Genomic DNA, 72,089 nt, shown 5'->3' with positions numbered 1-72,089 from the left:
TAAGATAGAGTAATTTACCCTCTACTATTTTAAAGAGTTCCGAAACAATTTCCAATATTGAGACAAACTTACCTACCATTATTAAAACAAAATTATTTTATATCTTCAAAATTGTATTTTAAAAGACATATTTATACCTGAACATAAAAAAAAAATAAATTGTGTTGGAGCAAACTTTCCTTCCAAATCAAATCTATTGAGAATACTAGATACGTTTTCGAGAAACTTTTATGCACTTTAAAAATAAATTAAGTCACTTTATGAAATTTTATTTTTGTTTCAAATTAAATTGTAAAAAGTCACCAAAAAAAAATTAAATTGTAAAAAGTACTACAAAAAAATTACTCATGATCTAAAAGTTTTAATTCAAAACAAAAATAATAAATTTACATTGTAGGCATGTTAAATAATAAGCTATATATAGCAAATAATTTGATTTATTTTTAGAGTACAACATAAGAATTTTTCTAAATTTTCATTTTTTTCGATAAATAATTTTATTTACACGTAATCTCTATAGATACTGTGGTCTATAAAATATTTTTTTACAATTTTGCTGTCGTTGCATTTATCTTCTTTATAATAAATATTGTTTTGATATTAGTAATTTTTTTAACAATTAAATATGTGTTTTTTTCTTTTATTAATTAAAAATAATTTAAATACATAATTAATTAATAATTATTATATTTTTATACATGTGTAAAAAATATTTAATATATGATCGATTTTTTTTTTTTACTAGATTTATAAAACAGCATACTTTTTGACCAAAAAAACTGTAGTGATAAAGTGGGTGGGTAGTTGAAACTTGAAGAGAAGGAATGGACGGCGCATTGAGATGCGTGTGGGAGGGTTCAACGGAAGAGGAACGGAAAGAGAAGTGGTTAACGGTGTATGAGCGTTACCGTTAGTTGCCGTGTGATTCGTTGTCTGCTTGGAAGCATGCAGCAGGATTGGCTGGAGTTACCCCAGCACAAGGCACACAACATCACAACCATCATTTCATGTCCTCTTCCATTTTCTTTCAACCCAAAAAAGACTACATTAATTGTCTTTTCTCTACTTGGTCCTTCCCTAGTCCTCATAATTACACACTCTGCCACTCTTTCTAACTGGCCCCACCTTTTTAATGTGATACTTGATTATATGCCTGCCACAGTGCCAATGCATTTAATTATTTCAGATATAAAATAGAAAATATGTTATTTTTATTTTATTAAGGCCATCCTTAAGGTTTTATATATGTTAATAAAAAAATATTATTTATTAACTAAAATTAATCATCAAAAAATTAATTATTATATATTATATATAAATATAAATATTATTTAATTTATTTTTAATATATTTTATATTTTGCCAATAAGTAATAACTCAAATGAGTAATAGCTCAAATGACACAGTCTCTCCATACTCAATTAAGAGGTTGCGGGTTCGAGTCTCATATCTTTGGTAAAAAAAAATATATTTTATATTTTAATATAAATTTTATATTAATAACAAATTTTTGTGATCAATTTTAGTATAACTTAACATAATATAATTTTAAATATTTTATAAATTTAAATTTTATATACTATAAATATAAATTTTTTTATATAAATAATAAATTATATATTATTTTATAAGTAAAAATAACTAATTATCAAATCTATTATTATTTAAAAAATTATCTAAACTCATGAATTTAATTAAATAATTATATAAAATTATTTATTTTCTCTTCACATCAAAATTAAAATTTATTTTTATATAAAAAATACCTTGAAAACTAGATTTTTATTTATAATTAAAATAAATAAAATACTAAAATAATATACAAAGTCTATATCATAGACAAAAAATAACTTTAAAAACATGAATAATAAATAAATTTTCATATATTTAAAAATATGATAAAATAACAAAATATTATTTTTTTTTGTCAGTGAAATGACTTGTGTATTTAGTAGACGATTTGAACATTTGATCTGAATTTTTATAAAAATATATAAATAACTATTTAAAAGATTCATACAAATAATGAAAACAAATTTCGTTTTTTAGACTTTTTATTTTGAAAAAAAAATAATCATTCACAAATTTTTTATATTTTTCAAATATTCTTTTAAACAAATCATACACGAGATAATAAATAATGGACTCAATTGCATATTTATATATTATTTCATCAAAAAAATATTAATAAATTTTTATATTTATTTATTTTTTACCTTTATCATATATTAAAGCCCACTCTTTATTAATTTATCAAATGAGGATAGAAAATGATAATATATTTATAATATAAATTAAATTTACATTGATAATTTATAGAAGAAATATTACGTACAATAATCATAGTAATAATTCTTCAACATTTGGGTTTGAATTTTCTTTATCTATATATAAAGAAAATTGAGTCACCAATATATATATATATATATATATATATATATATATATATATAAAGAAAATTCAATGGTTTTGGATTTGGACTTTGAACTTTGAAGTCAACGTCACAAGTCACAACTTTAGACGCGAAATAAATAACCTTCCATAGTACCATGTAGTAGTATTGCTACTACTATAATGAATAATAATAATAAGATGATTGATTTTTAATATAAGAAAGGTAAAAACTCTTTTGACTATTCTCATTATATTTGAATAATTTTCTCAAATTCACTAACATGTTTTTTTATAGTATCTTTAGCATTTTTATAATATCTATAGCAAATTTATTTGTTGAAAAAATTTAGTCATTTTAAAATGGTAGGACTATTAAATAGACCAACTGATCCGTTTAGACTCAATTTACCTAAAATTGTAGGTCATATGAGATTATTTGTTTATTTTTTGTTTATTCATGAGTTTTAATTTTCAAATTCAGATCAATAATAATCAATTCGAAAGATTAAATGGGTTGGTCTATTTAATTTTTTTAAAAAAATTAGATAAAAATATCTAACTTTAGTATAAAATAATTTTAAAAAAAATCTTTTTTTGGTAAAAAATATAATAATAAAATTTTTTTAGTCGGTTGGACCGAATGTTTGAAATGAATCAATAAAAGAATTACAAAAAAATGTCATATTTTTTAAACTACAAAAAAAATTAAATAAACGGCTTGTTTTGTCCTCAAATTAGCTCGTTTAACCTATTATTTTTTAGATTAATTGGACTCAACTTGTTTAATTCAAAACATAAATGGATCATATTTTAAGGGAAAAAAATATATCATTTAAAGAGATAAAACAAATTTAGTCCATTTTGACAATCCTATAAAATGATCATTATCTCGAGGTTTATTTATTCTCACCTTATGGTCTATTTACGTGTATCCTTCTCACTTCTATATTATATTATATAAAAAATAATTATGTTTATATTGATATAAATTTTGTTAATTTTATAACATCCTAGGAGCGGAGCTAGACTAACTATTTAAGGAGGACGGTGTTTAATAATTTACTAAAAATATTTTATATTATTATTTCTAATGATAAAATTAAAAAAATTAAATATATAATCTCAATTAAAGTAAGACAATAATATATAAAAGTTACCACTTACAATTTTGTATCATGAAAAGGCTATTGGACGATTTTTTTTTTATTTTCAAAATAATTTATTATTGAATTTGTGTAAAAAATAGTTGCTAATTTTTTTTTATATAAATGACCAAATTGTCTGCAAGAAATTCATCAGCCATCTTACTTCGAAGTCTTGTCTTAACAATTTTCATTGCTGAAAAGACTCTTTCTATTGTTGCTGTAGACACTAGTAGAGTCAAAACAATACGTATTAATCTATCAACCATGTGATAAGTTCTTGATTTTTCTATTTCTTGCAACTTGTTGCACAATTCAGAAAGTGTACCAACGTCTTTCAAATGATTTGGTATATCATACTAATAATGTTGCAACTGAGATTTCAAAATATTTAGCTCATTAGAAGAAAAGTCAAGGGGATAAAAATTCTCTGCTAACTTGCTAATTTCTTCAATGTTAAATGATTTGAAATTGTCCTTAGGATCCAAAGCACAACTCAAAGTCAAAAGCTCTATTGTTTGCTCATTAAATCTACTATTCAACTCTTGTATCTGAGAGTCAATTGTTGCTAAGAATACATCTATTCAATAATGATGCTCAACTGTCACACTTAGTTGACGAGATCGACCTCTTCCAAAAATATATTGTGCACTCATATTAGGGACTTCAATTTCATGCTTTTCACAAAAATCTTTAACATTTGCAAGAAAATTGCATCATCTACGATCTCTTAATTGTTGAAGAAGTAACTTTGATGTAGAAACAATATGCATTGCATTAAGAATATCTTGAGATTGTTGTTGCATTGCTTGGCAAAGAACATTAGTGATTCCCATAATCTCTTTCATCAAGTGCACAGTGAAAACAAATTCAAATGACAATAATATTTTACTAACACCATAAGCCTCACCTCTTTGTACATAAGTTGTTCCGTCTTCAATGATATTATTGAGAACAACGTTGGTAGCAGTGAACATTTTTACCAAACTGCAAATAGAATTAAAGTTAGAGCTCCATCGAGTATTCCCAACTCTTTGTAAAATGCTTACTTGATTCGCACTTTTGCCTGTCTCAAATTTATTTTGAGCAACCAAATTTGCATTTTCAATTGCTTGAATTTCTTGTAATTGATCATGTCTTTTTGAAGAAGAACTAACAATGGTGATAATAGAGTTTAATTGAATAAAAAAATTCATGAATCTGAAGTACTTCTCTTGAAGCTACTACCAGTGCTAATTGTAACCTATGAGCAAAATAATGTACATAATATGCTTGTGGAGAATCTTTAAGAAACAAAGCTTGCAAACCATTCCACTCACCCTGCATGTGGCTAGCACCATCATACATACCCTTGACCCCTAATATTTTCAACTTGGAGATTATAATGAGAAAGGACATAAATCAATTCTTTCTTTAAAGTCATTGCACAAGTATTAGTGACATGCATAAGATTAAAGAATCTCTCTTTAACAAAACTATCTAGAGTAACAAATCTCAAAACAATGGTCATTTGCTCCTTTTTAGATTCATCTCTAGCTTCATCAACAATAATACAAAATTTGGCATCTCCAATCTCTTCTCTAATTGAATTTCTCACCTTAGTAGCAAGAATATGTAGAATCTTTTTGGACATCATTTGAAGTATACTTAGCATTTTTTGGACTATTTTTCAAAAGATTCTTTTTCACTCTTTCATTGTAAGATCCAAAAAATTTCGATATTTCTAAAAAGTTACCTCTGTTGCTTGAACTTTGGCTTTCATCATGTCCTCTGTAGGCGCAGCCTTAAAATGTTAACCATCTAATGCAATCTATAGATGCTCCTAGTCGAATTCGATTATTTTCAATCTCTTCTGATGTTTGCTTATGAAGAAGTCTGTCGATATGTTGTGATTATTTCATCAAATCATCACATAATTTTAGCACCTTATGATGGAATGAGTTGGGACCTTTGCTAATGTGATTCAAACGAGCACATTCTTTTTCACTATTTACTTTCTTCCAATTATTGAAATCATTCTCAATAAAAGCATTTGAACCCGTATTGATTGAAGGTTCTTTAGCAAAAAGAAAGCATGAAAAACAATATATGGCATCATCTTCTATAGAATATTCTAACCAATATAGGAACAATTTAAACCATGAAGTTTGAAAGCGACGATGATTTTTATCACCAGAAAATGGATAGTTATCAAGAATTGGTTGATTTGGCCCAACTTTAATATAAGCCCGACAGATTTCATCTCTTTGATTTGGAGAAAACTTTTAAATTATTGGTCGCATTTCAGGATCTCTTTTCAAATGAAAAACATCCAATTGATTAGAAAGAAGTCATGGACGCTTTGAGCTATTTAATGGAGAACTTGAAGTAATGAAATTTGATGGACCCTTCAAGTATTGGAGTAGTAATAGTTAAAGTATTTTCATTTCCTTGATCTTTTCTTTTAAAAAATGTATCAATGGTTTTGAACTTACCCATAATTCAAATGGCCAAATAAATTTCTATAATTAAAAATATATTTAGCAAAAAGTGTAAATTACAATTTACATTTTTTATAAAATATAAAAATTATATTTTAATTCAAAATAAAATATTAAAATTCAGAACAATAATACTAGCATTGTAGTATAAATAATATAAAATTATAATTAAATAGTTCATTAATAAAAAACTAAATATACAAACTAACATATAATAACATAAATTTAATTAAAAAATAATAGTAAATTAAGTAAATAACCAAAAATATAAAAACCATAAAAAAATTAGGCAAGACTAACAAAAAAAATAATAAAAAAAACATTAAACAAAAAATTGCAATGCTAGAAGTATATAATTTATTCTTCTTATCCTTTCATCTTACAACATAACATTTACTAATCCTTAAAAAATTGTAATATTAAATATAATTCATTTGTTCTATTTTTATATGATTATGTGTCTTTGTTGTTAGTTCAATAATTTTCTTAAAATAAAAAAGAGTAAAAATAGAACCTTTTTTAAAAAAGAGGAGTGAAGAACCACTTGTTGAACTATTATCTTTTTTTTAATCTGCAAAAAAAAAAAAAAAAAGAGTCAAAGAGTAGAAGATAAAAAGATTAAAGAGATAAATAAGGAGAAGAATAGAAAAAGTTGTTACTGTTGGTCTGCTGCAAAGTGAAAGTGGGAAGTTTGAGTGAACGAGGATATTGGGATAAAAATAAGAATTTATATTTTATTTTTTAAATAAAGTGAGTTATTGGGTTAGGCCTAAAACTATTATATTTTATTTACACTATACAAGAATGGAATTTTTTTTTTTATAGATTAAAGACCTAAAAAATAATGTTACTGTATTAGTACTAGCAATTCACCAAGTAATGAGTTAGGGAGGGGTTGGAAAATAAAAATTTGGATTTAAAAATAACATATAATTAAAAGTCAGGATACAAATGAAGTTATTTAAACTAAGCAAGACCGGAATTTTATTAGGAAATAAAATAGATAGGTAACAACAGATTAATTTTAGGTACAAACAATTCTCCAATTTTTGTTCTTTTTGTGGAATTATTGGACACGACAAAACCTCCTGCGACAACGCAGATACGGAAGAGGAAGAGGTAGAATGGAAGCTAAGAGACTTAGGGGCTAGGTTAGAGCAGATGTTGTTAGGATCTTAGTGAAAAAGATAGAAGAAAGTGAGACTATGAGTAGAGAAGGGAGGCGTGAAAAGTGTCATGGGAGGGCTATGGTTCTTGAAGAAATGGCAAGACTGACATCAGAGATGCAAGAACATCAACAACAGAGAATAGATAGGCTAAGTAGAAGAAGAGAGAGTTACCACACAAGTTGAACAAGAGCAAGATTGTTCATAAAGTGTAAAAAGGAGCGATTATTAGCCAAGTAAACAAAGAAGAATTATCTAGACCCATAATGAAAATACAAATCAACCTAGAGAGGAAGGTAAAGAGGGGGGGGGGAGATAATATTGTCTATCATAATGCAGAGGCTCATATAAAAGATAATGTGGATCCAAAGCATCAAAGGAGGGAGGAACAAAAAGATGGTAAGTATGACGTGAAGGAAAAAGAAAAACAAAAAGAGGAATCCATGAATAGGGGTCTGAATGAACAACTCAAATTTCTAACACCTAGAAAAAAGCAGAAGATAATGGTAAGGGACTGAGCACACCAACTTTCTCCTAGCAAGAGCCAGAACATGAAAGCGAAACGAGAAATGTGAGGTGGTAATTGAAATTACTAATGAGATTTATAAGTTGGAATTATTATGGCCTTGAGAATCCATAGGCAATGAGACCTCTAAATATTTTCTTGAGACAGTAAATTTCTCAAATTTGTTTTCCTTATGGAAACGAAAAGAAATGTTGTAGAAATGAAGGGACTTAGAGGCAGAGGAGGTATGGGCAATGTTTTGGGACTCGATTGTGAAGGGCATAGTGGACACAGATTGAGAGGATTAGTGATTATGTGGGACAATTCGTAAAAACTGGTGGTATATTGAGCTTGACCAACCTTAAACCCAATCGGCTAACCAACCTTGATCTTTTGATCGCTTGACGACCTAATCCAATTGGTAGTGCATTGAGCTCGACTAGCTAACCGATCGCCGACCTACCTAAAACAACTGATGGATTGTCCTATGATCGATGTCGACCATCTGTACGATAGAATGGTTTGTCTGATTGGTGGACCCTGATTGACCGATTGTCTAACTAACTACCAAGCAACATACACCGACCTACCCGATTGACTAACCACTAACCTATCTCAACTGATTAATCACCAACCGACCTGCCCTGATCAATTGACTTCCGATCTATCTTGACCCACCTACCATTTGTTGAACTACTTCAACTGACCATCCGTTGATCTATCATGATTGACCTTTGGCAGACTACCTATGATATGGCCCTGCAAACTGCCTGTTAGCTTACTCCGACCAACTACCAATTGATCTTGACCAACACATCCAACTAACCAACAACTTACCCTTTACCAACCAAAGTGGGTGGAATAACCCCTATCAACAAACAAACAATGTTGATCGACTGATTCTATCAAATCCTGGCTAATTGTTAAATGATCCTAAATTGTGTAAGTTGACTGTGATTGTTTATTCTAAAACATTTGTCAATCGATCTTAGATAACCTCCTTAACTTATATAAGTTTTTGACTGTGATTAGAATATTAATATATGATTATGTTTTTATTTTATAATAAAAATTAAATATTGGTATACAATTTATTTAAAAAGAACTATTATCTATAACCTTAGATAATGCCTTCTATACTCACAACTATGCTGATCGACGACAGTCCATCAATTTCTTTTGCCCTTTTAATTAAATTTCCTGATTAAAATTACCTACCCAATTAATATTAGCACCACGTCAAAGTGAGAACCTAAGAAATCTCTCACTTCCATGTAAAATTTTCATAACCCATTCTTGAGACTAATTTTTTTGGTTATTGTAAAACTATGGACATAATACAGCGATTATGCAAATTTGGTATAATGTATTGATATAGGATAGAATGCTGTCAGAATAAATCGTGAATGATGATTTGAGAATGTGACAAAAAATACATAAATTGTAACTAGTAATTTAAAAAGAAAACAAAATTTTTTCCCCTAAAAAAAATGAGAGTTACGATTTCTCTTCAAAATTTTCTCCTTCAAATTGGAAGTACCAATTTTTCGAGAAACCTCCCGCCGTTGATTAGCGATCCAACGGTTCTTGGCCTCTCTTTCTCTCTCTTTCCTTTAATGGCACATCGCTCTTTTCATCAAATCGATAATCCCAAATTCTTGAATAGCTCTCAGCCGTTGATCATTAATCTGATGATTTCTGACTTTTCTTTTCTGCTCTTTCTCTTTTATGAAATCATAACTAACAATTTCATTTAAGTCGTATATAACAATTTCTATATAAACTGTTATTAATCTCATATCTATGTATTATACACTCAAATTCTCATTTTTCCCATATTACACGCATTTAACCTTTATATTAAAAATAAAAAGTCCATTTTTGATTCTTCTCGGAAAATAATGAACATCATTGCTTCATTGATTCCCAAACTAATATTACCAAAAGTAATGCTTATTATAAATATGGATAAACATTTGAAACGTAACACATAATACATAATCTATATCTAAATCAAAACATGATGCTACCAAAATTTGGTTGCATCTCATCGTTGTTTATCCAATACATTCGTAATTTCTCAATCAAGTAACCATAACATATCTTTAATTAAATTCTTCTATGTAAATATATTTTATTTAGAGTTCTTTCAAGAAAAATATTTTAGTATTAAAATACGTGGGATATAGCTGCTTTTGACCTACCTGCTTGTGGAAACTTTCCATGAAAGAATATATGTATAAAAAAGAGAACGATGATTATTATATACGATGAATGCTATCGTGCTTATTAAAAATTAGTATTTAACTTAAATAATATAAACATAAATAATTTTAAAATATTACAAATTTACTTTAAAAGAAAAATTAAGCAGGCACGAGAGAATTGGCTAAACATATATCATTACATCTTTTGATTAATTAGTGTTGTATTTTTTGTATTCCATTCCTACTTTATAACTTGGCGACGACTTAAATGAAGTTACACTTTGTGACTTTTGCTGAAGTTACCCTTTATAGCTCCACGCATCAAATCTTTTTCATAGTATTCTAAAAATCGAACCGGACTGGTCGGTTCAATCGGATTAACCGAAAATTAGTTTTTTAGTCGATTTCGATTGAAGTGAAAAATTGTCTAACAAAAAACCAATAAAAAATCGGTCAAATCAGCGGTTAACCGATAAACTGTTTGAACTAGATGATTTTTTTTGGTTTTTAATTTAAAAAAAATTAAAAATATATAAAATGCCCCTTCCCTTCTCTCTCGCACACACCCCACGACCTAGTCACCACCTAGCCCCTCTCTCTCTGATCTCCACACGAAACCCTAGCCGCTCTCTTTCTCCCAGACCGCCAGCAACAGCAACCAGCGACCAGCGCTGCCGTCACCGACGAACTCTTCTCCTCAGCCAGCATCGAGCCCCGCCGTCGCAATTCTCTTCTCTTGGATCGCTTCACCTCGTGTCGCCAGGTATGCTCGCTGTTGACGTCGCCGCCTCTATCTTCGTCGTCGTTGGCCTCCCTGAAATCGTGTCTCCGTCGGTCCGTCCTCATCGTCGATCCCTCTCTCTCGCGCGTCAAGCCTGTTTTCAATCCCCTCTTCCATTGCCGTCACTTGGATTCCTCCTTCGCCGCCAGTCTTCAATTTAATTTTGCTTGTTTTTTTTACTTTTATTTGGTTTTTGATTTCTGATTCTGAATTTACTAATTTCTTCTTAGCTTGAGTTTATGAATTTCTGAGTTTGTAAGCAGATTCCTGCCCTGCTTCAGTTTTCATTTTTGGGAGTTAATTGCTATTTTTTTGGATTTGATTATGTTGATTGTTGCTTGTTTGTCTGGGTTAATTGTTGTTTTTCATTGCTGTCTTCTGCATTTAATTTCTGTTGATTGCTGCTGTCTTTTGCTTTTTAGTTTTTAATTTTGTTAATTAAATGAATTAATCAAATTTTTTTATTCTGTTTTTGTTCTGTTTTTAATTTGTTACTGCAATTTGATTTCATAATCTGTTTATTTGATTTCATATATTTTTGTAATTCTATTTGTTTGTTCAAATTATGATTATATTTGTTCAAAATTTAAATTATGATTATGTTTGCAAATTTAATGGTTAATGGTTATTACTAATTTGTTTCAATTGTTTGTTATTTTTTATTATTAGGTTATAGATTGAAATTTTATTGAAATTTAAATATTTAAAATTATATATTAAATTTTTAATAATTTGATTTAATATTTAATTAAACTGATCGAATCCCAGTTGAACTCCGATCGAACCATTAAACTAATAAATCAGTCACCTCACTAGTTTATTGACTGGTCCGGTTCTCGCAACCATTTCATTTGTTAAACTAGTTTTACACTTCGAGTTGTGGACCGGGGGAGCCAGAAGATGGGCCCTACCTTACGAAGTTTATAAATTTTTAAATAAAAGTAATTGAAAATTAAACTAGATAAATAAATATTGCTTCACTTTATTGTTAATATTTATTTGATATTTTGTTTTAATAATTTAACAATAAAAAGACGTGATTTGTATATTCCAAAAAAAAGTCGCCTTAATGACACAAAGTTAATTTAATTAAGTATTTGTAATTAAATAAATTTTTAATTAAGTGTAAATTATTGAATACTATTAAAGTTTGAGCTATTTCATCTCAACACACAATTTTACTTAATTAATCATAATTTTGTGATTTATTTAGATATTTTCTTTTTTACACTATCTAACTCAATTCTTTGAGAACTCATGGGAAGGGTTTGAGATTCCAAAGACAGAGCCGTTGACCTTTAATGTGTCTTAAGTATTTTCGTTCTTCCTAATTAATAATAAAAAAAAAATAAGCAACTATATATTTTTTTTTCAAAAAAGCACTACATACAAGCAAAATATTTAACTACATCTAATCAAGTTGTTATAATAACTTTTAAATTACGAGCATCATTTTCTTTCTCCTTCTCCATTTCCTTCTCCTCCTTCTTCTACCAAATTCGCACACGCTTTTTCTTCTTCTTCTTCTTCTTCTTCTTCACCAATAACACCAACATTTTGCAAACATCTTTATTAGTTCTGATTTTTTCTACTGCCATCATTAAATAATTTCGGTTCATTTTTTTATTTATTTCGGTTCATTTGTGTGTTAATTGAGGTTCACTTGATACTGCTGATAAGTATTGACCAAATTTTTTATTTCTTAAATAATTTCGGTTTATTTCTTAATTTAAACACAACTACAAAAATTGAGCACATCCATTAGACCTTCTAAGAATTCTTTTGGAACAACTTTGGTGTGGGTTCGGATCTTGGGCTTTAATATATGGTACTATGATGAGGAAGCCATGCGTCGTATTATGGTAGCCATTGGGAATTAGCTACTAAGTCAGCCAAAAGGGGCAAATATGCATGGGCATGTGTGCAAATCAATCTTGATGAACGAGTGATCAAGAAAATTGGTATGGATGACGATGTGTATGAGGTGGAGTTCGAGAATCTCCACTTGATTTGCTTGTCACGCAGTTGTTAGGACCAAGTTGCGAGAGACTGTGATAAGATGAAGAGCATTGCAAAGGATACGATACATGACACGACTGATAGAATGGGAATTCATCCACAAGACAAGTCAGAGGAATCATTGCTGGTGCATAATTCTTGTCCGAAAATGGTTAAAGTACCAAATTTTGAATTTGGGTTCATTTTGGGAAAGGTTGCATCACTTAAGGAGGGACCGGATTGCATGCATGAGACATTGCATGAGTTACGAAAAGAATCTCCAAACCATGCAGATAACGATGGATGGGTCTCGGTGACTAGAAAAGGAAGGGGTAAGCTAGCACATTCCTCCAAATCTGGCCCATCTCAAAATAAACTTATTCTAAAGAATGGTATTGGGAAGAAACTGGGTACTGGTTCTCATGGGCTTGGGAGCAATTCTCATTCTACCCCTTTAAAGCCTAGGTCAAAGCTCAAACTTGGAATCGTAAAGATCAATGCCGATGAAAGCTCTTCTTTGTGTCAAGCTTGATAAGTGCTCTCTTCACATAAATGCCAGAGATCGGCGTATTTATAAGAGCTCTCCTATAGAAGCGGCATTTCGAAATCATGGAGATGGAGTTCAATCAAGCATCACTATAGCAATGGGTGATACCCAAAAGCTTGGCAATAGAGGAGCCAACGCTTATATCATCTTCCATAGTGTTCCAACTTTTTCACAAGATTTTTTATGGATTGTGCTTTTTAAATATCATCAGTTGGAACGTGAGGGGAACATCTAATAGAATCTCTCATGTACATTGCAAGGAGTTGATAAGAAAATTCAAACCATCATTTTTCATTCTCATAGAAACGCATGTTATTTTTAATAATATGAAAGACTTTTGGCACAATTTGGGTTTTTTCCTGTGGGCGTGTCAGAAGCTAAAGGGTAGAAGGGAAGTATCTGGTATTTGTGTTCGGATTCTACCTTTTCTTATTTGGTTCTCTGGAACTTTGATCAATGCTTGACTGTTAGAATTGGCAGAAGAGGAAAATTTTGGGTTTGTAGTACAATTTATGGAAATCTTCAATACTCTAAACATAACTGGTTGTGGTCTTAACTTAGGTATATATCTCTCAATGTGCTGGACCCTTGGATTGTATTAGGGAATTTTAATGAGATTGTGTATTTTGCAGAAGTCAGGGGAGCAATTTTTACCCCTCTTGTAGCAAACTGTTGACTGATACCCTGAGTTTTTGTAATCTTTTTGATCTGGCTACATTAGGGAGACTCTTTACTTGGTTCAGGAGGATTCAGGGTTTTATGGATATTGCTAAAAAGCCTAATAGAGTGTGTAGTAACAGTGATTGGAGGTTGCTTTTCCCAAAAGCCTATGCTGAGGTTCTGTGCTGACTTCATTTAGATCATTGTCCTTTTCTAGTTTGGTGCTTGGGAGCTCCTGTGAAGAAGGGTGTTAGACCCTTCAGATTCCAAGCTGCATGGGCATCTCATATGGATTATAGAGCGCTTGTTAAGAATACCTGGGCTAGCAATTATGGTGTGGTGTGTATTCAGAGGAAATTAACTTCAGTGCAGAGGGCTTCTTTGGATTTTAATTCAAGAACCTTTGGAAACATTTTTATCAACAAGCGTAATCTTGAAGCCTAATTAGATGAAGTTCAGAAAAGGCTAAATGTGTGTGATGATGCCGATTTAAGGTGGACAGAAGAGGGTTTTAGAGAGGCGCTTAATACTATTCTAGCTCAAGAAGAGTTATTTTGGTTTCAAAAATCTAGAGAGCAGTGAGTGAGATATGGGTATCGTAACATAAAATTCTTTCACTTGCAAACTATTGTAAGAATGAAAGTCAATAAGGTTCATGGTTTACTGATAAGTGATGGTACTTGGACCATGGATCTTGATGTCTTGCAGTATGAATTTTTGAAATTTTATAAAAATCTCTTCTGCTCTACTGAGCAAGTTGATCTTGCATGTATGGGAGAGGTTACTTCTCCTAGGCTCAGTCAGGAGGCATGTGATGGTATTATCTTGTCAGTAACATTTTTAGAAGTTAAACATGCTTTGGATGGCAAGAATCCCTTGAAAGCTCCTGGCCCCGATGGTTTTTAGGTGTTCTTCTTTAAAGAATACTAGGATGTAGTAGGTCATGAGGTATGGAATGCTGTTCAAAGTATTTTTCTAGGTGGCTCTTTGAGTTATTCTCTAGTGGAAACACTTGTCGTTCTCATTTCCAAGTGTAATACTCCTTGTGCCTTGTAGGATTTTTGGCCGATTATCCTCTGCAATATCATCTATAAGATTATCACGAAGGTTCTGGTTAATAAGTTGAGACATTTTTTTGATGATATTATTAGTCATACTCAAGGGGGTTTTATCCTTGATAAGGATGTTCCGGACAACATCATTGTGCCTCATGAGATGTTGCATTTTCTGAAGAGGAAAAAATCTAATAATGGAGTTATTGCCTTTAAGATTGACTTAGAGAAGGCATATGATACGATTGATTGGGATTTTTTTTATCGAATTCTTTGGCTATTTTTGGCTTTTCCGAAGCTACTATCAATCTCATTATAAATTGCAATCAAGCGTCTAATCTGTCCATCATGTGGAATATTAAGTTGGAGGAGTTTCAGCCTAGGAGGAGGCTAAGACAGAGGGACTCCATGTCACCCTATTTTTTGTCCTTTGTATGGAGTGGTTAGCCACTTTTATTGAAGCCCAAGTTGGCTCTGGTAGATGGAAGGGTGTGGGGGTTTCTCAGGGTGGCTCACGTGTGTCTCACCTTGTGTTCGCTGATGATCTTCTCTTGTTCTGTAAGGCTAGAATGTCATGAGGACTATGCAACTTTTTTGTGAGAAATCTGGTATAAAGGTTAACCTTAAAAAATCCAAAGCAGTTTATTCCAATAATATCTCTAATAGTAGAAGGGAGGTTCTGACTGGGGTTTCTCATATTCGGTTGACTAGTGACTTGGGAAAATATTTAAGTGTCAACATTGGGTACCCCAGAACTTCTAAAGCCTCTTTTGTGGAAACTTTGAACCGAATCAAGTCTAGATTGGCGAATTAGAAGGGTAGATTCCTCAATAGACCAGGTAGACTTTGTTTGATTAAATCAATTGCTTCTGCTTTACCTATTTATCATATGTAAGTTTCTCTCTTTCTACCTCCCTTTGCAACAAGATTGATGCTGTTATGAGAAATTGATTAGCGGTGTCTTCACTTAGTTAAGTGCGATAAATTTATTACTCCCTACAAGTTCGATGGCCTTGGTGTTAAAGACATAAAGTGTGTCAACTTGGCTTTGATGGGCAAATTTTTGTGGCAGTTACTGCATAATCTCCATAAACTCTGGGTGCATATGTTGAAAGCTAAATATATTCCCAATGCTTTGATGTTGGATATCGTGGCTACTAGTAATGCTTTGGGTATTTGGCGCAACATCGTGAAGACTAAGATCAAGATGCAAGCGGGGTTATCTTGGACCATCAGATCTTTTACTCATTCTTTCTTGTTCGGTTTATGGCACCCAGATGTCTGTCTAGCTGAACTTGTTCCCTTTGTTCACATTACAGATACTATTCTGCAGATGCAGGATGTATGATCTTGAGACCATTGGGATTGGAATGTTTTATGCACCCCCATCGACAATGAATTTAAAGCCAGGATGTCTTCTATCCAACCAGCCTTGCATGGTAATTTTGGTCCTGGATGGGTGTGGAGAAACTCAAGCACAAAGGTTTACTCTGCTAAAAATGGTTATGATTGACTTTTGCAACAGATCACTCACTGGAATCCTGATGACAAATACCTCTAGCTTTGGCGACTGTGAGTTCCGGAAAAGATTATGCTTCTTATGTGGCTTAGCATTCACAATGCGTTGCTGACCGATAGGTTTCATAATCGTCGAGGCCTAGCTAGCTCCCCAATCTGTCAACGTTGCAACTTGGTAGAGGAGGATATTTTCCATTGCTTCAAGATTGCACAAAAGTTTGGAATCATTTGGGTTTTAGTCACATAGTGGCTGATCTTAGTAGGGATTTTTATAGCTGGATCAACTATAATACGCATGATTCAGAGTGCCTTTTCTCGGCGAATTTTTGGTGGATTTGGCGTGACCGTATTAATGATGTTTTTAATACTGATGATTCCTGGAATACTATAAAAGTGGTTCATTTAATAAAGCACGCATCAAAGGATTATCGCGTTTTGTATGATTTCGGGTTGAATTTGAATTAGAATCTTTCTCCCTTTTCTCGGATTCCTCCCCTATCTCCGTGATTAAACTTAATTGTGATGCTAGTGTCTTTGGAATACTCGGAGAATTGGATCAAGGGCTACTCCGGCACGTTTCCAGAGGGTCACATTGTTCAGTACAAATTGCTAAAAATCTTGTGTGGCATTTGTTTGTCTTGAAATTATGGTTTTAAAGAAGTCATTTGTAAAACTGACTACATTGATTCTTATCATGCTATTGTACATTTTTCTTCTTGGGTGCATTCGGATCTCATTGGCAAACTTCAAAAGTTATGCAAGATGAGTTGGAGAGTAAATTTTGTCATTATTCAACAAACTGCTAACTTTGCTGCTGGCTACATGGCAAAGCATGCTAAGCGGAATAAACTTCCTTAGTCGGAGGGGTTGTTGCCTATGCCTAGCTTAATTGAGATTATAGCAAAAGATATGCCCTCTTTCTTTTAATTTTTTCTGCCTTTTTTGGTTTGTTTGTCTTTAGTAAAAAAAAAATAAAAATAAAAATAAAAAACTAATTCTCTGACCAATTTGATAAGCTAAAACTCTAACTGAATTTAGTCATCTACTAACTAATTACTGGTGGCCTAATCTATCTACTTAATATATTAAAACTGATTTTTCTTCCAACTAATTAAAGTGGGGGTGTCAATACCTCATCAACTATTTTTTCCTCCAAAATGAAAATACTATTCTCTCTTTTAAATATATTTTAGAAAAATATCTTTATTATAATTATATTACAATTATATTATAATTAGCATTTAATGAATAATGCATGATTATACTAATTTAGAAAAATATCTTTATTATAATTATATAAAATTAATATTTAATACATTATCAACTAATGAAAGTGAGGTGTTAATTTCTCGTGAATTTATTTTCCCTCCAAAATAAAAGTACTATTCTCTCTTCTAAATTTATTTTAGAAAATTATCTTTATTATAATTATATTACAATATTACAATTATATTACAATTAGCATTTAATGAATAATGTATGATTATACTAATTTAGGAAAATATCTTTATTATAATTATATAAAATCAATATTTAATACATTATTAAACTAATTATCAATCATGAATATTTTTAATAATTTTAATTATATTGATACAATTCTAATTTTTATTCATTATGCAATAATTTTATTAGTGGCAAATTGTTACGTTAATGGTGACCCATTTATCAATAATTTTATTAGTAGTAGTAGTAGTAGTAGTAGTAGTAGTAGTAATAGATATCAATAATTAAATGCTAAAATAATTGCCAAACATTATCTACCTAACTTAAATTAGTTAACAAATTTAATTTTAGTTGTTATGTTTTATTTTTTACATAATTATGTAAATTATTGTCAATCATTATACATCAAATTAGCATTTAATACATAATTATGTTAATTGTCAATATTTTTTATAATTATACATCAAATCAGTATTTAATATATAATTATGTTAATTGTCAATAATTTTAATTTTCAATGATTGTAATATAATTTTAAATTAATCGTAATTTCTGGTAAGTTGATATTGATATCTACCTTAAAAAATTAAAACAAAAATCTATGATTCTAATCATGATAAAAACGTATATGATATGATAATAGCTTATTCAATCATAGCAAATATATGATGTATAACGTAAACAATAAAAAATTAACTTAATAATAACTAATTTATATAATTATTTTTGTTCTAATAAAGGCTATATATAGTGTTTTTTGCGGTTCGTGAGCCTAGATCTGAGAGTGATGGGTGGAAAAATGCCGGTTAAGAATTTCTTATAAAAGCAGCATTGCAAGTACAGTTCTTAACCGACGAAGATTCCACTATCAATTTAAAAGTGTGTCACAATTAAGAATAATAACCAGAAGTAGAATCCCGGGTCGTTTCCTAAAGAGTTGACACAAGGTGCAATTTATTGGTTAGAATTTTTCTAAGTAATTTTTTTTAAGTGGAGAATGGAAAAATAAATGGCTAGAAATTAAAATAATGAGCAGTAACAAGAGATGTTATGTATTTGAAATAAAAGACCTTGGTTAGGAGAGATAACTGGAATTTCTATCCTTGTTGTCTTCCCCAAGTGTAATAGCAAAGAGTTATTGCTTCCACTTAGTTATCCTCTTGCAGTTGCAGGAAAGTCAAGTGGGTACCACTACTCTAGCTCACAAGTCCTAGTCACTTCAGGGGGAAGGACTAAAATTGGTGAGAATCGAGTTAGCCAGCAATTTCCAATTATAGATTATGCTTGAGTATCACAACTCAAGGGTTTCCAATTAATCAACTCCTAAGCCAAGTTGGGAGCTCTACTCCATTAATATGAATGCCATTTTCAATAACATATAATAGGAATAAATAAAAGACATGGTAAAATTCTTGGGAAATTAATCAAATTAAAACTGGTACGGACAATAATCAATACGAATTAAACAAGCAATAAAAATAAATAAGAAAATACTTCAATGCATTAATAATAATCAAAAGTGACAAGATCCAAACGTGAATGCAAAATAAACAAAAGGAAAAGAGTAATAGGGAAATTGGAAAAGCAAACTATAGAAATGATGACTTCAATAGAAGGTAGTAGCAGCAAAACTAAGAAATAAAAAAACCTTGAGGAAAGTAGGTGTTTTTTCTCTCTAGAATTCAAAACTAAAACTAAAACTAAGTGAAAAGTGAAAGTCCCCTCAGTCTCAGCTTGCTCCTTGCCTCTAGTCTGTGATTTTGGGCTTGAAACTGGGTCCAAATCAGCCTAGAAATCGTCCCCAGCGAGTTCTGTTAAGTGCAGCACGTGACGCTCTGTCACGCGTACGCGTTGGCCACGCATACGCGTCACTGAAATCCTGCGCTGGTCACGCATACGCGTCAGTCACGCGTACGCGTCACTGTAAGATGCTCCAAATCACGCGCACGCGTCAGCCATGCGTGCGCGTCGCTCCTCGCTTCTTAACTTCATAATTTCTTGTGTTCCTTCCATTTTAACATGCTTCCTCTTCATCCTTTAAGTCATTCATGCCCTGTAAACCTGAAAAAACTTAACAAACACATAACGGCATCGAATGGTACAAAAGAGAATTAAAAATTAATAATTTTAAGGTTTAGGAAGCATGTTTTCAACCATATCACAAAATTAGGAAGGAGATGAAAAACATGCATTTTACATGGATAAGTGTGAGATTAGTTGACAAAAACCCACTCAATTCAGTCCAAAATATATCATAAAATAGTGGTGTATCAAATCTCCCCACACTTAAACATTAGCATGTCCTCATGCTAAGCTCAAGGAGACCAAAAGAATGAAGGAGAAAAATGTGAGACTCATGCAATGCAACCTATCTATGTGAATGAAACTACATGCTAAAATGCTTCTACCTACTTGGTTAAAAGTAAACAAATTCTCCATGAACAACCATAAGTGAATTCCACTAATTTAAATCTCAAAATAAAGAACAAGTAAACTTGCAAGAAGAAAGCTCATGAAAGCCGGGAACAAAGACTTGAGTATCGAACCCTCACTGGAAGTGTATACACTCTAATCACTCAAGTATTTAAGGGTCGATTCTCTCGGTTCTCTACTAATCTTGCTTTCTAAGGCTTGCTTTTCTTCTACCAATCAACACAATTCAATGCACAAATATACATATCAAGAGGTCTTTTAAGGGTTGTAATGGGGTTAGGATCAAGGTAGGAATGTATTTGGTTAAGTGGACTAAAATCCGAATCCTTGATTAACCTAAACTTCTCACCTAACCTAAGACATTCCAAGTAATTACAATGCAGAACCTACTACCCATTGATTATTTTTGTCACAAATTCATGCACCTTAATGTCTTTTGAATACAAATCATATGCATTAATTTAATTATTTCACTTGGGGCATTTTGTCCCCTTTTTATTGCTTCCTCTTTTTTTTTCATTTATTTATTTATTTATTTTCTATATTTTTTTATATACATAAAAGGAAGTAGTGTATATGATTAAAGTGTCAGAGGAAAAATGTTAGTAAAGATTTTCACAAAAATTCGCGTTGCAAGTATAGTTCTAAATCGACAACTAAACCTCAGTCAATGTTTAACTTGTTTGTCACTTAAGCAAACCCAATAAAATTAACCGAAGTATTTAAACCTCGGGTCGTCTCTCAAAGAATTGCAGGGAAGTGTATTCATTATTGGTTATGGGGAAGTATATTTTTGGGTTTTTGAAATAAGGAACAATAAATGTAAACAACAAGGAAGTAAACTAACAATTAAGAAAAGTCCTAGCAAGGATTGATAATTGGAATTCCTATCCCCATTATCATAGTCACTTGTGATGGTAATTACCTTTTGGTCTCACTTAGTTAATCTCTAACAATTGAGGTAAGTCAAGTGAGCAATTCAACTTGAGTTCACAAGTCCTAATCAAAGACTAGAGTTAGTGAAGATTAAGCCAACTAGGAACTTTCAATCACCAACCAACAAGAGACTTTGATAATTCAAGAATCTCCAATTTACTCAATCTAAGCTAAGAACATAAAAATCTAACGTAAAATCCAACCAACCATTTTATTAAACACTTGGAAGGCATAAAATAAAAACATGGAAAACTAACAAGACATAGCAAAATCTAAGACTAACAATTGCAAGAAGAAACAATAACAACAAAGTAAAGGAAGCAATCATAAACTTAAAAACATAAATTGCATTAACATAGATTAAAGGAAACAAAAGAGTTCATAAACTAAATTGGCAACATAAAGGAATCAATGATAGAAGTAGACAAACCAAAGTACTAGAACAAATAAAAGTAGAAGAAAACTAAATAAAAGTAAGGTAGAAATCTGAATTTGAGAAAAGTTAAACCTAAAAACCCTAAAACCTAGAGAGATGAGAGAACCTCTCTCTCTAGAAAACTATATCTAAACCTAACTAATGTGAATGAATGAGAAGTGAATGATTGATTCCCCTTCCAGCTCCACTCAGCAGCCTCTAAGCAGTGTTTTCGGGCCTAAAACTAGGTCAAAAGCAGCCCAGAAATTGCCCCCAGCATTTTCTATTTAATACAGCACATGATGCTCTGTCACGCGTACGCGTCAGCCACGTGTATGCGTCGCTGAACAAATTCCTTGTCACGCGTAGACGTCAGCCACGCGTGAGCGTCGTATGTCTGCTGCACAAGTCACGCGTACACGTCATCCACGCGTGCGCGTCGCTACCAGCTTCTCAAAACTTCAATTTCTTGTGTTCCTTCCACTTTTGCATGCTTCTTTTTTATCCTCTAAGCCATTTCTGCCCTGGAAAACTGAAATCACTTAACACACATATTATGGCATCGAATGGTAATAAGAGAGAATTAAAATGGGCAAATTTAAGGCCAAAGAAGCATGTTTTCAATCATAGTACAAAATTAGGAAGGAAAATGTAAAACATGCGAATTATATGAATAAGTGTGATAATAATGGATAAAATCCACTCAATTCAATACAAAATAAACCGTAAAATAGCGGTTAATCAGAGAGTCTACTCTTTTTTTAATTTATTATTCTTTTTTGGCTACTTCATAGAATAAGTATGTATTCTTCATTTTTCATCGAAGTTGATCTTTTTAAGGTACAATTTATAATTTTTTATGGTATTTTTTATATACTTATTCTATTATATTATTCTTTTGATAATTTAATAATTGTTCTTACTCCAACTTATTCTTTTCGTCTAATGTTCCAGTGCGATTGCCTTTTGCCGCAATCGTTTACGATGCACCACATCCATCAAATACCATCTCAAGTGGTATTCACTGATTTGGGTTCTAATTACATGGATGTAAGAGTCTAACGAAGGAGTAGTAAACTCTATTTTACCGAAAGATGGTTGGATCTACTCATATATTATGACCAACCTAATGGAATATGGGTAAATTTAATTTTCTTGGGAGGAGCTCGAGTTTTGATTGAGGAATTGTTTCCACGGAGCTTTGTAGGCCAAGTTTAAGTTCTATCTCGTCGATACTTTCTACGCCTGCCCGAAAATCTTTGAAGTGGAGCACATAATGAGATTGAATTTCCTCAATTTAAGTTCAGTTTTTGGTAAATTCGTGTCAAACTCGGAGATGCAATTTCAACGATTGATAATATATTCAAATTTTCTTATTTTAAGCTTTTCGTAATTAAAATAATTTTATAACAAATTGTGATTTTTTTTTCCAGAAATTACCGACCTTTTTTGCATCAATGCAATGCCATTGAGGGGAATAAAGGTCACTTTAGTTTCTCAGTGTGGCAATTCTATACCTTGCAGTATTGCATGGATAGCGGATAATGAAGCTTATTTAACAAGGAGATGGTCTGAATTTGCACAAATTCTAAATGTTCGAACAGATTAAATATTATTTAAGTAATAATATTATTTTTAGATTAATTTAAATTTAAATTGTTGCCTCAATTTATATATTACAACTATTGGCTACTAGCTACGATTCTTCTTTATATATTTGATTAAATTAATTTTAGATTAATTTAAATTAAATTGTTGCCTCAATATATATTACAACTATTCTTCTTTATATATTACAATTATGTTATTTTCATATCTAATGGCTACTAGCTACGATTCTATTAATAGTATTACCTATGATAGATTATGTGATGAAAAAATTTGGAAAATAAAGGCAAGAATTATATGGTTATGGAAAGTCCTATTCAAATTTGACAAGAGCAAGACGACTTACATAAAAATGGTTCTAATGGATGATAATGTTAGTTGATTATTTTTCATGATTATTTCAAGTGATGTTAAGTCCAGTTTATAAATATTTTTAATAGCTTTATAAGTGCTAATAGCTTTTATATTTAATTTGTTTTACAGAGTGATAAAATTTATTGTTCAATCAAGAGTTATTTGGTAAAGATGTTTGAGAATGAACTGATCGAGGGGAGGGTGTATGTCTTCTCAAATTTTGTGATTGAGGTATCTAGCGAAATTTATCTTCCAACTGCACACGTGTGTAGAATAACTTTTAAGATGGAGTCACGTATAGTAAATACGGTTGATGATCGTAAAATTTCTAACAATCACTTCAATTTTCTTGCTCATGCTGATATATTGAAACAAATAAATGAATAGTTTAACTTAATTGGTACGTAGTTAATTTGTATTAACCTACACAAATTGAGTTTTTTCTCTAACTAATAAAGGTGAGGTGTCAATTCTTCATGAACTCTTTTTCCCTCCCAAATGCAAGCACTATTCTCTCTTCTAAATTTATTTTAGAAAAATATCTTTATTATAATTATATTACAATATTACAATTATATTATAATTAACATTTAACGAATAATGAATGATTATATTAATTTAAGAAAATATCTTTATTATAATTATATAAAATTAATATTTAATATATTATTAAACTAATGATTAATTGGGAATATTTTTAATTATTTTAATTATATTGATACAGCTCTATTCCTCATTCATTATGCAATAATTTTATTAGTGGCAAGTTGTTACGTTAATGATGACCCATTTATATTGATATCAATTGATAATAATAATAATAATAATAATTAAATACTAAAATAAATTGCAAACATGGTCTACTTAGCTTCAATTACTTAACAAATTTAATTTTAGTTGCTATGTTTTATTTTTTACATAATTCACAACTAGAAAATGGATTAATACTGACAGATTTACAGATAGATTTGGTCTTTATTACAGACGGATTTTTGGTTACCGACGAAATTACTGACGGATTTTGTCCCTATGTAAAAGTCCCGTCCAAAATTATTTACCGAATGATTTTTTTTCAGTCGGAAAATTATCAACGAATTTTTACCAGTTATCGACGGATTTTTCCTTTGTAAATTCTCCATCCGTTTCCCGAAGGCGACGAACTTTCTGACGGATTTTCCGTCTGTAATTATAGACGGATTTTCAGATGGATTTTTCGACAGATTTTCCATCTGTAATTTGAACTTTGGAAAATCATCTCACATTCTGATTACAGATAGAAAATTCGTCTGTAAATCCTTCAGTAAGGTAAAATAGATTTTTTTTAATTTTCTAATTACAAAATAGACTAGTTTTCATACAAAATAAATATAAATTTAATACAAATTTTATCTAATTTTATTCAAATATTTATAATTTTTCAAAAAATAAACAAATTCATCGTATTATCAAACTAAAAGAAAAGTACTATAAATAAACAAGTCAATATAATTCAAAACATAAACAAAGTATAATCCCCAAGCAACACTGGTTTACAAGGAGATACATGAGCACAGACTGAACATTAGTTGTTCAATTCTTCTAAGATCCATTCAACGTTTTCTCTTTCTCCTGGCGGCTTGTTCTGCTAAGACCTCTGGGTTTCTTCTGCGTGCCACAATAATTTTTGGAGGAGTGGATGAGTGATAACCACTACAGAAAGCATAGAAAAATAATTGAATAAAGAAAATGAAGCAAGGATCAAACGATTATATTCTACTTCATTCATTTAAACATGTTAAGAATTAATGAAAGCATACCGTGGCACTAGATTTGAAAGGTATAGTATCATAAGGATGTGACATTGATTGATCATGGGGCCTATGAAACAGTAAGTGTGCTATAGATCGATCCAAGGAGTTTGTGTCAGTTTCCATATCCATGAATCCCATACACCTGAATGAAGTTGCAGGTTATACTTATGGTGCACGAAATTGTGATCTCAGGCAACGGCGCCAAAAACTCTGTACGCACATCTTAATAAATCATTTTTCATTCACAACTTCGATACAACTAACCAGCAAGTGCACTGGGTCGTCCAAGTAATAAAACCTTACGTGAGTAAGGGTCGATTCCACGGAGATTGTTGGTATGAAGCAAGCTATGGTCATCTTGTAAATCTCAATCAGGCGGATATCAAATGGTTATGGAGTTTTCAAAAATTAATATTAAATAAACAGAAAATAAAGATAGAAATACTTATGTATATCATTGGTGAGAATTTCAGATAAAGGTATAGAGATGCTTTCGTCCCTCTGAACTTCTGCTTTCCTGTTGTCTTCATCCAATCAGTCCTACTCCTTTCTATGGCTGGCTTTATGTAAGGACATCACCATTGTCAATGGCTACTTTTAATCCTCTCTGGAAAATGGTCCGATGCGCTGTCACTGCATGGCTAATCATCTGGAGGCATCACCGTGGTCAATGGCTGCATCCTATCCTCTTGTGAAAATGGTCCAAATGCTCTGTCACAGTACGGCTAATCATCTGAGGTTCTCGATCATACTGGAATAGAATTCACCCTCCTTTTGCGTCTGTCACTACGCCTAGCACTCGCGAGTTTGAAGTTCGTCACAGTCATTCAATCCCAGAGCCCTACTCGGAATAACATAGACAAGGTTTAGACTTTCCGGACTCTCATGAATGCCGCCATCAATCTAGCTTATACCACGAAGATTCTGATTAAGAGATCCAAGAGATAATCATCCAATCTAAGGTGGAACGGAAGTGGTTGTCAAGCACGCGTTCGTGGGGGAATGATGATGATTGTCACGTTCATCACATTCATGTTGAAGTGCGAATGAATATCTTAGAAGCGGAATAAGTTGAATTGAATAGAAAAACAGTAGTACTTTGCATTAATTCATGAGGAACAGCAGAGCTCCACACCTTAATCTATGGAGTGTAGAAACTCTACCGTTTGAAGATACATAAGTGAAAGGTTCAGGCATGGCCGAATGGCCAGCCCCCAAACGAGATCACTATGATCCTAAGATGAACTGAAAATCATAAGATGTCTAATACAATAGTAAAAAGTCCTATTTATACTAAACTAGTTACTAGGGTTTACAGAAGTAAGTAATTGATGCATAAATCCACTTCCGGGGCCCACTTGGTGTGTGCTTGGGCTGAGTTTGAATGTTACACGTGCAGAGGCTCTTTCTGGAGTTGAACGCCAAGTTGTAACGTGTTTTTGGCGTTCAACTCTGTTTTGTGACGTGTTTCTGGCGTTTAACTCTAGACAACAGCGTAGAACTGGCGTTCAACGCCCTTTTGCGTCGTCTAAACTCGGCCAAAGTATAGACTATTATATATTGCTGGAAAGCCCTGGATGTCTACTTTCTAACGCAATTAAAATCGTGCCATTTTGAGTTCTGTAGCTCCAGAAAATCCACTTTGAGTGCAGGGCGGTCAGAATCCAACAACATCAGCAGTCCTTCTTCAACCTCTGAATTTGATTTTTGCTTAAGTCCCTCAATTTCAGCCAGAAAATACCTGAAATCACAGAAAAACACACAAACTCATAGTAAAGTCCAAAAATGTGAATTTAACATAAAACTAATAAAAACATCCCTAAAAGTAACTAGATCCTACTAAAAACATACTAAAAACAATGCCAAAAAGCGTATAAATTATCCGCTCATCACAACACCAAACTTAAATTGTTGCTTGTCCCCAAGCAACTGAAAATCAAATAGGATAAAAATAAGAGAATATACTATAAATTCCAAACTATCAATGAAACATAGCTCCAATCAGATGAGCGGGACTTGTAGCTTTTTGCCTCTTGAATAGTTTTGGCATCTCACTTTATCCATTGAGGTTCAGAATGATTGGCATCTATAGGAACTCAGAGTTCAGATAGTGTTATTGATTCTCCTAGTTCAGTATGTTGATTCTTGAACACAGCTACTTTATGAGTCTTGGCCGTGGCCCTAAGCACTTTGATTTCCAGTATTACCACCGGATACATAAATGCCACAGACACATAATTGGGTGAACCTTTTCAGATTGTGACTCAGCTTTGCTAAAGTCCCCAATTAGAGGTGTCCAGGGTTCTTAAGCACACTCTTTTTTTGCTTTGGACCTTGACTTTAACCGCTCAGTCTCAAGTTTTCACTTGACACCTTCACGCCACAAGCACATGGTTAGTGACAGCTTGGTTTAGCCGCTTAGGCCAGGATTTTATTCCTTTAGGCCCTCCTATCCACTGATGCTCAAAGCCTTGGGATCCTTTTTATTTACCCTTGCCTTTTGGTTTTAAGGGTTATTGGCTTTTTGCTCTTGCCTTTTGGTTTTAAGAGCTTTTGGCTTTTTTTGCTTGCTTTTGCTCTCTCTTTTTTTTTTTCGCTATTTTTTTTTCTGCAAGCTTTGTTCTTTGCTGCTTTTTCTTGCTTCAAGAATCATTTTTATGATTTTTCAGATTATCAAATAACATATCTCCTTGTCATCATTCTTTCAAGAGCTAACATATTTAACATTCTTAAACAACAACTTCAAAAGACATATGCACTGTTCAAGCATTCATTCAGAAAACAAGAAGCATTGTCACCACATCAATATAATTAAACTAAGTTCAAGGATAAATTCGAAACTCATGTACTTCTTGTTCTTTTGAATTAAAACATTTTTCATTTAAGAGAGGTGATGGATTCATAGGACATTCATAACTTTAAGACATAGTTACTAAATACTAATGATCATGTGATGAAGACACAAAAATTGATAAGCACTTAACATAAAGAAAACGAAAAACAGAGAAAGTAAGAACAAGGAATGAGTCCACCTTAGTGATGGTGGCGTTTCCTTCTTGAGGAACCAATGATATCCTTGAGCTCTTCTATGTCTCTTCCTTGCCTTTGTGGCTTGATCCCTAGTGATTTTTGGTATTCCTATTCTCAGTTGCTTCCAATAATTATGTGGAGGGAAGTGCATCCCTTGAGGTATCTCAGGGATCTCTTGATTTGCAGCCACATGTTCTACCACTGAGCTATAGACCCTTGAGATGAATCTTTCCATCTCCCATGACTCGGAGGTGGAAGCCTTTGTCTTCCCTTCCCCTTTTCTAGAGGTTTCTCCAGTCTTAGGTGCCATCAATGGTAATGGAAAAACAAAAAGCTTATGCTTTTACCACACCAAACTTAGAATGTTGCTCGCCCTCGAGCAAAAGAAGAAAGAATAGAAGAAGAAGAAGAGGGTATGAAGGAGATGGAAGGATGTGTGTATGGATGTGAGTAGTGAATGGAAAACAGAAGGGATGACCATGAATGGAGAGAGAGAGGGTGAGGTGGGTTGGGATCCTATGAGATTCACAGATCCTGAGATGATCCTGTGGTGTCCACAGATCCTGAGGTGTCAAGGATTTACATCCCTGCACCCATTAGGCATGTAAAACGCCATTGCATACAATTCTGGCATTTAAACGCCGAATTGATGCTTGTTCTAGGCGTTCAGCGCCCAGATGCAGCATATTTCTGGCGTTGAACGCCAGCCAGATGCTTGTTTCTGGCGTTCAGTGCCAGCTTTCCTCACTGTGCATTTCTGGCGTCTGAACGCCAGGATGCTGCTTGTTTCTGGCGTTCAACGCCAGAAACATGCTCTGTTTTGGTGTTGAATACCAGACAGATGCTCCTTACTAGCGTTTAAGATCCTCCTCCAGGGTGTGATTTTTCTTTTGCTGTTTTTGATTCTGTTTTCAATTTTTATATTTATTTTGTGACTCCACATGATCGTGAACCTAATAAAACATGAAAGAACAACAAGAATGAAAATAAATTAGATAAATAAAAATTGGGTTGCCTCCCAACAAGCGCTTCTTTAATGTCAATAGCTTGACTGTGGGCTCTCATGGAGCCTCACAGATGTTCAGAGCATTGTTGAGACTTTCCAACACCAAACTTAGAGTTTGACTGTGGGGGCTCTAGTTGACTCTGTTTTGAGAGAAGCTTACTGTGCCTCTTTTCCATGTTTACAGAAGGATGACCTTGAGTTTTAAACACAAGGGAGTCCTCATTCAATTGAAGGACTAGTTCACCTCTGTCAACATCAATCACAGCTCTTGCTGTGGCTAGGAAGGGTCTTCCAAGGATGATGGATTCATCCTCATCCTTCCCAATATCAAGGATTATGAAATCAGCAGAGATGTAAAGGCCTTCAACCTTTACTAATATGTTCTCTACTTGTCCATAAGCCTGTTTTCTTGAATTGTCTGCCATCTCTAATGAGATTTCAGCAGCTTGCACCCCAAAGATTCCCAGTTTCTCTATTATAGAGAGGGGCATGAGGTTTATCCCTGACCCAAGGTCACATAGAGCCTTCTCAAAGGTCATGGTGCCTATGGTACAAGGTATCAAGAACTTTCCAGGATCCTGTTTCTTTTGAGGCAATCTCAGTTGATCCAATGCATTTAATTCATTGGTAAACAAGGGAGGTTCATCTCCCCAAGTCTCATTACTAAATAAATTGGCATTGAGCTTCATGATTGCACCAAGGAACTTGGCAACTTGCTCTTCAGTAACATCCTCATTCTCTTCAGAAGAAGAATACTCATTAGAGCTCATGAAGGGCGTAAGGAGGTTCAATGGAATCTCTATGGTCTCTAGATGAGCCTCAGATTCCTTTGGTTCCTCAAAGGGATACTCTTTATTGATCACTGGACGTCCCAGGAGGTCTTCCTCCTTGGGATTCACGTCCTCCCCTTCCTCTTTGGATTCGGCCATGATGGTTATATCAATGGCCTTGCACTCTCCTTTTGGATTTTCTTCTGTATTACTTGGGAGAGCACTAGGAGGAGTTTCAGTGATCTTCTTACTCAGCTGGCCCACTTGTGCTTCCAAATTTCTAATGGAGGACCTTGTTTCATTCATGAAACTCACAGTGGCCTTAGATAGATCAGAGACTAAGTTTGCTAAATTAGAAGTATTTTGTTCAAAGTTCTCTGTCTGTTGCTGAGTGGATGATGGAAAAGGCTTGCTATTGCTAAACCTGTTTCTTCCACCATTATTAAAGCCTTGTTGAGGCTTTTGTTGATCCTTCCATGAGAAATTTGGGTGATTTCTCCATGATGAGTTATAGGTGTTTCCATAAGGTTCACCTAAGTAATTTACCTCTGCTATTGCAGGGTTCTCAGGATCATAGGCCTCTTCTTCAGAAGATGCCTCTTGAGTACTGTTGGATGCAGCTTGCATTCCATTCAGACTCTGAGAAATCATATTAACTTGCTGAGTCAATATTTTATTCTGAGCCAATATGGCATTCAGAGTATCAATTTCAAGAACTCCCTTCTTCTGAGGCGTCCCATTACTCACAGGATTCCTCTTAGAAGTGTACATGAACTGGTTATTAGCAACCATGTTAATGAGTTCTTGAGCTTCTGCAGGCGTTTTCTTTAGGTGAATGGATTCACCTGTAGAAGTATCCAATGACATCTTAGCTAGTTCAGACAGACCATCATAGAATATATCCAGGATGGTCCATTCTGAAAGCATGTCAGAAGGACACTTTTTGGTCAGTTGCTTGTATCTCTCCCAAGCTTCATAGAGGGATTCACCTTTTTTCTGTCTGAAGGTTTGAACATCCACTCTAAGCTTACTCAGCTTTTGAGGAGGAAAGAACTTGGCTAAGAAAGCCTTGAGCAGCTTATCCCAAGAGTTCAGGCTATCCTTAGGTTGAGAGTCCAACCATATTCTAGCTCTGTCTCTCACAGCAAAAGGGAAAAGCATGAGTCTGTAGACTTCAGGATCTACTCCATTAGTCTTAATAGTATCACAGATCTGCAAAAATTCAGTTAAGAACTGAAAAGGATCTTCAGATGGAAGTCCATAAAACTTGCAGTTCTGCTGCATCAGAGAAACTAATTGGGGTTTCAGCTCAAAATTTTTTGCTCCAATGGTAGGGATGGAGATGATTCTTCCATGTAAATTGAAATTAGGTGCAGTAAAGTCACCAAGCATCCTCCTTGCATTATTATTATTTTCAGCTGCCATCTCCTCTTCTTGTTCGAAAATTTCTGAAAGGTGCTTGCTGGATTGTTGTAATTTAGCTTCTCTTAGTTTCCTCTTCAGAGTCCTTTCAGGTTCTGGATCTGCTTCAACAAGAATATTCTTGTCCTTGATCCTGCTCATATGAAAAAGAGGGAACAGAAAAATAATAATAATAGGGATCCTTTTTACCCAAGTATAGAGGTTCCCTTGTTGTGAGTAGAAGAAGAAAAGAATGTAATGTAAAGAAGGAAAGAAGAGAAAATTCGAACACAGATGGAAGAAGGGGTTCGAATTTGGGTGAGATGAAGTGTTAGTAGATGAATAAATAAATAGAAGGGGATGAGAGAGAAAGAGAATTTTCGAAAATTATTTTTGAAAAAAGGTTAGTGATTTTCGAAAATTAAAAGAAGAAATAAATTAAAATTGAATTTTGAAACAATTAGTTAATTAAAAAGAATTTTCGAAAAAGGGGGGATATTTTCGAAAATTAGAGAGAGAGAGTTAGTTAGGTGGTTTTGAAAAAGATAAGAAACAAACAAAAAGTTAGTTAGTTAGTTGAAACAAATTTGAAAATCAATTTTGAAAAGATAAGAAGATAAGAAGTTAGAAAAGATATTTTAAAATCAAATTTTTGAAAAATATATGATTTTGAAAAAGATAAGATAGAAAGATATTTTTGAAAAGATATGATTGAGATTAGTTTTGAAAAATATTTGAATTTTAAAATCACAATTAATGACTTGACTCACAAGAAATCACAAGATATGATTCTAGAACTTAAAGTTTGAATCTTTCTTAACAAGTAAGTAACAAACTTGATATTTTTGAATCAAAACATTAATTGATGATCTTATTTTCGAAAATTATGTGGTAAAGATAAGAAAAAGATTTTTGAAAAATATTTTTAAAATTTTCGCAAATAACTAAGAAAAATGAAAAAGATTTGATTTTTGAAAAAGATTTTGAAAAAGATAAAATTTGAAAATTTGATTTGACTCATAGAAAATAACTAGATTTTAAAATTTTTAAAAAAGTCAACTCAAATTTTCGAATTTTATGAGAGGAAAAAGGGAAAGATATTTTTTTGATTTTTTTTGAATTTTTATGAAGAGAGAGAAAAACATGAAAATGATGCAATGCATGAAAATTTTTAGATCAAAACAATGAATGCATGCAAGAATGCTATGAATGTCAAGATGAACACCAAGAACACTTTGAAGATCATGATGAACATCAAGAACTTATTTTTGAAAATTTTATATGCAAAGAAAATATGCAAGACATCAAACTTAGAAATATTTAATGCTTAGACACTAAGAATTCAAGAATGCATATGAAAAATACCATACAACACAAAACAATATAATATGAAGATCAATCAAGAAGATTTACCAAGAACAACTTGAAGATCATGATGAATGCAATGCATGAATGCAATTTTCAAAAAATGCAAGATGAGTATGCAATTGACACCAAACTTAAAAATTGACTCAAGACTCAAACAAGAAACACAAAATATTTTTTTATTTTTATGATTTTATAATTTTTTTTTGTATTTTTCGAAAATTATTTGTGAAATAAAAATAAGGATTCCCAAATTTTTAATATGAATTCCAGGAATCTTTGTACTCTTAGTCTAAAGCTCCAATCTGAGGGTTAGGTATGGCTTAATAGCCAGCCAAGCTTTAGCATGTAACATCAGAACATACTGCTCATTACTTATCAAATTAATTGCATCTATGCTGATGGTTGGAAGCCCCTATCCAAAAGAATTAGACATGGCTTTACAGCCAGCCAGGCTCCAACATTTTTCATGAAACTCTAGAATTCATTCTTAAAAATTTAGAATAATTTTCGAAAACAGATGAGGAATTTTTGAAAGATTTTTGAAATTTTTTTTTTGAAAATATATTTTATTATTTATTTATTTATTTATTTTTTCGAAAACAAAAGAAAAATTTCTGATAGATTTTTGAAAAATTTTTTGAAAATAAAACAAAAAAAAAATTACCTAATCTGAGCAACAAGATGAACCGTCAGTTGTCCAAACTCGAACAATCCCCGGCAACGGCGCCAAAAACTTGGTGCACAAAATTGTGATCTCAGGCAACGGCGCCAAAAACTCTGTACGCACGTCTTAAGAAATCGTTTTTCATTCACAACTTCGATACAACTAACCAGCAAGTGCACTGGGTCGTCCAAGTAATAAAACCTTACGTGAGTAAGGGTCGATCCCACGAAGATTGTTGGTATGAAGCAAGCTATGCTCAGTCAGGCGGATATCAAATGGTTATGGAGTTTTCGAAAATTAATATTAAATAAACAGAAAATAAAGATAGAAATACTTATGTATATCATTGGTGAGAATTTCAGATAAAGGTATAGAGATGCTTTCGTCCCTCTGAACTTCTGCTTTCCTGCTGTCTTCATCCAATCAGTCCTACTCCTTTCTATGGCTGGCTTTATGTAAGGACATCACCATTGTCAATGGCTACTTTTAATCCTCTCTGAAAAATGGTCCGATGCGCTGTCACTGCATGGCTAATCATCTGGAGGCATCACCGCGGTCAATGGCTGCATCCTATCCTCTTGTGAAAATGGTCCAAAATGCTCTGTCATAGCACGGCTAATCATCTGAGGTTCTTGATCATACTGGAATAGGATTCACCCTCCTTTTGCGTCTGTCACTACGCCCAGCACTCGCGAGTTTGAAGTTCGTCACAGTTATTCAATCCCAGAGCCCTACTTGGAATACCACAGACAAGGTTTAGACTTTCCAGACTCTCATGAATGCCGCCATCAATCTAGCTGATGAGCGGATAATTTATACGCTTTTTGGCATTGTTTTTAGTTTATTTTTAGTAGAATCTAGTTACTTTTAGGGATGTTTTTATTAGTTTTTATGTTAAATTCATATTTCTGGACTTTACTATGAGTTTGTGTGTTTTTCTGTGATTTCAGGTATTTTCTAGCTGAAATTGAGGGACTTGAGCAAAAATCAGATTCAGAGATTGAAGAAGGACTGCTGATGCTGTTGGATTCTGACCTCCCTGCACTCAAAGTGGATTTTCTGGAGCTACAGAACTCAAAATGGCGCGCTTCCAATTGCGTTGGAAAGTAGACATCCAGGGCTTTCCAACAATATATAATACTCTATATTTTGGCCAAGTTTAGACGATGTAAAAGGGCATTGAACGCCAGTTCTACGCTGCTGTCTAGAGTTAAACGCCAGAAACACGTCACGAACCAGAGTTGAACGCCAGAAACACGTTACAACCTGGCGTTCAACTCCAGAAAGAGCCTCTGCACGTGTAACATTCAAGCTCAGCCCAAGCACACACCAAGTGGGCCCCGAAAGTGGATTTATGCATCAATTACTTACTTCTGTAAACCCTAGTAGCTAGTTTAGTATAAATAGGACTTTTTACTATTGTATTAGACATCTTTTGATCATCTTGGGACGTTTAGTTCTTAGATCATGGGGGCTGGGCATTCGGCCATGCCTGAACCTTTCACTTATGTATTTTTAACGGTAGAGTTTCTACACTCCATAGATTAAGGTGTGGAGCTCTGCTGTTCCTCATGAATTAATGCAAAGTACTACTGTTTTTCTATTCAATTCAACTTATTCCGCTTCTAAGATATTCATTCGCACTTCAACATGAATGTGATAAACGTGACAATCATCATCATTCTCCCACGAACGCGTGACTGACAACCACTTCCGTTCCACCTTAGATTGGATGATTATCTCTTGGATCTCTTAATCAGAATCTTCGTGGTATAAGCTAGATTGATGGCGGCATTCATGAGAGTCCGGAAAGTCTAAACCTTGTCTGTGGTATTCCGAGTAGGATTCTGGGATTGAATGACTGTGATGAGCTTCAAACTCGCGAGTGCTGGGCGTAGTGACAGACGCAAAAGGAGGGTGAATCCTATTCCAGTATGATCGAGAACCTCAGATGATTAGCCGTGCTGTGACAGAGCATTTGGACCATTTTCACAAGAGGATAGGATGCAGCCATTGACCGCGGTGATGCCTCCAGATGATTAGCCATGCAGTGACAGCGCATCAGACCATTTTCACAGAGAGGATGAAAAGTAGCCATTGACAATGGTGATGTCCTTACATAAAGCTAGCCATGGAAAGGAGTAGGACTGATTGGATGAAGACAACAGGAAAGCAGAAGTTCAGAAGAACGAAAGCATCTCTATACGCGTATCTGAAATTCTCACCAATGAATTACATAAGTATTTCTATCTTTATTTTCTGTTTATTTAATATTAATTTTCGACAACTCCATAACCATCTGATATCTGCCTGACTGAGATTTACAAGATGACCATAGCTTGCTTCATACCAACAATCTCCTTGGGATCGACCCTTACTCACGTAAGGTTTTATTACTTGGACGATCCAGTGCACTTGCTGGTCAGTTGTATCGAAGTTGTGAATGAAAAACGATTTATTAAGACGTGTGTACAAAGTTTTTGGCGCCTTTGCCTGAGATCACAATTTCGTGCACCAAGTTTTTGGCGTCGTTGCCGGGGATTGTTCGAGTTTGGACAACTGACGGTTCATCTTGTTGCTCAGATTAGGTAATTTTCTTTTTGTTTTATTTTTAAAAATTTTTCAAAAATCTTTCAAAAAAATTTTTTTTCCTTTATTTTCGAAAAAAAAAATCTTTTCAAAAAATTTTTATTATGTTCTTCAGAATTTTTAAGAATGAATTCTGGAGTTTCATGAAGCATGTTGAAGCCTGACTGGCTGTAAAGCCATGTCTAAATTCATTTAGACTGGGGCTTCCAACCCAACATTATCAAGAGCAAGCTAGTTGTTACTGATCTACCTACTGCTGTTCCTGATCCACTTGATTTACATGCTAAAGCTTGACTGGCTATTAAGCCATGTCTAACCCTCAGATTGGAGCTTTAGACTAAGAATGCAAGATTCCTGGAATTCATATTAAAAATTTTGGAATTCTTATTTTTCTTTTTCACATTAATTTTTGAAAAAACCAAAAAAATTATAAAATCATAAAAAATAAAAAATATTTCATGTTTCTTGTTTGAGTCTTGAGTCAATTTTTAAGTTTGGTGTTAATTGCATACTCATCTTGCATTTTTCGAAAATTACATTCATGCATTGCATTCATCATGATCTTCAAGTTGTTCTTGATAAACCTTCTTGATTGATCTTCATATTTTAGTGTTTTGTGTTTGGTGTTTTTCATATGCATTCTTGAAATCTTAGTGTCTAAGCATTAAAGATTTCTAAGTTTGGTGTCTTGCATGTTTTCTTTGCATAAAATTTTTTTTCAAAAATATGTTCTTGATGTTCATCATGATCTTCAAAGTGTTCTTGGTGTTCATCTTGACATTCATAGCATTCTTGCATGCATTCATTGTTTTGATCCATAATTTTCATACATTGCATCCTTTTTCATGTTTTTCTCTCTCATCTTTAAAAATTCAAAAATAAAAAAATATATCTTTTTTTTTCTCTCATAAATTTCGAAAATTTGGATTGACTTTTTCAAAAAATTTTAAAATCTAGTTATTTTTATGAGTTAAATCAAATTTTCCATTTAAAAATCTTATCTTTTTCAAAATCTTTTTCAAAAATAAAATCTTTTTCATTTTTCTTATTTATTTTCAAAAATTATAAAAATATTTTTCAAAAATCTTTTCCTTAATTTTATCTCATAATTTTCGAAAATATCATCATCAATTAATGTTTTGATTCAAAAATTTCAAGTTTGTTACTTGCTTGTTAAGAAAGATTCAAACTTTAAGTTCTAGAATCATATCTTGTGATTTCTTGTGAATCAAGTCATTAATTGTGATTTTAAAAATCAAATCTTTTTCAAAACTAATTTCAATCATATCTTTTCAAAAATATCTTTTTATCTTATCTTTTTCAAAATCATATCTTTTTCAAAAATTTAATTTTAAAATATCTTTTCTAACTTCTTATCTTTTCAAAATTGATTTTCAAATTTGTTTCAACTAACTAACTAACTTTTTGTTTGTTTCTTATCTTTTTCAAAACTACCTAACTAACTCTCTCTCTCTCTAATTTTCGAAAATATCTCCCTCTTTTTCAAAAATTCTTTTTAATTAACTATTTATTTTAATTTTTGATTTTAATTTTATTCCTAATTTTCGAAAATTACTAACCTTTTTCAAAAACTAATTTCGAAAATCACTAACCATTTTTCAAAAAACAATTTTCGAAAATTCTCTTTCTCTCTCATCTCCTTCTATTTATTTATTCATCTACTAACACTTCTCTTCATCTCACATCTCTGCTCTCCTCACCCTTGTGTTTCTTTCTTTACATTACATTCTTTTCTTCTTTCACTCACACAGGGGAACCTCTATACCTGGGTAAAAAGGATCCCTATTATTATTTTTTGTTCCCTCCTTTTTCATATGAGTAGGAGCAAGGACAAGAACATTCTTGTTGAAGCGGATCCAGAACCTGAAAGGACTCTGAAGAGGAAACTAAGAAAAGCTAAATTACAACAATCCAGTAAGCACCTGTTAGAAATTTTCGAACAGGAAGAGGACATGGCAGCCAAAAATAATAATAATGCAAGGAGAATGCTTGGTGACTTTACTGCACCTAATTCCAATTTACATGGAAGAAGCATCTCCATCCCTACCATTGGAGCAAACAATTTTGAGCTGAAACCTCAATTAGTTTCTCTGATGCAGCAGAACTGCAAGTTTCATGGACTTCCATCTGAAGATCCTTTTCAGTTCTTAACTGAATTTTTGTAGATCTGTGATACTGTTAAGACTAATGGTGTAGATCCTGAAGTCTACAGGCTCATGCTTTTCTCTTTTGCTGTAAGAGACAGAGCTAGAGTGTGGTTGGACTCTCAACCCAAAGATATCTTGAACTCTTGGGATAAGCTGGTCATGGCTTTCTTAGCCAAGTTCTTTCCTCCTCAAAAGCTGAGCAAGCTTAGAGTGGATGTTCAGACCTTCAGAAAGAAAGAAGGTGAATCCCTCTATGAAGCTTGGGAGAGATACAAGCAACTGACCAAAAAGTGTCCTTCTGACATGCTTTCAGAATGGACCATCCTGGATATATTCTATGATGGTCTGTCTGAATTAGCTAAAATGTCAATGGATACTTCTGCAGGTGGATCCATTCACCTAAAGAAAACGCCTGCAGAAGCTCAAGAACTCATTGACATGGTTGCTAATAACCAGTTCATGTACACTTCTGAGAGGAACCCTGTGAGTAATGGGACGCCTCAGAAGAAGGGGGTTCTTGAAATTGATACTCCGAATGCCATATTGGCTCAGAATAAAATATTGACTCAGCAAGTCAATATGATTTTTCAGAGTCTGAATGGAATGCAAGCTGCATCCAACAGTACTCAAGAGGCATCTTCTGAAGAAGAGGCCTATGATCCTGAGAACCCTGCAATAGCAGAGGTAAATTACTTAGGTGAACCTTATGGAAACACCTATAACTCATCATGGAGAAATCACCCAAATTTCTCATGGAAGGATCAACAAAAGCCTCAACAAGGCTTTAATAATGGTGGAAGAAACAGGTTTAGCAATAGCAAGCCTTTTCCATCATCCACTCAGCAACAGACAGAGAACTTTGAACAAAATACTTCTAATTTAGCAAACTTAGTCTCTGATCTATCTAAGGCCACTGTGAGTTTCATGAATGAAACAAGGTCCTCCATTAGAAATTTGGAAGCACAAGTGGGCCAGCTGAGTAAGAAGATCACTGAAACTCCTCCTAGTGCTCTCCCAAGTAATACAGAAGAAAATCCAAAAGGAGAGTGCAAGGCCATTGATATAACCATCATGGCCGAATCCAAAGAGGAAGGGGAGGACGTGAATCCCAAGGAGGAAGACCTCCTGGGACGTCCAGTGATCAATAAGGAGTATCCCTTTGAGGAACCAAAGGAATCTGAGGCTCATCTAGAGACCATAGAGATTCCATTGAACCTCCTTACGCCCTTCATGAGCTCTAATGAGTATTCTTCTTCTGAAGAGAATGAGGATGTTACTGAAGAGCAAGTTGCCAAGTTCCTTGGTGCAATCATGAAGCTCAATGCCAATTTATTTAGTAATGAGACTTGGGGAGATGAACCTCCCTTGTTTACCAATGAATTAAATGCATTGGATCAACTGAGATTGCCTCAAAAGAAACAGGATCCTGGAAAGTTCTTGATACCTTGTACCATAGGCACCATGACCTTTGAGAAGGCTCTATGTGACCTTGGGTCAGGGATAAACCTCATGCCCCTCTCTATAATAGAGAAACTGGGAATCTTTGGGGTGCAAGCTGCTGAAATCTCATTAGAGATGGCAGACAATTCAAGAAAACAGGCTTATAGACAAGTAGAGAACATATTAGTAAAGGTTGAAGGCCTTTACATCTCTGCTGATTTCATAATCCTTGATACTGGGAAGGATGAGGATGAATCCATCATCCTTGGAAGACCCTTCCTAGCCACAGCAAGAGCTGTGATTGATGTTGACAGAGGTGAACTAGTCCTTCAATTGAATGAGGACTCCCTTGTGTTTAAAACTCAAGGTCATCCTTATGTAAACATGGAAAAGAGGCACAGTAAGCTTCTCTCAAAACAGAGTCAACTAGAGCCCCCACAGTCAAACTCTAAGTTTGGTGTTGGGAAGTCTCAACAATGCTCTGAACATCTGTGAGGCTCCATGAGAGCCCACTGTCAAGCTATTGACATTAAAGAAGCGCTTGTTGGGAGGCAACCTAATTTTTATTTATCTAATTTTAATTTATTTTTATTGTTATTTCATGTTTTATTAGGTTCATGATCATGTGGAGTCACAAAATAAATATAAAAATTGAAAACGGAATAAAAAATAGCAGAAGAAAAATCATACCCTGGAGGAGGATCTTACTGGCGTTTAAACGCCAGTAAGGAGCATCTGGCTGGCGTTCAACGCCAGAATAGAGCATGGATCTGGCATTGAACGCCAGAAACAAGCAGCATCCTGGCGTTTAGATGCCAAAAATGCACAGTGAAGAAGAGCTGGCGCTGAATGCCAGAAACAAGCATCTGGGCGCTGAACGCCCAGAACAAGCTTCAATTCGGCGTTTAAACGCCAGAATTGAATGCAAAGGCATTTTACATGCCTAATTGGTGCAGGGATGTAAATTCTTGACACCTCAGAATCTGTGGATCCCACAGGATCATCTCAGCATCTGTGGACTGATGAGCGGATATTTTATACGCTTTTTGGGGTTAATTTCATATAGTTTTGAGTATGTTTTAGTTAGTTTCTAGTTTATTTCCAGTAGTTTTTAGGAAAAATTTATATTTCTGGACTTTACTATGAGTTGTGTGTTTTTCTGTAATTTTAGGTATTTTTCTGGCTGAAATTGAAGGAGCTGAGCAAAAATCTGATTCAGGCTGAAAAAGGACTGCTGATGCTGTTGGATTCTGACCTCCCTGCACTCAAAGTGGATTTTCGGGAGCTACAGAACTCGAAATGGCATGCTTCCAATTGCGTTGGAAAGTAGACATCCAGGGCTTTCCAGAAATTTATAATAGTCCATACTTTGCACAAGAATAGACGACGTAAACTGGCGTTCAACGCCAGTTCTCTGCCCAATTCTGGCGTCCAGCGCCAGAAAAGGATCAAAAACTGGAGTTGAACGCCCAAACTGGCACAAAAACTGGCGTTCAACTCCACAAATGGCCTCTGCACGTGAATTGCTTAAGTTTCAGCCCCAACACACACCAAGTGGGCCCCAGCACACCAAGTGGGCCCCAGAAGTGGATCTCTGCATCATCCATCATAGTCCACTCATATTTTGTAACCCTAGGCTACTAGTTTAGTATTTAAACAACTTTTAGAGACTTATTTTGGATATCATGACATTTCAGATCTAAACTTTGTATTCTCTGACGGCATGAGTCTCTAAACCCCATTGTTGGGGGTGAGGAGCTCTGCTGTGTCTTGATGAATTAATGCAAGTATTTCTGTTTTCCATTCAAACACGCTTGTTCCTATCTAAGATGTTCATTCGCGCTTAACTGTGATGGAGGTGATGATCTGTGACACTCATCACCTTCCTCAAATCATGAACGTGTGCCTGACAACCACCTCCGTTCTATATACGATTGAATGAGTATCTCTTAGATTCCTTAATCAGAATCTCCGTGGTATAAGCTAGAACTGATGGCGGCATTCATGAGAATCCGGAAAGTCTAAACCTTGTCTGTGGTATTTCGAGTAGGATTCAAGGATTGAATGACTGTGACGAGTTTCAAACTCCTGAAGGCTGGGCGTTAGTGACAGACGCAAAAGGATAGTAAATCCTATTCCAACCGGATCGAGAACCAACCGGTGATTAGCCGTGCTGTGACAGAGCGCGTGAGCGTAGTTTTCACTGGAAGGATGGAAGGTAGCCATTGACAACGGTGATCCACCAACACACAGCTTGCCATAGGAGGACGTGCGTGCGTGAATCAGAAGACAGAGGAAAGTAGAGATTCAGAAGACAAAGCATCTCCAAAACTCCAACATATTCTCCATTACTGCACAACAAGTAACCTTTAATTTATGCTCTCTTGGTTATTCGCAATTCAACTGATAAACATAATTGACTTCCTGACTAAGATTTACAAGATAACCATAGATTGCTTCAAACCAACAATCTCCATGGGATTCGACCCTTACTCACGTGAGGTATTACTTGGACGACCCAGTGCACTTGCTGGTTAGTGGTACGCGTTGTGAAAAGTGTGATTCACAATTCGTGCACCAAGTTTTTGGCGCCGTTGCCGGGGATTGTTCGTGTTTGAACAACTGACGGATTATTTTGTTGCTTAGATTAGAAAAAAAAATTCTCTTTTTTTGGTTTAGAGTCTTTTATTATTTATCCCTTGTTAAAACACTTTAAATTTATAGCTCAGTTAGTTAGAACGTGGTGTTTATGTTCATGGTAATTGGCTATCATATTTTTAAAACCTTCTTCAAAAATCATTTTTCTATTAAATCCTGTGCCAAACTTTAAGTTTGGTGTTTTCTTGTTGATTTTTCTTAAAATTTTTGAAAATTTTCATAACTCATTTGGCTAGAGCGTTAATCTGTGTTCTTGGTAATTGGGTTAGAGTCTTTTATATTCTTTTCAAAACCTTCTTTTTCATAAATAATATTTTCTCTATTAAATTTTGTGCCAAACTTTAAGTTTGGTGTTTTCCTGTTGATTTCCTTTGATTTTCGAAAATTTAGGTTTGGTCTTGATCTTAAAATTTTTAAGTTTGGTGTTCCTTGGTGTTTTCGCTCCAAATTTTTCGAAAACAAGGAGCACTAGATCTAAAAATTTTAAATCTTGTGCTATCCTATTGTTTTTCTCTTTCCTCACTAAATTCAAAAATATCTTTTCTCTCTATTTTCAAAACAAATTTTCGAAAATTAAATAAAAAAAAAAATTTTTTTAAAATCTTTTCCAAATCATATCTTTTTCAAAACTTTCTAACCACTTTTTCTCCCCTCACTTTTTCGAAAATCATAATTTTTGTTATTTTTATTTTTGGTTAAGTTGTCCTCTTTCCATAAAATAAAATAATTAAAAAGGTAAATCAGTCCAAGTTATATCCACATATCCATCATGGACATAATTGGAGATGAACAGTCCAAGAGGACTCTGGGGTCATATTCTAACCCCTCTACTGCTTCATATGGGAGTAGTATCTGCATACCCTCCATTGGAGTCAGTAGCTTTGAGTTGAATCCTCAGCTCATTATCATGGTGCAGCAAAGTTGCCAGTATTCCGGTCTTCCACAGGAAGAACCTACAGAGTTTCTGGCACAATTTCTACAAATTGCTGACACAGTACATGATAAGAAAATAGATCAGGATGTCTACAGACTATTACTGTTCCCATTTGCTGTAAAAGATCAAGCTAAAAGGTGGTTAAATAACCAACCTAAGGCCAGCATAAGAACATGGAAACAGCTGACAGAAAAATTCCTGAATCAGTATTTTCCTCCAAAAAGGATGACACAGCTAAGGCTGGACATCCAAGGCTTTAAACAAGGAGATAATGAATCTCTCTATGATGCCTGGGAGAGATACAGAGAGATGCTACGAAAATGCCCCTCTAAAATGTTTTCAGAGTGGGTTCAGTTAGACATCTTCTACTATGGGCTTGCAGAAGGAGCTCAGATGTCTCTAGATTACTCAGCTGGTGGATCTATCCATATGAGAAAGACAATTGAAGAGGCTCAAGAGCTCATTGATACAGTTGCCAGAAATCAGCATCTGTATCTAAGCAGCAACCCTTCCATGAATGAAGAGGTTAAAACAGTAACTGCTGAATTCAGTACTGTAAAACAAGCTGCTGAATTCAATCAGCAATTGGATTTTCTAACAAAGCAGTTAGCTGAATTCAAGGACAGGCTACAGGAGACAAGGATAGCTAATATACATATGGACGAACAGTTTAAGCAAACAAAGCAGCAGCTATCAAGGCAAATAGCAGAATAATGTCAAGCAGTTCAATTGAGGAGTGGGAAAACACTAAATACCCCACCTCAAGGCATCAAAAATTCAAGAAATGAGCAACCCACCAAAGATTCACCTGAGGACAGTAAGAGCCCAGGGAAAAATAATTCTGGCACTAAAACGCCAGAAAATGGGTGGAAGGCTGGCGCTGAACGCCCAGACCATGCCCAAGACTGGCGTTCAACGCCAGAAACAAGGCAAGATTGGCGTTCAACGCCAGAAATGGGCAAGAATCTGGCGTTGAACGCCCAAATGGGGCAGAATCCAGCGTTGAACGCCCAAAATGGGCACATTTCTGGCGTTCAGGCGCCAGGAACAGACAGTGAGCTGGCGTCTAACGTCACTCCAGCTTCTGACTCTGGCATTCAATTGCCAGTGAGGGATCAGACACACACAAGTGCTGATAACAACCCCTCTAAAAAGGCTTCTTTAACCACTAAGGTTGAGGAATATAAAGCCAAGATACCTTATCCACAAAAACTCCGGAAAGAGGAGCAGGATAAGCAATTTGCTCGCTTTGCAGATTATCTAAGGACTCTTGAAATAAAGATTCCATTTGCAGAGGCACTTGAGCAAATACCTTCTTATGCCAAGTTCATGAAAGAGATCTTGAGTCATAAAAAGGAGTGGAGAGAAACAGAAAGAGTTCTCCTCACTGAAGAATGCAGTGCAGTCATTCTAGAGAGCTTTCCTGAAAAGCTTAAAGACCCTGGGAGTTTTCTGATACCATGCATATTAGAAGGTAATTGCACCAAGACAGCTTTATGCGATCTTGGGGCAAGCATCAACCTAATACCTGCATCCACTATCAGGAAGCTTGGCTTGACTGAAGAAGTTAAACCAACCCGGATATGTCTCCAACTTGCTGATGGGTCCACTAAATACCCATCAGGCGTGATTGAGGACATGATTGTCAGAGTTGGGCCATTCGCCTTTCCCACTGACTTTGTTGTGCTGGAAATGGAGGAGCACAATAGTGCTACTCTCATTCTAGGAAGACCCTTCCTAGCAACTGGACGGTCCCTCATTGACGTCCAACAGGGGGAAATAACCCTGAGAGTCAATGATGATGAGTTCAAGTTGAACACTGTCAAAGCCATGCAGCATTCAGACACATCAACAGACTGCATGAAAGTTGATCTTATTGACTCTTTGGTAGAAGAGATCAACATGGCTGAGAGTCTCGAATCAGAGTTGGAAGACATCTTTAAAGATGTTCAGCCTGATTTGGAGGATTCAGGGGACATGAAAGAGCCTCTGAACTCTCTTCTGAAAGAGGAAAAACCTCCTAAACCCGAGCTCAAGCCACTACCACCATCCTTGAAATATGCATTTCTGGGAGAAGGTGACACTTTTCCAGTGATCATAAGCTCTGCTTTAAATTCACAGGAAGAGGAAGCACTTATTCATGTGCTAAGGACACAAGACAGCTCTTGGGTGGTCCATAGGTGACCTTAAGGGTATAAGCCCAGCTAGATGCATGCACAAAATCCTATTGGAGGATAATGCCAAACCAATGGTTCAACCACAGAGGCGGCTAAATCCAGCCATGAAGGAAGTGGTGCAGAAAGAGGTCACCAAATTACTGGAGGCTGGGATTATTTATCCCATTTCTGATAGCCCCTGGGTGAGCCCTGTTCAAGTCGTCCCAAAAAAGGGAGGCATGACAGTGATTCATAATGAAAAAAATGAACTGGTTCCTACAAGAACAGTTACAGGGTGGCGCGTGTGTATTGACTACAGAAGGCTCAATACAGCCACCAGAAAGGATCATTTTCCTTTACCATTCATAGACCAGATGCTAGAGAGACTAGCAGGTCATGATTATTACTGCTTTTTGGATGGCTATTCAGGCTATAACCAGATTGCAGTGGATCCCCAGGATCAAGAGAAAACAGCATTCACATGTCCATCTGGAGTGTTTGCTTATAGAAGGATGCCATTTGGGCTATGTAATGCACCTGCAACCTTCCAGAGATGCATGCTCTCTATTTTCTCTGACATGGTGGAAAAATTTCTGGAAGTTTTCATGGATGACTTCTTAGTATATGGAGACTCATTCAGCTCCTGTCTTGATCACCTGAAACTTGTTCTGAAAAGATGCCAAGAAACCAACCTAGTTTTAAACTGGGAAAAGTGTCACTTCATGGTGACTGAAGGAATTGTTCTTGGGCATAAAATCTCAAACAAGGGAATAGAGGTGGATCAAGCAAAAATAGAGGTAATTGAAAAATTACCACCACCTGCCAATGTTAAGGCAATCAGAAGCTTTCTGGGGCATGCAGGATTCTACAGGAGGTTTATAAAGGATTTTTCAAAAATCGCAAAACCTCTAAGCAATCTGCTAGCTGCTGACACACCATTTGTGTTTGACACAAAGTGCCTGCAAGCGTTTGAAACGCTGAAAGCTAAGTTGGTCACAGCACCAGTCATTTCTGCACCAGACTGGACATTACCATTTGAGCTAATGTGTGATGCCAGTGATCATGCCATTGGTGCAGTATTGGGACAGAGGCATGACAAGCTTCTGCATGTCATTCATTATGCCAGTCGCGTTTTAAATGATGCCCAGAAAAATTACACAACCACAGAAAAGGAATTACTTGCAGTGGTTTACGCCATTGACAAGTTCAGATCCTACTTAGTAGGATCAAAGGTGATTGTGTACACTGACCATGCTGCTCTTAAGTATCTACTCACAAAGCAGGATTCAAAACCCAGGCTCATCAGATGGGTATTGCTTCTGCAAGAGTTTGATATAGAAATAAGAGACAGAAAAGGGACAGAGAACCAAGTAGCTGATCATCTGTCCCGGATAGAGCCAGTGGAAGGGACATCCCTCCCCTTTCTTGAGATCTTTGAGACGTTCCCTGATGAGCATCTATTTGCCATTCAGGAAGCACCATGGTTTGCCGATATTGCAAACTATAAAGCTGCAAGGTTCATACCCAAGGAGTACAATAGAATACAAAAGAAGAAATTAGTTACTGATGCAAAGTACTACTTGTGGGATGAGCCCTATCTCTTTAAGAGATGTGCAGACGGAATTATCCGTAGGTGTGTCCCCAGAGAGGAAGCACAGAGAATCCTATGGCATTGCCATGGATCTCAATATGGAGGCCATTTCGGAGGTGAGCGAACAGCCACCAAGGTCCTCCAATGTGGCTTCTATTGGCCCACACTCTATAAAGATTCCCGAGAGTTTGTACGTAATTGTGACAGTTGCCAAAGAGCTGGTAATCTGCCTCATGGTTACGCCATGCCTCAACAAGGAATCTTGGAAATAGAGTTGTTTGATGTATGGGGAATTGACTTCATGGGACCTTTCCCACCATCATACTCAAACACTTATATTCTGGTGGCAGTTGACTATGTATCAAAATGGGTTGAGGCTATTGCCACACCCAACAATGATACTAAAACAGTGCTGAAGTTCCTCCAGAAACATATCTTTAGCAGGTTTGGTGTCCCTAGAGTACTAATCAGTGATGGGGGCACTCACTTCTGCAATAAACAGCTTTACTCTGCCATGGTTCGGTATGGAATTCGCCACAAGATAGCCACTCCATATCATCCACAAACCAATGGGCAAGCTGAAGTCTCTAATAGAGAATTAAAGAGAATCCTGGAACGAACAGTAAGTACCCGTAGAAAGGATTGGGCACGGAGCTTGGATGATGCTCTGTGGGCTTACAGAACAGCATTCAAGACCCCTATAGGGACCTCTCCATACCAACTTGTGTATGGTAAGGCATGTCACCTGCCCGTGGAACTGGAACATAAAGCCTATTGGGCAACCAGGTTCCTAAACTTTGATGCCAAATTAGCAGGAGAAAAACGATTGCTCCAGCTAAATGAGCTAGAGGAATTCAGATTCACAGCTTTCGAAAATGCCAAGCTTTATAAAGAAAAATAAAAAAAATGGCATGACAGAAAGCTGTCATCTAGAATCTTTGAACCAGGACAGAAGGTCCTGTTGTTTAACTCTAGACTTAGGCTATTCCCCGGGAAACTGAAATCCCGGTGGAGGGAACCATACGTGATTACAAGCGTGTCACCATATGGTTATGTGGAGCTTCAAGATATTGATTCTGATAAGAAGTTCATTGTCAATGGGCAGAGAATCAAGCATTATCTTGAAGGCAACATTGAGCAAGAATGCTCAAGGCTGAAGCTAGATTAAAAGATCAGCGAGGTCCAGCTAAAGACAATAAAGAAGCGCTTGCTGGGAGGCAACCCAGCCATGGGGCATCAATCCTCTAAGCATTTTTGCCCTATTTTTATTTTTATTTGTTTATATAAAGTTCACTGACACTAAGGTATAGAATCATTTGTATAAGTTTACAGGGTTACAGAAGGAATCTGCACACAAAACAGAGATAGGGAGCTCAATGGCAAGAAAACGCCAGTAAAGAGGCATTTTGGGCGTTCAGCGCCCAAAATGGGCATCCACTGGGCGCTGAACGCCAGTAAAGACGGCAATTGGGCGTTCAACGCCAGAAACAGGCACCCAATGGGCGTTGAACGCCAGTAATGGCAGCAACTGGGCGCTGAACGCCCAGGAGATCAGCATTTGGGCGTTGAACGCCCAAAACAAGCAGTGTTTGGGCGTTCAAACGCCAGGAAGACAGGGAGGAGCCAAATCCAGTTATCCCACACGTATTTCCATTTTAATTTCAAATTTTATGCTTCAATGAATGATTTTTACATGAACATATCAAGAACCCTGATTTCTAAAATCCTTAATTTCTAAAAATCCATCTTTCCAAATTCAATCCAACTCTTTTCAAAATCTTTTCTGAAAACAAATCTATCTTTTTCACTCAAAAACCTTTTCAACTAATCCATATCTTTTTCAAATATCCATATTATCTTTTTCAAAATTCAGAGTTATCTTTTTCAAAAATCTATCATATCTTTTCAAAATTAAACTCTATCTTCTATCTTATCTTTTTCAACTCAATCTTTTTATCTTATCTCTTCCAATTTTTCGAAAACCCACCCCCCACCCCTTTAAAATTGGGTTCGGCCTCCCCCCTCCTCCATCAACAAGTGCACCTCGATCTCCTTCTATCCCTCGCCTTTCTTTTCTTTTGGTTGAGGACAAGCAAACTTCTAAGTTTGGTGTATTTTTCCGAGATCACTAAGATCATGGCTCCCAAAGGAAAACAATCCAATCCAAGAGGCAAGAAAGAGAGCGTTCCAAAACCACTTTGGAATCAAGGGAAGTTCTTATCTAAAGAACATTCAGACCATTATCTTAAAGTAATGGGTCTGAGATCAGTGATCCCGGAAGTTAGATTCGATCTGAAAGAAGACGAATATCCGGAGATCCAGGAGCAAATTCGAATCAGGAACTGGGAAGTCCTAGCTAATCTTGAAACGAAAGTAGGAAGGAACATGGTCCAGGAGTTCTATGCTAATATGTGGCAGACTGACAAGCAAAGACTATCTGGAACAGCCTGCTACGAATTTCGGACCATGGTCAGGGGAAAGATTGTTCATACCACCCCTGACAAGATCAGAGAGATATTAAAGCTACCTCAGCTAAAGGATGATCCAGACTCCTTCAACAGGAGGATGATGAGAGTAGACATTGGCCTGGATAAGATCCTAGAGGACATATGTATCCCTGGAGCCAGGTGGACCACCAACACAAAGGGCGTCCCAAATCAACTCAAGAGAGAGGATCTCAAACCAGTTGCCAGAGGATGGCTGGACTTCATTGGGCGTTCTCTGTTGCCCACCAGCAACCGTTCTGAAGTCACAGTTAAAAGAGCAGTGATGATTCATTGCATCATGACGGGGAAGGAAGTGGAGGTTCATCAGCTGATTTCCACTGAACTCTACAAGATAGCTAATAAAAATTCAAGAGAGGCCAGGTTGGCTTATCCAAGCGTGATTTCTCTGCTCTGCAAGGACACTGGAGTCAAGATGGGAATAACTGAATATATCCTAATTGAAAAGTCAATCACCAAAGCATCAATGGAGAGACAACAAGCACAGGAGGATCTTATCAAGAAGAGAGCACAGGAATTCCTCCCAGAGATTCCTCAAGCAGAATATTGGGAATATCTTGAGACGTCTGTCACCAAGATACAGGAAGCTATGGAGCAAATAATAAAACAACAGAAGGAACACAGTCAAATGCTGACCCATATGTTTAAAGAACAAGAGGAACAGGGACGTGACTTAAGGGAACTGAAGCGCCAAAAGTCTTCTGTAATACCAAGCATCCCAAGGATCAGAGGAACCCCCATACCCCCAGAATAAAGGTTGTTAATTTCCAATTTCTGCCTTAACTCTGTGGCAGTGTCCTTATAAAAAGTTTACCTTAGAAGTCATATAATAGTAATTAGTATCTATTTGATTTTATCTCCAATTAAGCTATAGTTTATTTTTCTCATCATCATTAAACATGAATAAAATAGTAGATCTTTTGAATAAGAAGCAATAAAATTTAGAGTTTAATAAAAGAAATTCTAATTGGTTAAATGTGGTGGCAATGCTTTCTGTCTTCTGAATGAATGCTTGAACAGTGCATATATCTTTTGAATTTGTTGTTTAAGACTGTTAAATATGTTGGCTCTTGAAAGACTGATGAACATGAGACATGTTATTGATAATCTGAAAAATCATAAAAATGATTCTTGAAGCAAGAAAAAGCAGCAAAGAACAAAGCTTGCAGAAAAAAAAAAAAAAAGAGAAGAAGCAAGCAGAAAAAGCCAAAAGCTCTTAAAACCAAAAGGCAAGGGCAAATAAAAAGGATCCCAAGGCTTTGAGCATCAGTGGATAGGAGGACCTAAAGGACTAAAATCCTGGTCTAAGCGGCTAAACCAAGCTGTCCCTAACCATGTGCTTGTGGCGTGCAGGTGTCAAGTGAAAACTTGAGACTGAGCGGTTAAAGTCAAGGTCCAAAGCAAAAAAGAAGAGTGTGCTTAAGAACTCTGGACACCTCTAATTGGGGACTTTAGCAAAGCTGAGTCACAATCTGAAAAGGTTCACCCATTTATGTGTCTGTGGCATTTATGTATCCGGTAGTAATACTGGAAAACAAAGTGCTTAGGGCCACGACCAAGACTCATAAAGAAGCTGTGTTCAAGAATCATCACACTGAACTAAGAGAATCAATAACACTATCTGAATTCTGAGTTCCTATAAGATGCCAATCACTCTGAGCTTCAATGGATAAAGTGAGATGCCAAAACTGTTCAGAAGCGAAAAGCTACTAGTCCCGCTCATCTAATTGGGATCTAAGCTTCAATCAAAAACTCTGAGATATTATTGCTTCTCAACCTACTAGTCTTCTATTTTATTTGTCTAGTTGCTTGAGGACAAGCAACAGTTTAAGTTTGGTGTTGTGATGAGCGGATATTTTATACGCTTTTTGGGGTTAATTTCATATAGTTTTGAGTATGTTTTAGTTAGTTTCTAGTTTATTTCCAGTAGTTTTTAGGAAAAATTCATATTTCTGGACTTCACTATGAGTTGTGTGTTTTTCTGTAATTTCAGGTATTTTTCTGGCTGAAATTGAAGGAGCTGAGCAAAAATCTGATTCAGGCTGAAAAAGGACTGCTGATGCTGTTGGATTCTGACCTCCCTACACTCAAAGTGCATTTTCTGGAGCTACAGAACTCGAAATGGCGTGATTCCAATTGCGTTGGAAAGTAGACATCCAGGGCTTTCCAGCAATATATAATAGTCCATACTTTGCACAAGAATAGACGACATAAACTGGCGTTCAACGCCAGTCCTCTGCCCAATTCTGGCGTCCAGCGCCAGAAAATGATCAAAAACTGGAGTTGAACGCCCAAACTGGCACAAAAACTGGCGTTCAACTCCACAAATGGCCTCTGCACATGAATTTCTTAAGTCTCAGCCCCAGCACACACCAAGTGGGCCCCAGCACACCAAGTGGGCCCTAGAAGTGGATCTCTGCATCATCCATCATAGTCCACTCATATTTTGTAACCCTAGGCTACTAGTTTAGTATTTAAACAACTTTTAGAGACTTATTTTGGATATCATGACATTTCAGATCTAAACTTTGTATTCTCTGACGGCATGAGTCTCTAAACCCCATTGTTGGGGGTGAGGAGCTCTGCTGTGTCTTGATGAATTAATGCAAGTATTTCTGTTTTCCATTCAAACACGCTTGTTCCTATCTAAGATGTTCATTCGCGCTTAACTGTGATGGAGGTGATGATCTGTGACACTCATCACCTTCCTCAAATCATGAACGTGTGCCTGACAACCACCTCCGTTCTATATACGATTGAATGAGTATCTCTTAGATTCCTTAATCAGAATCTCCGTGGTATAAGCTAGAACTGATGGCGGCATTCATGAGAATCCGGAAAGTCTAAACCTTGTCTGTGGTATTCCGAGTAGGATTCAAGGATTGAATGACTGTGACGAGTTTCAAACTCCTGAAGGCTGGGCGTTAGTGACAGACGCAAAAGGATAGTAAATCCTATTCCAACCGGATCGAGAACCAACCGGTGATTAGCCGTGCTGTGACAGAGCGCGTGAGCGTAGTTTTCACTGGAAGGATGGAAGGTAGCCATTGACAACGGTGATCCACCAACACACAGCTTGCCATAGGAGGACGTGCGTGCGTGAATCAGAAGACAGAGGAAAGTAGAGATTCAGAAGACAAAGCATCTCCAAAACTCCAACATATTCTCCATTACTGCACAACAAGTAACCTTTAATTTATGCTCTCTTGGTTATTCGCAATTCAACTGATAAACATAATTGACTTCCTGACTAAGATTTACAAGATAACCATAGATTGCTTCAAACCAACAATCTCCGTGGGATTCGACCCTTACTCACGTGAGGTATTACTTGGACGACCCAGTGCACTTGCTGGTTAGTGGTACGCATTGTGAAAAGTGTGATTCACAATTCGTGCACCATGGACCCCACGGGATCCCCACCTACCACCACTCACTCTCTTCCCTCTTCTCAATGTTCATCCTCTCTTCCCAATAAACACTCTTCCCCAAAACCCTTCACCAATCACCTCAATCTCTCTTCCCTATCACCACTTCACCACTCACATCATCCACTCTTCCCCATAAACCTGCGTCATAAACTCCACATAACTTCAAAATTCAAAATCAATTTCCCACCCAAACCCACCCTATATGGCCAATATTAACCCCCCCTCCCCTCCCTATATAAAGCCCTCCATTCTTCCTCATTTTCACACAACACAACCCTCTCTTCTCTTCCTGGCCGAACACATCTCTCTCTCCCTCTCCTATATTTCTTCTTCTTCTTCATCTATTCTTTCTTCTCTTGCTCGAGGGCGAGCAAAATTCTAAGTTTGGTGTGGTAAAAGCATAAGCTTTTTGTTTTTTCATTACCATTGATGGCACCCAAGACCGGAGAATCCTCTAGAAAAGGGAAAGGGAAGACAAAAGCTTCCACCTCTAAGTCATGGGAGATGGAAAGATTCATCTCCAAAGCTCATCAAGACCACTTCTATGTGTTGTGGCCAAGAAGAAGGTGATCCCCGAGGTCCCTTTCAAGCTCAAGAGAAATGAGTATACAGAGATCCGATATGAAATCCAAAGAAGAGGTTGGGAAGTTCTAACAAACCCCATCCAACAAGTCGGCATCCTAATGGTTCAAGAGTTCTATTCCAATGCATGGATCACTAGGAACCATGATCAAAGTAAGAACTCGAACCCAAAGAATTATCTCACCATGGTTCGGGGGAAATACTTAGATTTTAGTCCGGAAAACGTGAGGTTGGCGTTTAACTTGCCCATGATGCAAGGAGATGCACGCCCCTACACTAGAAGGGTCAACTTTAATCAAAGGTTGGACCAAGTACTCATGGACATATGTGTGGAAGGAGCTCAATGGAAGATTGACTCCAAAGGCAAGCCGGTTCAACTAAGAAGACTGGACCTCAAGCCTGTGGCTAGAGGATGGTTAGAGTTCATCCAACGCTCCATCATCCCCACTAGCAACCGATCTGAAGTTACTGTAGATCGGGCCATCATGATTCATAGCATCATGATTGGAGAGGAAGTAGAAGTTCATGAAGTCATCTCCCTTGAACTCTACAAAATAGCCGAAAAGTCCTCCCCCTTGGCAAGGCTAGCTTTTCCTCATCTTATTTGCCATCTATGTTACTCAGCTGAAGCTTTCATAGAAGGAGACATTCCCATTGAGGAAGAGAAGCCCATCACTAAGAAAAGGATGGAGCAAACAAGAGAGCCCACTCATGGAGCTCAAGAAATGCATGAGGAAGCTCACCATCAAGAAATCCCTGAGATACCTCAAGGGATGCACTTTTCTCCACATAATTTTTGGGAGCAAATCAACACCTCCCTAGGAGAATTAAGTTCCAACATGGGACAATTAAGGGTGGAACATCAAGAGCATTCCATCATCCTTCATGAAATTAGAGAAGATCAAAAAGCAATGAGGGAGGAGCAACAAAGACAAGGAAGAGACATAGAAGAGCTCAAGGACATCATTGGTTCCTCAAGAAGGAAACGCCACCATCACTAAGGTGGACTCATTCCTTGTTCTTTCATTCTCTGTTTTTCGTTTTCTATGTTAAGTGCTTATCTAAGTTTGTGTCTTATTACATGATCATTAGTATTTAGTAACTTTGTCTTAAAGTTATGAATGTCCTATGAATCCATCACCTCTCTTAAATGAAAAATGTTTTAATTCAAAAGAACAAGAAGTGCATGAGTTTCGAATTTATCCTTGAACTTAGTTTAATTATATTGATGTGGTGACAATACTTTTTATTTTCTGAATGAATGCTTGAACAGTGCATATGTCTTTTGAAGTTGTTGTTTATGAATGTTAAATATGTTGGCTCTTGAAAGAATGATGACAAGGAGGCATGTTATTTGATAATCTGAAAAATCATAAAAATGATTCTTGAAGCAAGAAAAAGCAGTGAATACAAAGCTTGCAGAAAAAAAAATGGCGAAAAAAAAATGAGAAAAAGAAAAAGCAAGCAGAAAAAGCCAAAAGCTCTTAAAACCAAGAGGCAAGAGCAAAAAGCCAATAACCCTTAAAACCAAAAGGCAAGGGTAATAAAAAGGATCTCAAGGCTTTGAGCATCAGTGGATAGGAGGGCCTAAAGGAATAAAATCCTGGCCTAAGCGGCTAAACCAAGTTGTCCCTAACCATGTGCTTGTGGCGTGAAGGTTTCAAGTGAAAACTTGAGACTGAGCAGTTAAAGTCAAGGTCCAAAGCAAAAGAAGAGTGTGCTTAAGAACCCTGGACACCTCTAATTGGGGACTTTAGCAAAGCTGAGTCACAATCTGAAAAGGTTCACCCAATTATGTGTCTGTGGCATTTATGTATCCGGTGGTAATACTGGAAAACAAAGTGCTTAGAGCCACGGCCAAGACTCATAAAGTAGCTGTGTTCAAGAATCAACATACTGAACTAGGAGAATCAATAACACTATCTGAACTCTGAGTTCCTATAGATGCCAATCATTCTGAACCTCAATGGATAAAGTGAGATGCCAAAACTATTCAAGAGGCAAAAATCTACAAGTCCCGCTCATCTGATTGGAGCTATATTTCATTGATAGTTTGGAATTTATAGTATATTCTATTCTTTTTATCCTATTTGATTTTCAGTTGCTTGGGGACAAGCAACAATTTAAGTTTGGTGTTGTGATGAGCGGATAATTTATACGCTTTTTGGCATTGTTTTTAGTATGTTTTTAGTAGAATCTAGTTACTTTTAGGGATGTTTTTATTAGTTTTTATGTTAAATTCACATTTCTGGACTTTACTATGAGTTTGTGTGTTTTTCTGTGATTTCAGGTATTTTTTGGCTGAAATTGAGGGACTTGAGCAAAAATCAGATTCAGAGGTTGAAGAAGGACTGCTGATGCTGTTGGATTCTGACCTCCCTGCACTCAAAGTGGATTTTCTGGAGCTACAGAACTCCAAATGGCGCCTTTCCAATTGTGTTGGAAAGTAGACATCCAGGGCTTTGGCCGAGTTTAGACGACGTAAAAGGGCGTTGAACGCCAGTTCTACGCTGCTGTCTGGAGTTAAACGCCAGAAACACGTCACGAACCAGAGTTGAACGCCAGAAACACGTTACAACCTGGGGTTCAACTCCAAAAAGAGCCTCTGCACGTGTAACATTCAAGCTCAGCCCAAGCACACACCAAGTGGGCCCCGGAAGTGGATTTATGAATCAATTACTTACTTCTGTAAACCCTAGTAGCTAGTTCAGTATAAATATGACTTTTTACTATTGTACTAGACATCTTTTGATCATCCTCGGACGTTTAGTTCTTAGATCATGGGGGCTGGCTATTCGGCCATGCCTGAACCTTTCACTTATGTATTTTTAACGGTAGAGTTTCTACACTCCATAGATTAAGGTGTGGAGCTCTGCTGTTCCTCATGAATTAATGCAAAGTACTACTGTTTTTCTATTCAATTCAACTTATTCCGCTTCTAAGATATTCATTCGCACTTCAGCATGAATGTGATGAACGTGACAGTCATCATCATTCTCCCACGAACGCGTGCCTGACAACCACTTCCGTTCCACCTTAGATTGGATGATTATCTCTTGGATCTCTTAATCAGAATCTTCGTGGTGTAAGCTAGATTGATGGCGGCATTCATGAGAATCCGGAAAGTCTAAACCTTGTCTGTGGTATTCCGAGTAGGATTCTGGGATTGAATGATTGTGACGAACTTCAAACTCGCGAGTGCTGGGCGTAGTGACAGACGCAAAAGGAGGGTGAATCCTATTCCAGTATGATCGAGAACCTCAGATGATTAGCCGTGCTGTGACAGAGCATTTGGACCATTTTCACAAGAGGATAGGATGCATCCATTGACCGCGGTGATGCCTCCAGATGATTAGCCATGCAGTGACAGCGCATCGGACCATTTTCACAGAGAGGATGAAAAGTAGCCATTGACAATGGTGATGTCCTTACATAAAGCCAGCCATGGAAAGGAGTAGGACTGATTGGATGAAGACAGCAGGAAAACAGAAGTTCAGAAGAACGAAAGCATCTCTATACGCTTATCTGAAATTCTCACCAATGAATTACATAATTATTTCTATCTTTATTTTCTGTTATTTAATATTAATTTTCGAAAACTCCATAACCATCTGATATCCGCCTGACTGAGATTTACAAGATGACCATAGCTTGCTTCATACCAACAATCTCCTTGGGATCGACCCTTACTCACGTAAGGTTTTATTACTTGGACGACCCAGTGCACTTGCTGGTCAGTTGTATCGAAGTTTTGAATGAAAAACGATTTATTAAGACGTGCGTACAGAGTTTTTGGCGCCGTTGTCTGAGATCACAATTTCGTGCACCACTAGCTTATACCACGAAGATTCTGATTAAGAGATCCAAGAGATAATCATCCAATCTAAGGTGGAACGGAAGTGGTTGTCAGGCACGCGTTCATGGGGGAATGATGATGATTGTCACGTTCATCACATTCATGTTGAAGTGCGAATGAATATCTTAGAAGCGGAATAAGTTGAATTGAATAGAAAAACAGTAGTACTTTGCATTAATTCATGAGGAACAGCAGAGCTCCACACCTTAATCTATGGAGTGTAGAAACTCTACCGTTTGAAGATACATAAGTGAAAGGTTCAGGCATGGCTGAATGGCCAGCCCCCAAACGAGATCACTATGATCCTAAGATGAACTAAATATCATAAGATGTCTAATACAATAGTAAAAAGTCCTATTTATACTAAACTAGTTACTAGGGTTTACAGAAGTAAGTAATTGATGAATAAATCCACTTTCGGGGCCCACTTGGTGTGTGCTTGGGCTGAGCTTGAATGTTACACGTGCAGAGGCTCTTTCTGGAGTTGAACGCCAAGTTGTAACGTGTTTTTGGCGTTCAACTCTGGTTTGTGACGTGTTTCTGGCGTTTAACTCCAGACAACAGCGTAGAATTGGCGTTCAACGCTCTTTTGCATCATCTAAACGCGACCAAAGTATGGACTATTATATATTGCTGGAAAGCCCTGGATGTCTACTTTCCAACGCAATTAGAAGTGCGCCATGTTGAGTTCTGTAGCTCAAGAAAATCTACTTTGAGTGTAGGGAGGTCAGAATCCAACAGAATCAGCAGTTCTTCTTCAACCTCTGAATATGATTTTTGCTCAAGTCCCTCAATTTCAGCCAGAAAATACCTGAAATCACAGAAAAACACACAAACTCATAGTAAAGTCCAGAAATGTGAATTTAACATAAAAACTAATAAAAACATCCCTAAAAGTAACTAGATCCTACTAAAAACATACTAAAAACAATGCCAAAAAGCGTATAAATTATCCGCTCATCAACTTATCAAGAAGATTAAATAGCATTATATTTCTGCAATAAATTAGAAAAGTTTGTTTAACAGTACTTTCTATGCACTGACATTAAGTACTTATAACTCTGAGCAATAAAATTGAAGTGAAGACAGCAACCAATACCTGCTACCATTATGTGGCACCATTGATTTGCATGCTTGATCATCTCTGGTGCAACCATTTGCAATTGAGTCATTATGTCTTTGCTCGGCACTCTTAGCCAAACGGTACAAACTATCCCTTAGGCACAATTTGGTTCTAATATCCAACTGCAGCCAAGCAAAATTTTGTTACCGAAGTAAATTATAATCAATGAAACTGATGAACTTGCAGTAATAATTATAAATAGATAACAATTTTAGCATTAAAGCTTTACATCTTGGAACCTTACCAAAGAATGAAAAAGGAAAAGAAAGACTATCACGCACATGCCTTAAAACACTGATGGTAGTGCCAAACTTCAAAGAGTCACTAGACCTTGAAGATAATGCCACCCATGAAAAGGACAGACCTACTAGGGAGGAGAGACTATTTCTTCCTGATTTGCATATAGAACAAAGCCCACAATATGCCACAAATTTATTACTTTGACATTTCTTGTATTCTCAATCCACTGAAGAATTTTCTTGTAAGGAGATAATATTCGACTGCGATCCCTCTCATCCAAAACCTGTGATAATTCAGAGTTCAATTAGAGAATTAGATATCTTATAGATTCATGCTAAAAGATATCACACATATTACCAACCACCATTGTGGTTCAACCAAAGATTTCAAGATGACGAGTCAATTGATAGCATCGTTTACAATAAGAAATTTTAAGCTCACAAATTAAGACTTAGGAATATAGCTACCATACTCACAAGAGCTATTTATCAGGTAATGGAGCATTAATGACAATAATAATGATAAAGTCATATCTAGTTACCTCAAGTTGCATAAGTTCACAAACCATGCTGAGATCAGCCACCGATGGTTGGGTGCTATCACACAGAAAGCCTCCATTATCTCCATTGAACTAGAAATCCTCCAGTGCTTTCAGAGAAGATAATAAAACTTTTTCTGCTTCAGTAGCTGCTTTTGGATTCAGTTGACGGCCAAGGGCAGGTACTAGTGTAGTAAGTATTACATAATTCACAGCAAAGTCATACAACAAATGATGGATAATAACCACATTCCTGGATTTTCTTCTAGTAATTAATTGCTAAGTAGCATACAAGTCTATAGAAAAAAATCAACTGCTCATGGCTAGTCACATTACTTAAAGGAGTTCAAAATAGAAATTAGAATGTATCTACCTGCTTCATTTCATAAATTAGAATAATGCCAATCCATTACTGAGTTAATTTTGGCTCTTCTAGACAGCTCAGTTAGATACCTGATGAATCAAAATGGAAGATGTTATAATTTATGAAGTTATTTATTCTAATCTCTGTCACCCTAATCTGTCCTTTCAATGAACATACAGAAATGAGGGAAATGAACCCAAAATCGTGTTTTACTAATGGACAATGTAACGGTTCAATTCTGAAATCTACGAGTTCCCAAGTAATGAGTACTCTATAAAGATTGGAACAATAGCAGTTCATCAGGTCACAAGAAGCAGATGAGACAGTTCTACTAACCAGTGGTCAGCAATTCCAGTAAAAGCAGAAGCAAGATATACTAGGATTGCATGGCTGCCAAAAGAAAACAAGATTAATTCCACCACTTACATAAGCATTGTAAAGAAACACAGATTCATGTATTTATAAAGTGAATTACACAAATTAGACTAACAAAACGAAAAAGTGAACAGAATGGAGGATACTTAAATAAAATACATGACATGTTTCAGATTTAAATTAGGATATCCCAACATGTTTCCTTCATTTTGATAGCCATGATGTACATAAATAACCTTGACAACCCAGTGATAACCAACAGGTGCAATGGAGCACTGCCATAAGCATTAAAATAAGAAAGGAGGGTTAAAAAGCATGGTTCCTTATCAAGAATTACCTCTCGGAGAGCTTCAAGTTTCCATGAACAATAGCTGGAACTTTCTGCAGAGGGTTTACTTCTGCAAAGACATCAAACAACGCATGTAAGTAGCAGAGCGGACAGCACCAACTATTGCAACCAAATCGTACAAGAAATATAAGACATGTTAGATAGAAATTTGTTGAATCAGCAGAGCAGAGATAATAGACACCAACAAATAGAGATAGATAGATAGATAAATAAGTACCCGTAAAGTCAGGAGTGAGGTGTTGACCTTTGGAAATATCTACCTTAATCTGCTCGAAGTCAATTCCATTTACCCTTTACAAAGAAGGAGTTGTGCACAATCAAAATGAGTACCTCGAGAGCATATAATGGCGACTCCACTCATTCAACCGAAACAAGCCTACCACCTGTCAAATTCTAACGAGATTGTAGCATCACACTTCTGAAGTTTTATCCATATTGAAGAACTACTAAACTAAACAATCAAGAGATCATAGGGTTCACCAATAGAAAGTTATGAACAAAGAAATAATGTTGAATCATTAAAGAGAACTAACTGTTCCATGATCTTTTAGCCACTCTCCTAAAGGCCTATTAGTATTATGAGAATCATAGGGTTCACCATAAAAAAAGTCCGGAATAACCACATAGTAACCAGAAGCTGCAATCTTGTTTGCAAGCTTCCTAAACAACAAGAAAAGCTTATACCTTCCCTTTTTATCAATTTTTGTTCAGTCAACTATCAAACAAGAACACATTCAAATAATTAGAATAAAGTAACAAAATTTGGAGAGAAGAATGTTAGAGAGAAGAAAACTTAACTCAAAAGGTAAGGAAATTTGGAGCCACCTTCAAGCATTGCTATCCCACGTTGTACATCTTTTGATCGTTTGAGTGAACAGGAGCCCACGATAATCGCAGGAGACACTCCTGCAAGAACTCATTGGATTGCTTCCCAGCCTCAGCAACCTCTTTCTCACACCCCTGCACAAAAACTCGAGTTATAAAAAGCAGCAAAGGAACAATAAAAAGACAAGGAGGTTTTAATTGAGTAAACGGTTCTTATAGCATACCTCGTAAACTGAGATTTTGTAACATGTAGTCCATTCTGTTCCAAAAGAAGTTTCTTTTTTCTAGGAAAGAGAATATCAGTGTCAGAGAAGAGACACTGCCCTATAGTAAAAGGAATTGAGTAAGCTAATATCACAACAAACGAAACTCAAGTTCCTATAGTAAAAGGAAACATGAATGAAAACACAAAAAACAGCACTGAATATTAGTAGCAACAAAGCATAGAATTCAGGGTTAGTTGAAGAACCTGGCATGTTTGAGACAAAGCTACCTCTGTTCTCAATGTTGCCTCGCTCAGTATTAGGTTCATGGTCAGTGGTCATCTGTACAGCCTCCCCTCCCCTTGACAGAACTTGCAACATAAAAATAATTAAGAGTGAAATAGTAAGAATAAAGATACATATTACTACTTATGTACACATAAAAGAAAAGCACAGCAGTGAAGAAAACAGAGACTAAATCTGAATTCAAAAATAGAGACTCAATTGAAGATACTAGTATAATTACTACGAGCAGAAGCTAGTCACTAATGCCTAAACACCACAAAAGAAGCAAAATCAAAGCCAGATTGAGGCCTAATCAATTTTCAAAAAAAGAAAACAATAAGCCATTATGACTCCAAAGAAAGAAACAACACCTATTTCAAAAGCAGTTCAGTCATTAGATCAAACACCTCGTCTGCACAAACACAACATTGAGCACATATATCTACCTAATTATCCACTGAGACTAATTAACAAACACTTGATGTGCATGTTAGGTCAAACCAACAAATAAGCAAACCATCGAACACTTGGTGTGCACAGCGAAATTCATAGAGGGGAGGGAAGAAGAAAAAGAAAAACTCACGAGTGTTTCTCTGAATTCTGTTTGTTCAGCAATCCAGATTAACAATCTAAACATTTCTCAGCTATTCAGAATCAAAACCTAATCTAATCCTATTTTAACAACCTAAAAATCCACTAATCAGAAAACAAATCTAACTAAACTAATTACTAAAATCAAACTAACTAAATGAAATTAATTGAACTCAACAGAAATTAAAAGAATTTTGAAACCAAAACCTGGAAGCAGAGATAATCAAACTAACTAAACAAAATTAATTGAACCCTCTACAGTTTGAACAGGGGGAAAGAGAGAGGTGGAATTGCGGCTGATGGTGGAACCGATTTTGGTCACTACGGAGCTAGGGCTTGCGCAAAGGTAGCCGCGGCATTGACTGGAGGAGATGATGGCTGTAGCACTGAGAAGATATGCGAGCCAGAACGAGAGAGGCACGGCGGTGGTGGAGCTTGAGCTTGCTTTGTTCTGCGAACAAGAAAGAACGAGAGAGACAGGAGCTGTGTTCTACTGGTTCAGTGTTTAAAAAAGAGGAGAAGAAGGAGAAGGTAGCTGCGGTGGTTAGGGTAGCCGGCGGTGGCGCTGTGGGTGAGGAAAGGAGAAGAAGAAGCTCGTCGACGGAGAGGGAATGCTAGGTTGAGCTCGTTTGATTTGGTGCTGTGAATGAATAGAGCTTGGGCACAATCGATCATAAAATGCAGAATATAACATTTCTGACGGAAAATTTTAAATTACAGACGAATTTTCCGTCTGTAATTATTTTTCATGAAAAGAAATTAATTTTTTCGACGGAATTATCGACGGATTCTCTTTTCCATCTGTAATTTATGCTAATTCATTTTTTTTTGTTTTCCGACAAAAAATTCCTCTGAAATTTCGTCTGTATTTTCGTGGGATAAAATCCGTTGAAAATATCCGTCTGTAATAACTAATTTTCTAGTAGTGATTATTTTAATTGTCAGTTATTATACATCAAATTAGCATTTAATACATAATTATGTTAATTGTCAATAATTTTTTATAACTATACATCAAATCAGCATTTAATACATAGTTATGTTAATTGTCAATAATTTTAATTTTCTATCATTGTAATATAATTTTAAATTAATTGTAATTTTTGGTAATTTGATATTGATATCTACCTTAAAAAATTAAAACAAAAATCTATGATTCTAATCATGATAAAAATGTATATGATATGATAATGGTTTATTTAATCATGGCAAATATATGATGTATAACGTAAATAATAAAAAATTAACTTAATATTAACTAATTTATATAATTATTTTTGTTCAAAAAAGGCTATATATAGTGTTTTTTTGTGGTTCGTGAGTTTAGATCTGAGAGTCAACACATTTTTTTAATTTATTATTCTTTTCTGACTACTTCATAGAATAAGAATGTATTCTTCATTTTTCATCGAAGTTGATCTTTTTAAGGTACAATTTATAATTTTTTATATTATTTTTTATATACTCATTCTATTATATTATTCTTTTGATAATTTAATGATTGTTCTTCCTCTAACTTATTCTTTTCGTCTAATGTTCCAATGCGATTGTCTTTTGCCACACTGGTTTACAATGCACCACATCCATCAAATACCATCTCAAGTTGTATTCACTAATTTGGGTTCTAATTACATGGATGTAAGCGTCCCACGAAGGGGCAGTAAACTCTATTTTACCGAAAGATGGTTGGATCTACTCATATATTATAACCAACCTAATGGAATGTGGGTAAAATTAGTTTTCTTGGGAAGAGCTCGATTTTTTATTGAGAAATTATTTTCACAGAATTTTGTAGGCCAAGCTAAGTTTAAATTCCATCTCCTCCATGCTTTCTACGTCTGCCCATAAATTTTCAAAGCGGAGCACATAATGAGATTGAATTTTCTCAATTTAAATTCAGTTTTGATAAATTCGTATCAAATTCAGAGATGCAATTTCAACAATTGGTAATATATTCAAAATTTATACTATCAAATTAGAACTAAACAAAATCTGACGATAAATTTATTATGGGCAAATTAATTTCATTTTTATACCAATAAATCCGATAATACTCCATTTTTTTTCCTGTAGTAAAGAACTCTTAAAACAATGACTTACAATGATCTTTTTCAAAGTTTAAAGTAATTAACCTGCATGTAAATCCTTGATAAATATAAAGGGTATAGTCTGCTCCAACAATATATATATATATATATATATATATATATATATATATAACATAAGATTAAGATATTCACAAACCTTTTTGATATATAAACTTCAAAATTTTAAATTATAAAGAAGTTACATTCATCTTTCCCTTTGTTATTATCACAAGAGCCCAACTAACTTGGTCTATTTGTCGGACATTCTATATACGAATGATGTGTGAGTCTTTTAAAAGAATTTTCTGTTCTCCAACTTGAATAATCTAGGATTAAAGGATTCAAAGTATTGACAATCTTGGATTAATCTTATATATATATATATATTTTAACATTTAAAAACACTCACATATATACATCTCTATTATTATCCGTTACGAACATAGTCTCCAAATCTATTTTAACGTCGTAGAAATAATAATTCTGACCAGGAGAAATTTTTTCAAGGATCAATGCTTTTTTTTTTGTTTCCTAAAGTAAGGAGTAAAGAAAATTAAAGCAATACCTTTTTACTCATTTGTTCGCAATGTTTCCAATCATTATTTGTTCTTCCATTTTATTTATAATTTTGGATTAGGTATTATTAGGGTTTGATATGCTACACTGGTAGTAGTGTGGATAAGCACTTTCAGTTCTTCTCCAAGATAGGTATCAAATTAGAAAAGCTTTTTCATCAGAAAAAAATATATTATATATAATAAATTAATAATAATATATCACATACAGGGGCAAAAAAGCCACAATAAAACCAATCAAACTTTAGCTATGTGTGCATTTGGTTGTACATCTGCATTATTAGGCCAAAAGTATAACAAACTTTATTATTTGACACTTGTCCTTCTTATAGTGATTGATTATATAATGATATGAATTATATGCTATGCTTTGAGGCAATGCCCAATTAGAAGATGGAACCATCAATTTTACCAGTAATGTTAGAAAATTAATTTTTTTTCAATTAATTTTTAAAAAATTATTTTATTTATTTTAAAATTTTAGATTATAAATTATTAATTTTAAATTATAAATTTAAATTCTAAAATTGATTTATATTAACTAACTAAAAGTTAGTTTTTTTTTAATATATTTTTCTATTTTTATTTACCGGTGATGTATGTATACATGTCTTTTGCCTTGTATTAAGAGTCACTTTCATTTCTTTATATTAAAACGCTTACAGCAAAAATAATGCTGAAATTGTCGCTTCGCTTTTTAACTTAAAAGAATATATCAGATCGATCACACATGCATCAGGAATCATTTAACACACAGCATAATATTCTATGCATGCATGAAAAAAGAATAAATTATAAATAGTTATGTAAAAGAAAACTATGATTCTTTGTTGGTGGATAAATAAAAAGTTTAGATAAGTTTGACATTAGTCGGTACTCGCAAGTTTAGAATAAAATCCTAAACTCATCACTTTTCTTTTGGTGCATTTCTTGCATCTCTTTATGCACTAACATTTAATTTCATTATTATTATTATTATTATTATTATTATTATTATTATTATTATTATTATTATTATTATTATTATTATTGAATTCAATTAATTAAGGAGCTGACTTTGTTTAGTTAACATTAGCTAATTTTTTAAATTATATTTTTACTCTAAATTTTAAAATTTAAATTCTAAATCCTAAATTATAACGCTAAATTCTAAACCTTTATAAAATAAGAGTTAAAAAATTAGTTAATATTGACTAATTAAAAATTAATTTTCTATACTTATTTTTTTATTATTCTGGTAATTGCCAGTGTTATTGACTTCTTGTTATTGTTTTTACCCAACTAATATATATTAAGACCAGCCATTAGGCACGCTAGCTTCATGCTGATAGAAAACTAAGTCGAAGATATAGAAATATAATAATTTGTTAAAGTTTAATACTCACTAGTTAAAGTTAATTAAATAAGAGAAGACAAACTGGAAAAAAAAAAAATTAAAGAAACAAAAAATAGGGATTAATGATGTGAAATATACGTGAGCTCTCACAATGATGAATGGGGATAGGATAATTATTGTTATTATTAAAATAATAATTATTATTATTATTATTATTATTATTGTTGTTGTTGCTTTGCTCTCTATAGTTTTTCAAAGGGACATGTTTGCTGATTCTCCCACCACCATCACCAGCCCCTCAAATCAGGAATGCTTTCTTTTTCAACTTTATTATAAACGTCACCAAAGACTAAAGACAAGGAAGCCTTTAATTTTAAAAGCTTAGGTTTATTTAATTATTAATAATATTAATAAATATATACTATAGATATAATTATTAAACTTGCGCTTGGTTGCCAAGAGGAAAAAGAGACAGTACTATGATTGGTCGATTTTTTGTAATTTTGTATGCAGAAACCACGTGGAAACCAATTAACATGGTTTTGGTTGGGTTTTTACATATCTACCCTTGGCCTGCAGTTACAAACGTTTCATTTGGAATAAACTAATATTATCTCTCAGTTGATATTCAGTTTTCTCTTAAACATATATTATTTATTATTCCGTCATTGAAGATTGACTCAACTCCTAGGATTGAACGATGTCAAAGATTTTTGGGGATGAACATGCATAGTAATAATTTTTAATTGATGAATTAATTTAGAAAATATAATAAGATTTAAATTAAAATTTTTATTATATTGAACTACTAGTGAAATTAAAAATTTATGGACTAATCGATGTGTAATTGATTATAATAAAATAATAAATTTATTCATAAAATAAATTTCTTCAGAAAAAAGAATATCTTTAATTTAACTAAAACATATGGTAAGATTATGATTAATAGAAACTTTTTAAAATTTTTATTTTAATAATTAAATACATAATAAATATATTACAAACTTAATTTTTTTATAAACTTTTTTAATCGATAACCTTTACATACATATTTACCCCTTAAGTCACATCTCACATGTGTGTTAGCTTTTTCTTTATGAATTGGATGGTTTAATTCTCTCAAGGTACTATATATAAGGAGGAAAAAATAATGGATTGAATTAAGATCGAAAACAAACATATACATTGATTGGATGAAAAGAAAAAAAAAAAAAAAAACCTCTTTCCAAAGTAACCTTATGAAATTGCCTTTTAGAGAATCAATATATGTTGATTCCCTTCTCCATCTCCATCTAGATTTAATTAGCAAAAAATTATGTGGGGCTACTACTAAACATAAATTTATCCAAGTGGGAACATATGAGGAATAGAGCACAATGCAACTTGGCATAATTTATAGTAGCGATTAGTTGCCTTTTTAATTTCAAAACCAACAATTAATTAATAAATTAAATAAGCATTGTTGTAGGTCGGGAACTTGGGATCCATGTGAGGACAATCATGGGAAAATGGGAAGAAAATTTTATAGGTTTTTGGGTTATATATATTGTGGAGGGTACCCTCCATTTGATTCTATATATGCTATGGAATATGTTTGGTCACAAAGTTAAGAAAAAAAAATGGTGTCTAAGTGGAAGCTTTGGTCCCTCCAACCCCAACTTGTTCCCACTCCTAACTTTACTTTCCCTTTTTTTTATTCTTTTATTTATTTGACGTTACAACTTACAGCTTACTATCAAGATTCAAGACCATTCAATAATTTTGAAATAGTTAGCTTAATTCTACAAATTTAAGTTTGTTATGATAGTATTAACTTGCACACAATTAATTGAAAGTAAGCTCATTTTTATTATTTGAATACATTACCTCGAATAAAATGATACATGTGATTGCATTAATTTTTTTTTAGAAGGTACGTTAAGGCGCCAATGAGTAATAGCTCAAATGGCATAGTCTCACCATACTCAATTAAGAAGTTGCGAGTTCTTCGAGTCTCATATCTTTGGTAAAAAAAGAAGAAGGTACGTTAACGGTTTAAGACATTATTTTTTAACAATGAAGAAAACAATATATATATATATATATTAGTGAATTATATTATTTTAAAAAAATTATTGAGTATATATATTGAAATGAACATTTGGATTTAATTGACATTTTCCAGAGTCTATTAGGTGGTATTCTTACATGTATGGTGCATTTGATTGGGTTATCTACTTATCTTAGATTGGTTAATACATAATAGTGTTACAGAAACCTATGTTAGTCGTTTTATGGAGGTTCCCTTTTTGAAAATTATTTTTTGACAGTTTTAGAATAGGTAAACTGTTTATTCCACCTTTTTAGACTGTTTTATTTCCTCAATTGTTGTTCAAAATTTAATGAATTATTGTATTTTTTTTTAAAAAATCTTTTTGGTTGTTTACAATATTTTCTAGTTCAATAGGTTAAAGACTATTCGGTTGCAGATTTAAATTATATTTAAAGGTCTACTGTTGGCCAATGAATAAAGAAAATAGATCCTCTCTATTTTTTTTAACACTTGAGAGGATACAGTGTAATCTCTCACATTTAATTTTATAAATGGGATCAAAATTAAATAAGAGAGAAAAAATAATAAAGGGTAAGATTCTACACTGAACACTATCTAATTTTTTTTCTATTAAAAAAGATCCACTCCTATAAATAAGTTGATCACTTTGCCAAACTATGTTGGTTTAATTTTTCTTTTTTTTTTTTAAGTTATGATAATAACAATTGGTTACTGCCGGAAAATCATTTTAGTTCATTTTCTTGTCAAGAGAAAATATCAAAATTTTTTTTTTAAAAAAAAAAAAAAAATCAAATCCTTGCAAGATTTTGACTTTCTCTTAGGTTACTTATAAAACCATTATCTCATCAATACGTAAAATTTTAACATAATGAATAAGATAACAATATGTAATAAATTATATTATATTTGTGATTTGGATTGAAATGATTCGATTTTAAAAAGTGAATATAAAATCTGATCTAATTTATGTAATTTGTTAAAATAGAATCTAATCCAATAATCCAAATTAATGCAGTTATGATTAATTTTTAATTTAGATTAAATTAGATGAACAATTTGTTTAGATTAATATTTGAACATTCTTGATAAAAGGGATAATATATATTAAGGGGTGCACAAATTCACACTTGAGTGAACCTTTTGTATTTTTAAGATTTGAATTTAACTTTAAACAACTTCCAATAAAACTTGGATAAGATTAAATTTATCTAACATATAATTAATGTATATAATTGTAAAAATTATATATAACAAGTTAATAAAATTTTATTCTTAAAGATTAAATTCAATAAATATTATACAGTATATATACCAAAATAAATTATTATAAGACAAAAGTGGCGTTATATAATATAAAAAATTAATTAAAGCATGAATAAATAACATTACATTATTACTAATTTTCACCAAAATGAATATATAACATTGCATTATCTCAAAATGGATTTTGTCTATCCTTAGATAATAAGATTGAAACTCAACAATAGGGACTTATTTGAGTAGTTATAATTTTGAGTAATATCTAAAATTATTTTTTATAATTTGAGTAAAGTATTTTTTTATTCTTCATGTTCTCTCTGAATTAAAAGCAAAAAAGAAAAAAAGAAAAAAAAATATAGAACCAGATTTTCTATTACCACCCATTTGACCTTTGTCATATTCGTTGTAACCCCAACACATACTGTCGTCGCACGCAGAACCAAATTCTTTCAAGATTCACATCGTGAAGGACCATGACATGAAGGAGCGCCTAAACCCAAAACCGGCTTTCCCTTCTTCCAAACATGACCATGAAATAGATGGATAGCTCTGCAATGCATGAAATTTGTTGTGGCAGTTATTTGAAAATTCTTTACCACTAAATGAGACCAGAAAGTAACCCCTACAGTTGGGTTGGAACTCTTAAAGGTTCTTATCGTTGCAGTATACTCAAATACACTAAATAGCAGTCCCAAAAGTGAAGGGAGAATCTCCAAGCAAATCACTATGCTGAAAAAAAATTATTACTTGAAAAACCCAATAAACACCAAACTATCTTTGATTTGTTGCAATTCCTAAGGTAGTGAAAAATACTTTTCAATTGAGTGTTGCATTGTTAGTTATTTCATAAAACCAATAATTTACGTATCTCTAGCCATTGCCAAATATTCATAATTCAAATTTGAAAGTTCCAAATATTCATAAAACCAATAGTTTACGTACCTCTAGTCATATATCATGATGATTATTAGAATTGAGGACCCAAATTATGTTTTTTCTGCAAATAGTCGTATTTTCTCCATTAGAGAACTAATCAATTGCCAATACAATTAAATAATAATAATTTTTCAATAATTATAATACCATCCAAACTAATTTTTGTATTAACAAATTGGACCACAAATATAATCAAATTCTAACATTTATTACATTTAGTCTGTAACTACATACTATGCTCAAATAATTAAGACAAATTACACGAATCATAGTTATGGTAGGTCCTCATTAATCAAGTATTACCTTCCATGTATTACAATGTAACATACCTTAATTGAATAAACTCTTTATGTGGTATTTCTATATGATTAAGCCCAATGTTTATTCTAGGTCATTCGCTAAATTTTTTTTGTCATTCTCAATTATGTATGCGCATATATACAAACCAAATGAAAAACAAATAATAATAAAAATTTCATCCAAAGATGTCATATAATACAACAAAAGTCATATAAGTGACGTTACAGAACTATAAATTCATACTACTAACATGATCCTTAAACAATCCTAATGGTATGTCTTTTGTTAAAGGATCACCTATCATATGCTTAGTATTAATTTGCTCTACCTCCACCTCATTAGACCTAACTCGGTCTTTAATGGATAAGTACTTAATGTTAATGTGCTTACTTCAACTACTACTTCTATTATTCCTAACCATAAATACAGTAGTTGAATTGTCACAATATATTCTCAATAGTTTAGAGATACCATCCATAATCTTAAGCCCAGAAATAAAATTCTTCAACCAAACATTTTGTGATATAGTGTCAAAACAAGCAATAAATTTGGATTTCATGGTAGAAGTTGCAACAAGTGATTATTTCACATTCTTCCAAAATACTGCTCCATCAGCAAGCACGAAGATATATCCTGATGTTGACTTCCTAGAAAACACATCCTGCCAAGTCTGAATATGAGTATCCAAGAGTTTTCAAATTGTTGGTTCTTCTATATATGAGTATGAAGTCCTTGGTCCCTTGAAGATATCTCAAGACCTTCTTTGCAACTCTCCAATGGATTATACCTATATTACTTCGATATCTTCCTAACATGCCAACGACAAAAGAAATGTCAGGTCTTGTACAAACCAGAGCATACATTAAGCTTCCAATGACTAAAGCATAAGGAATATTTTGCACTTGTCCTTTTTCAAGTTTATTTTTAGGACATTGATCTAAGTAGAACTTGTTACCTTTTACAATAGGTGCAACACTTGATGAACAACTTTGTATTTTAAACCTCTCAAGAACTTTATTGATATAGGTTTTCCTGAGATAAACCAAAAATTTGTTTATGTTTATCTCTA

General features: G+C 34.5%; 1 protein-coding gene, 1 non-coding gene and 1 pseudogene across 2 annotated transcripts; 1 reads left to right on the top strand and 2 right to left on the bottom strand.

Annotated features, from left to right (window-relative positions):
• Window positions 1-25,423: 25,423 nt before the first annotated feature.
• Window positions 25,424-58,986, bottom strand: LOC110268944 (protein LNK1-like). The gene is made up of 3 exons (XM_088504419.1): window positions 58,948-58,986; window positions 58,680-58,825; window positions 25,424-25,574 (listed from the first exon to the last, which is right to left on the bottom strand). The coding sequence occupies exons 1-3, from the start codon at window positions 58,984-58,986 to the stop codon at window positions 25,424-25,426; spliced, it is 336 nt and encodes a 111-aa protein (XP_088360545.1).
• LOC148575043 (small nucleolar RNA R71) lies at window positions 31,160-31,267 on the top strand. Its single transcript, XR_015905886.1, has one exon. It is a non-coding gene; the product is annotated as a small nucleolar RNA R71 (small nucleolar RNA).
• Window positions 58,987-59,070: 84 nt separating the features above from the next.
• Window positions 59,071-61,939, bottom strand: LOC148575042 (uncharacterized; annotated as a pseudogene).
• Window positions 61,940-72,089: the final 10,150 nt, after the last annotated feature.

This window comes from Arachis ipaensis, chromosome B2 (assembly GCF_059453495.1).
Source record: "Arachis ipaensis isolate K30076 ecotype BB chromosome B2, ASM5945349v1, whole genome shotgun sequence".
In the NCBI taxonomy this organism is placed as follows: domain Eukaryota; kingdom Viridiplantae; phylum Streptophyta; class Magnoliopsida; order Fabales; family Fabaceae; genus Arachis; species Arachis ipaensis.
Note: the sequence above shows the minus strand (reverse complement) of the source record. Positions and strands in the feature narration are given on the sequence as shown.

Bases quoted from the DNA above. Each gene is read 5' to 3' on its own strand.
- LOC110268944 (XM_088504419.1), bottom strand. From the start codon at position 58,986: ATGTGCGTGATAGTCTTTCTTTTCCTTTTTCATTCTTTG. The intron at 58,826-58,947 runs GTAAGGTTCCAA...GCTTGGCTGCAG, and splicing joins TTTTCCTTTTTCATTCTTTG to TTGGATATTAGAACCAAATT. The intron at 25,575-58,679 runs GTATTGGTTGCT...AACTTCATTCAG, and splicing joins GTGCCACATAATGGTAGCAG to GTGTATGGGATTCATGGATA.